The sequence below is a fragment of the Nicotiana sylvestris genome, chromosome 1 (genome assembly GCF_000393655.2).
Source record: "Nicotiana sylvestris chromosome 1, ASM39365v2, whole genome shotgun sequence".
In the NCBI taxonomy this organism is placed as follows: domain Eukaryota; kingdom Viridiplantae; phylum Streptophyta; class Magnoliopsida; order Solanales; family Solanaceae; genus Nicotiana; species Nicotiana sylvestris.
The window spans coordinates 74,329,263-74,401,351 of NC_091057.1; the positions used below are offsets into that span (position 1 = coordinate 74,329,263).

General features: G+C 38.7%; 3 protein-coding genes across 7 annotated transcripts; 2 read left to right on the forward strand and 1 right to left on the reverse strand.

Moving 5' to 3' along the window:
* Nucleotides 1–9,081: 9,081 nt before the first annotated feature.
* LOC104223644 (uncharacterized) lies at nt 9,082–30,036 on the forward strand. Of its 2 annotated transcripts, XR_710171.2 has the most exons (10): nt 9,082–9,580; nt 9,693–12,041; nt 13,553–13,682; nt 13,763–13,851; nt 17,918–18,156; nt 24,331–24,417; nt 26,143–26,242; nt 27,331–27,523; nt 27,657–29,387; nt 29,465–30,036. XR_710171.2 is itself a non-coding variant. In XM_009775117.2 (9 exons), the coding sequence occupies exons 2-9, from the start codon at nt 9,807–9,809 to the stop codon at nt 29,330–29,332; spliced, it is 4,749 nt and encodes a 1,582-aa protein (XP_009773419.1). In that variant the 5' UTR covers nt 9,082–9,580; nt 9,693–9,806; the 3' UTR covers nt 29,333–30,036. The 2 variants fall into 2 exon arrangements, 1 of the variants encoding a protein (XP_009773419.1); XM_009775117.2 differs by having other exon boundaries at nt 27,657–30,036.
* Nucleotides 30,037–34,124: 4,088 nt separating this feature from the next.
* On the forward strand, nt 34,125–39,429 carry LOC104223645 (imidazoleglycerol-phosphate dehydratase 1, chloroplastic). Of its 4 annotated transcripts, none has more exons than XM_009775120.2 (9): nt 34,125–34,406; nt 34,972–35,093; nt 36,174–36,278; nt 36,504–36,596; nt 37,388–37,462; nt 38,058–38,120; nt 38,323–38,432; nt 38,799–38,866; nt 39,036–39,429. In XM_009775120.2, the coding sequence occupies exons 1-8, from the start codon at nt 34,172–34,174 to the stop codon at nt 38,824–38,826; spliced, it is 831 nt and encodes a 276-aa protein (XP_009773422.1). In that variant the 5' UTR covers nt 34,125–34,171; the 3' UTR covers nt 38,827–38,866; nt 39,036–39,429. The 4 variants fall into 4 exon arrangements, with proteins under 4 accessions (XP_009773422.1, XP_070016242.1, XP_009773420.1 ...); XM_070160141.1 differs by having other exon boundaries at nt 34,143–34,406; nt 38,079–38,120; nt 39,006–39,429; XM_009775118.2 differs by having other exon boundaries at nt 34,146–34,406; nt 39,006–39,429.
* Nucleotides 39,430–40,197: 768 nt separating this feature from the next.
* Nucleotides 40,198–44,148, reverse strand: LOC104223647 (photosystem II D1 precursor processing protein PSB27-H2, chloroplastic). Its single transcript, XM_009775122.2, has 4 exons — nt 43,968–44,148; nt 43,487–43,601; nt 42,089–42,483; nt 40,198–40,550 (listed from the first exon to the last, which is right to left on the reverse strand). The coding sequence occupies exons 2-4, from the start codon at nt 43,563–43,565 to the stop codon at nt 40,413–40,415; spliced, it is 612 nt and encodes a 203-aa protein (XP_009773424.1). The 5' UTR covers nt 43,566–43,601; nt 43,968–44,148; the 3' UTR covers nt 40,198–40,412.
* Nucleotides 44,149–72,089: the final 27,941 nt, after the last annotated feature.

Here is a 72,089-nt window from a genome sequence, read left to right on the forward strand (position 1 = left end):
ATAAACGAATTCATGCAAAGAACTAGAGTTAAAATCCATATACATCAATCAAAATACCATATCCGCCAAATCCTAAAGTAAATTACTTCATAATCATGGAGAAAGTTATCACAAATAAAGTTGAAGAATAAAAAAACATGAATTCAATCCAAACTCGGGTGTTGAGTTGAGGAAAGAATGATGAATCCTTGTGCTTTGAATCTCCAACGCTCTTCCAATATTCCGTTGGTCAAAAGTCCTCTAAACATCGTATTTTTGATGTATTTATACCCTGTAGGAACGATCCCGGACGAAACTATCCTTTCCAAGCTGAAGTAAGAAAATATTCTAAGAAAATTACACAGGTGGGCCCATGCGTCACCCCATGCGGTGTGCCAATGGGAAAGTTCAGAGAGTAGGTTTTTCAACTCTGCAGGAATTTTGCACTAGGTGCCCTGCACCGCAGTAGTGTAATTTTTCCAGATTAATTTTTTTTCTCAATTTTTAACATCCAGACTTGGTCCTCAAGCCTCGAACACGATCACAACTTAATTCTTTGGACTTCTACTCAGACTTTAAATCTCCAATTTATCCACTTTTTCTCTAGACTTGCTTCTCAACTCGAAATCACATCCTATACAACATAACACACATAATAAGTACAAAGTACGAACAATTAGGCTCAAATACAATCAAAATGTAGTAATTAGAGTATAAAATGTAGCTAAAACACGAGTTCCTAGCCTACCATCACACGTGATTTAGCCCCTTATCTCGCCGCGCATGCATCACAATAAAGTATTTCCCCTTACTTGCACCACACACATAAGTATCCCCCCTCCCTATCTCGCCGCATGCGCATCAATATACACACCACCCTTCTATCGTTGCATGCGCATCTCAGTCATAACACAACAATCAACCGCACACCACATGCCCATATGCCACAATAATACATAACCCACGGCTCAACAACAATGAGTATAAAAACAATAACAATAGCATAAGAGTACGAAAAGTAAATCAACAATGAATGAGCTTCATATAATAACAACTTCAATTCAAGGCATATTAATAGCCTAAAAGTCTAATCTGGTCAATTACCACACATAAGCTCATGCACATACTCGTCACCTCGTACACGTCTTTTCACATATTACAAATAGTGCAAATAGACCAAATCTTATGGGGTAATTTTTCCCACACAAAGTTATGTAAGATACTTACCTCAATTAGGCCAAATCAACACTCAAAAATAGTTTTTCCTTTAAAATTTACCTTCGCATAACTCAAATCTAACAAAAAATGACTTAATAATATGAATTAGTGCAAGGGAAAACAATTTCGATTAATAAAGTTATGATATGTATACATTTCCCCAAAGTTAACAAAAGTCAATCCCGGGCCTGCCCGGTCAAACCCCAAGTCGAATGGTAGATCTTGACTACCATAGCCTCAAGAGTCCAAATATGTGTTTGGTTTTAAAATCCGAGTCCAATTCGACTCTCAAATCTCAAATTTTTGTTTTTCAAAACATAGTCAAAAATCTCCAAAATTTCACTTCAAATCTCATAAACAATCATGTTATGTAATAAAAAATAAATCAAAATCACTTAACCGATAGTTTTGTATGAAAATATCTCCTCAAAATTGCCTCCCACCGAGTCTAGGGCTCAAAATGAGATAAATGAAGCTAAATCCCGAAATCCCAACCTTTTGTCCAACTGCGAATGTCGCAAATGCGAACCCCGCAAATGCGAACCCCGCAAATGCGACAAATTCATCGCAAAAGTGACGCATGCTAAACTCAGGGGATGTCGCAAATACGACAAGGACTTCACATTTGCAAACTTTTCCCTTCCACAAATGCGATCAATTGACCGCAAATTCGACAAGGACTTCGCATTTGCAAAGTTTGCCCCTTCCATAAAATCGATCAATTGATCACAAATACGACCGTCCCTGTCCAGAAGCCCAGATCGCAAATGCGATCCAAAGTTCGCAAAAGCAACATTTATAGTCCCCCAACCCACCTTGAAAATGCGATCCCCACATCGAAAATGTGAGGTTCGCAAATACGAACAGTGTCTCGCATTTGCGAGACCTGCAACATCTGCCCAGCACCAGCAACTATGAAACATGACCAACCCAATCTGAAACACGTCTGAAACTCACCCGAGCCCTCAAGACTCCATACAAAATATCCACACAAGTCTAAAAAAATCTTACAAACTCACTCGCGCGATCAAAATGCCAAAATAATATCCGGAATCACGAATCAGACACCAAAACACAAGAAGAAAATTACAATAAACTCAAAAATCGCAAGAAACACAACCAAGCGTCTGATTCTTATCAAACCAACTCAGAATGACATCAAATTTTGCAGACAAGTTTCACATGATAAAACAGACCTATTCAAAGCTCTGAAACCAAAATCCAAGCCTGATAGCCATAAAGTCAAACTTAGGGAATTTCTAAACCTTAAAATTGCCAACTTTCGGCAAAAAAAGCTAAATCAACATAGGAAGCTCCGAATTTAATTTCGGACATCTGTATAAGTCCAAAATTATCATACAAACCTATAGAAACTATCAAAATATTATTACGGGTCAAATACACAAAAGTTAAACTTGGTCAACTTTTCCAACTTAAAGCTTCCTAGTTGAGAATTACTCTTCTATAACAATCCTGAACCACTTGAAAATCAAAACCACTGATACACGCAAGTCTTAATACACCATATGAAAAGTCTCAAACCATTGGATAAAATGCTAAATGTCAAAAGGACAGGTCAGGTCGTTACAAAGAGGCAATTTTTGAGATAGTTTTCATCTGCTTCATTGGGGTAAGTAAACCTAACTCGAATTTATGATTATAACATGAATCTATCATTGATTTTGGCTCTAAATCAAGGAATCTTAAAGAAAAAAAGGATTTGGCTTGAAAGATAAGAAAGTGTATTTTGAGGATTTTAGAAACTTTTCTAAGATGAAAAATAGAGATTTCAACCCCAATTCGGATTTTTCGAATTCGATAAAACTTGTATATTTGGACTTGTATTGGAATGAGTTCGGGATTTATGAGTTTTGTCGAGTTCAAGGGTACGAGCTCGAGTTAACTTTTTGGGTTAACTTTGAGTATTTGATTAAAGATTCGACCTTTATCGTTTGGGTTTGATTCCTATGGCATTGTTTGATGTTATTGAGTTATTTTGGCTAGATTTGAGCCGTTCGGAGGTTCATACACGTGAAAAGGAATTTTAAAATATTAATTTAACTTGTTTGAGGTAAATATCTTCCCTATCTTAGCTCGGAGAATCTTTCCTAATAAAATAATATTATTTGCTACATGCGGAGCTGATGCATATGCGAGGTGACGAGCGTATGTGCAAGTGCCAGGATTATCCATGCTCGGGGTAGATTATATGATTCTTTGTGCCTTGTTGAACCTTGTGATTTTTTTTGCCTCATGTTTTACTTGATTTCTGTATTAATATGAACACAAATATCAACGTTAGAGACTAAACTTCATCTTATTACAACTTGATTAAATATGATAGACTTTTCGAGAGACTGTTGATGTGGTAAATTCGGTCGTAACAATACTTAAATCTTGAATACATGTCTATGTCCCTCTTCTTGAGATACTTGGGTTCCATACTTATGTTGAAGATCATGTTTGAGCTTTTGTTGAGATACTTGAACAATAGGTTTCTTGAAGTTTATTAATTTGTTTATTGGTGCAAAAGTTGTAATTATCGTTTACGTGGTATATTTTGCTTAATTACTCTTCTTGATGTTATTCATGCTTGCTACCTTTCTTGTTGTTGATATGTATATGCTTGGTGAGGAAGAGTGAATTGCACGAAGGGTATTTTCGTGCTTGTGAGGAAGAGTGATTTATGCATAAAGGGTGTTTCTGTGCTTCTTGATATTATCATTATTATTGCATGAAGGGTGTTTCTGTGCTTCTTGATATTATCATTATTATTGCATGAAGGGTGTTTTCGTGCTTGTTATTATATTATTATGTGAGGATGAGAGTAAAAGAACGAATGGTAATGTCGTGCAATTGTTTTACATTATAATGTGAGGATGAAAGTAAAAGCATGAAGGATAATGCCGTGCAATTATTTTTACATTATACTATGAGGACGAGAGTTCATGGCACGAAGAGTATTTTCGTGCAGACGAGGATGAGAGACATGTATTATACTGTATTATCTTTTCCTTACATATATATATATATATATATATATATATATATATATATATATATATATTTATGCCTTTATCCTAAGTAATTATTGTTGCATCTATGCTTTCTTTGCTGCTTGATGTTGTTACGTCTTTGCTTTCTACCTTATTTGTTATTGTTCTATCCATCTGTTTATTATTGTTACATTTATGTTTTTTTTCTTGTTTGTTATACTTACATCTATATTTTCGCTTATTTATCGTTGTTTTATCTAAGCCTTATACCTTGTTAGTTATTGAAATCTAGGTTCTCCTACCTTATTTGCCATTATTACTTGTGTGCCTCCTACCTTGTGTGTTATCATTAACCATATGCTTCTGCTTTATTTGTTATTGTTATCTATGTACCTTCTACTTCGTTGTTACTATTAGTGGTATTCCTTCTACTTTGTTGGTCCTGTTATACATATGCTTGGTGAGGATGAGATAAATGCACTAAGGGTGTTGATGTGCCATTTGATTTAACATACATACATACATACATACACTTGGTGAGGATGAGATAAATGCACGAATGGTGTTGTCGTGCCATTTGAATTGATATCTTGAACACATTCCTCTTATTGTGAATTCATGGGTTAACGATGTTGTCAGTGGTTATTGCCTTAACTTCTCGACTTGAATTGTTAAGAAAAGGGTTGATTTGTGTTATTGAGGAACCCGGTCGTTATTCCTTTTAGTTAATCATTTCACTATTTCTCGTGTTTGTTTTATCTACATTGTTATTTTTAATTGTTCTCTCTACTACAATTTAACTGCACATGTTATATTAGTGAGTATCTTTTAACTTAAAAATCTCGTCACTACTTCACCGAGGTTAGTCAAGATACTAACTGAGTACATGAGGTCGGTTTTACTCATACTACACTCATGTACCGTACGTGCAGATATTAAGCGATGAGCGGCTGAGGAGTTCGTGGGTCTAACATTGAAGACGTACCTGCACTCCATATATAAGTTACCATTTGTTCATGGTAGTTTAGCATTTATATCTCTATTTATGTAGATTTCAAATAGATGATGTATCTTTCCTCAAACTGGAGTTGTACTCTTATTCTTTGTAGCTTGTGACTTGTACTATCCGTAGGATGGTTGAATTGAACTCTTTTAGCTATTTTATTCATTATCTTTTTTGGTCTCTATTTATAGAAGTGACTTACTCCGTTGGTCTTACCTAGCGGGTTGGGTTAGGTGTCATTACGACTAAGTGTGATTTTGGGTCGTGACATTATTTTGGTTGACAAACTATGTTCATCCTCCTCTACCTTCCATATTTTCTTCACCCTATCATATACAACAATATGTGTCTTATTTTCATCTTTCTCTCACTTTTAGTCTTTCTTTGCCACTTTTTCTTTAGACACTAAGTCCTCTTCTTATTTCCAAGCCATTGAGGATGACAGGTCAGTTCAAAAAATGAAGCTTGAGATAGAAGCCCTAAACCAAACCACACTTGGAAAGTAGTTGACTTGCTTCCTGGCAAAGTGCCTATAGGATGTACGTGGGTATAAAAAAATCAAATACAATGCTAATGGTCAGGTAAGAGGTTCAAAGTTAGGTTAGTTGCTAAGGGATACATTGCATTGATTTTCATGATATACCTTTTCTCTTATAGCCAAAATTAGCACTATGAGAACTATCTTAGCTATTGCAGCCCTTAAGTACTGTCCTATCTTTAAAAGGAATGTTCACAATACTTTTTTGAATGATAATCTTGATAAAGAAGTTTACATGACTCTGACTCAGGAATTTGGCAGCCCGGGGGGAGGGGGAGGGGGGCAAGAACGTGGCATATATATTATTCAAATTCATATATGGCTTAAAACATGCTTTTAGCAATGGAACTTGAAACTGACACAAGCCTAGTAAAATCTGATTTCTAGTAGAGCAGACATGACTACTCACTGTTTACTAGAATCCCTAATGAAAAATTTGTGTGTATAGCTATCTATGTAGATGATTTACTTTTCACAAGTAATGATCTGGAGGAAACTCAAGCAGCTAAGGCTGCATTATATAAGAAATTTAAGTTGAAGGATATTGGATAACTAAGATATTTCCTGGGAATTGAATTTACCATATCAAGTGGGAGAATTCTAATGTCCCAAAGGAAATATGCTCTGGAAATAATTTCAGAAGCAAGTCTCTCAAGTTCAAAACCTAAGGAGACCCCAATGGAATATAACTTAAAGCTCACTAGTACAGAGTTTGATGAACTTGTGAAAGTAGGTGTTTCTAATGAACTTTTAAAGGACAAGAGCAGTTTTTAAATGTTGATTGATAAGTTATTGTATTTAACAATGACAATACCTGACATTGCATATACAGTATAGTGCTTGAGCAAGTTCATGCATGCACCTAAGAGGTCTTACTATTAAGCTACCCTACATGCATTAAAGTATGTTAAGAATAAATCTGGACTTGGGCTTCTGATGTCAACTCTACGTGCAGAGAAAGTAGAAGCATTTTGTGATTCAGATTGGACTCCATGTCTTATGTCTAGAAAGTCAGTTATAAGATTTTGTATCAATCTAGGAACCTCACTCATTTTTTGGAAGGCAAAGAAGCAAAGCACTATATCTAAAAGCTCAGCAAAACTTGAGTAAAAGAGCATGACATATATAGTGGCTAAACTAATGTGGTTACATGAGTTGTTGAAGGAGTTAAAGGTGGATGTAAAGCTGCCAATGGAGTTTTATTGTAACAATAAGGCTACTTTATAGATAGCAGTAAATCCTATATACCATATCGCTTCATCATAGAGAAGATACAAGAAGGTTTGATCAAAACAACACATATAGCCAAGAGTAGCTAGATGATATTCTGACAAAGCCTTGGGACATCAACAATATTCAAAATGATATCTAAGTTGGGAATGTAGAAACAAGTTGCTTGAAATGATCTCATATTTAGTTATTTAACTTATATTATTCTAAAAGTAAAGTTAGTTAGCTTGTTAGATAGGTGCTTAGTTGGATGAGGCATGTGTATTGGCGGTTAGTAGAGATGGTTAGTTGTAATATTTACATAAGTGATGTACAATACATTTCTCTGCATAGTTGAACAGAATATAATCAGATTCACTTTCTCTCTAGAAGTTTCCTCTCCCTTTTCTCTAAGTCTCATCTTCCTCTAGCTCAAAACTCATCAATGACGGACCTAGTGTTTAGTTTTATAAGGATACCAAGAAATTCTTTTTGAGTCAACTGAACTAACTTCAATCTTATATTACATATAATAGGGATCACTAATCAAGAAAACTAATTTTTTGCATACTAAAACCACTCTAACAACTTTTAGGCAATATTACAGTCCACTTTCAATTGTTCCACAATATCTAGATTTACGAAATAAAAGAGTGTGGGAAAAAACGATAAATTTTTACTTTACTGAGAAGAAATATGAAGACTAATTCTATTTTATTTAGTATGATTGGAAGGAAAATAAAATTTATACATTTCTGCATTTAAGTTCATCTACTTCTATTTCACTTTCTCCTGGCCTTCTTTACCAAGTAATAAGTAGTAGTATTATTTATCCGTTACTTTATATTCTCCTACCTTTCCCTTTACTTCTCAAATTTTCAAGCAAACATAAAAATTATAATAACCTTTTAGCATATATTTCTAATTATTTGACCTTCTAAGTTCCAAGTAAAAAAAAAATATATGACGAGTGAAACCCACTCTCATCTTAAAGTTATTTTAGCACTTCAACTGTTAAGTTGGTTCTTTGACGGACATACCTCTTTTGTATCTGTCACTGTTCATTTTTACACTGTAACTGATTTCGCCAACCATTGAACCAACATTGTATTCACTTTCCCATAAAAAAAATATGCTGCGTTTTGTCAAGCTTGTTCTATTTATCACATTTCAAATAATACTGAGTTGAAAAAGTAGAAAAATATTTGAAATTGAAGCTAAAAATACTCCCCGGTCACTTTTACTTGGCACCTTTTGACTTTTCACGCCTTTAAGAAATAATAAATGAAGTGTATAATTTACCATGATACACATGTTAATTGATGCATATTTTATTAGATTTGAGAAAATAATTTGAAATGAATAATAAATACTATGGGTAAAACATGAAAAAGTTTGTTGTCTTCTCTTGATATGCGTAAAGTGCCACGTAAAATTGAACATTTATTTTTAGTATACATGCCAAGTAAAAGTGACTGGAGTGAGTAATAAGTATGTGAAAGCTGATTAAGCAAAAAAAAAAAAGGCTAATAAATAATAATAGATTCCTCCCTTAAATTCTCAACATTTGATTTATTCCTCATTTGGAATATCACCTAATTGGATTATCTCATCAAAAAGAAAAAGAAAATACTGCACTACTTAAAATGATTAACAGAATATGAATCTATTTTTAGAAAAAAATATTTTCTCAAAGTTGGGAGTAAATCTTAAAAAACTGTCAAATGTCACCAAAGGTCACAACAGTTTTGTAGACCCAAAAATATAAAATTGGGTTCACAAATTTGTGAGATAAAAAAAGAACCTCATAAATGTACGAGACACAAAATAAAATTTATCGAAAAATTACTACGTAACTGATATTCAAAACAACGGTCTCCTCAACTGACACCCAGCCCCCACATCTCGAATTCCCCTACTTACAACTCAATATCAAATCCATTCTTGAATTCTATTGTTCCTGTTTTTACCCTTTTTCTTTTCTTTCACTACTCCTATTTTTAATCCCCCATTTTTAACACCCGGGTGGGGGGAGAGGGGGGGGGGTAAGGCAATAACTGTCTCAGTATTCCAGCTAATGAACATTTACTTTTCTTTTCTGATAAATTAAATTAAAAATAGCAATATTCAGTTGAAGACATTTATTTGTGAATTAAAAGCAGAATTCTAACATGTTACATGAATTCTTAATGAAAAAAGTTACAGACTTAGAGATGTCCAAGCAAAGATCATACATCCTAATTCATTACAGTTTTGAATAAACTATGACTCTCTTTTGTAAAATTACTTCTTATATATATTCTGAAAAAATAACAACTACGAAATGAATTAGTCCATCGCTATAGTTAAAGAAAAACCTAAAGTATATTGTACAGAACTAACACCAAATTTCTGTTCATTTTTTGGGGTTTTTGGTTTTATATTGGGTTCTAAAATATTGTAAAAACTAAAAAGAAAAAAAGAAGAAGCTGGCGTCTGTTCATATTGTATATTTATACAACAAGTATGCCCAGAACCAATACAATTCCCCTCTTTGCTTCTGTCTCTCTTTCTTGGGCGATTCGCTTACTTCGCCGGAGAATTACGTCACTGATCGGATCAACACTGTTTCTTCGACGCCGATTCCGTTCCGGCAAGGTAAAATTCGCCGCCGATTCTTCTCATGCAAATCAATTCACTAACTGAACATAAAAAGTTTCCCCCAAATATTGTTTCTAATCGGAAAAAATTATGCTTTTTTCTGTTTCAGATCTGGTAATGTTGGATAACTGAACGAAGATTTGGATTAAAGAGAGCTTTTCTCGAGACCTTTTGGGGTCAATTTTGCTATTTTTTTCCTTTATGAATTAAGGATTGAGTGAGTATGGAGGGGGGTAGTGCGAGATCAGGGGATATAGTGAAGAAGAAAAGCTCATCTGGGTGTTTGATAATTAAGAAGAAAGATGAGAGAATGGGTATAGGGTGTGGAGGAGGGGGTGTGGGTGTGGGTTCTTCAAGGGCTTCACAGAAGGTGAAGAAGAGGCAAAGGTTGGTTCAGAGTGATTCCGAGTCGAGTGATGAAGAGTTATTGGAGCCAATTAGGAGAAGGGGTGGAGAGAAATTTCATAATGGTAGTGTAAAAAGTGGTGGGGAAAGTAGAGAGCCTGGTAGGAATGGGAAGATTGAGAGTGAGAAGAAGAGAAGTAGGTTAGATTTGTTTGATTTCGATGAGTACGATGAATTCGATGAGGAAATGAAATGGAATGTTGCAAGAACTGGTGGGAGTTCTAGGGAGTTTGTAAATGGTTCTAGTAGTAGGAGTATGATGGTTGAGAAGAGGAAGCATTCGAATATTGAGAGTTCGAGTAGCTTGTCGGGTAGTAGAGCTAAGGGCGATGAGTGTGGTGTTAAGAAAAGGTACGATTTAGATGAGGATGAAGCACATATGCCCATTTCATTGCTTAGGTTGAAGTACCAGGAATCGTCTCAAGAACCAATCAGATTGCAGGGGAAAAATGGAGTGTTGAAGGTAATGGTGAATAAGAAGAAGAATGTAGACCGATCACACAAGGATTATGATCTTGAAAGTAGGAAAGGTTCCAGGTCCGAAGATGTTGTCAAGAAAGATTTGCTAGGCCGAGCTTCTTTGCACTCGGATTCTAAACGCCCTGAAAAACGACCATTGTCTGTTAAAACAGAGCGGGCTGAGCTGAAATCACAAAAACCTTTCTTGGCAAAATGCATTAAGTCTGTAGACTGTGAAACAGATGAGACTGATACATCACTTAAGTTGGCACCACCTAGTTCGCAGCCTGCTAGCTCAAAGATGAGGACGGTTAAGGAAGAAAGCAGGTCAGCAGCAGCTGAAGATGTTACCCCTGCTAAAAGCAAAGAAGGAAAATTGAAACAACGTGGGAGCATGGAGAAGCAGCAGCTTCAGCCTGCTTGCTCAAAGGCCAGGGTCATTAAGGAAGAAAGCAGGTCCGTAGCAGCTGAAGATGTTACCCCTGCCAAAAGTAAAGGAGGAAACTTGAAACGAGGTGGGAGTACAGAGAAGCAGCAGCTGCGAGAGAAAATAAGAGGAATGCTTATTGAAGCTGGATGGACCATTGATTACAGACCGAGAAGGAACAGAGATTACTTAGATGCAGTGTACATTAATCCTAGTGGAACAGCATACTGGTCAATAATTAAGGCTTATGATGCACTGCAAAAACAGTCAGGGGAAGATTCATGCAAAAGTAAAATTGATGGTGGCTCTAGTTCATTTGCTCCATTGTCTGATGAGTTAATCAATAAGCTAACCAGGCAAACACGGAAGAAGATTGAGAAAGAACTGAAGAAGAAAAGGAAAGATGATGCCAAGAACCGAGTTTACAAAAAGTCTGCTATGCAAGAGTCTGCAGAGGACACAGATGGTGATCAGCATGAAGAGAGGCTAAGTAGTTATGTAAAGAAGAAAGGTAAGTTACTGAAATGCAAGTCTCATGCAACAGATCAGGAGAGTGATGGTGATACAAGTGGAAATTCATCAAAGGGAGGAAGATCTAAGCAGGATATGTCTGGAAAATCATTTACTGGAGCTGCTTCCAGTACAGTACAGGGAAGAAAAAGTAGGATAATTGGACGATGTACATTGTTGGTCCGCAGGTCTGATAAGGAGCAAGATTCTGAAGATGATGGCTATGTTCCTTATACTGGAAAAAGAACCTTATTGGCCTGGATGATTGACTCTGGCACAGCGAAGTTAAGTCAGAAGGTTCAATATATGAATCGTAGGAGGACCAGAGTAAAGCTAGAAGGTTGGATCACACGAGATGGCGTGCACTGTGGTTGCTGTAGTAAAATCCTTCCAGTTTCAAAATTTGAGCTCCATGCAGGAAGTACGTTGCGTCAACCATTTCAAAACATAATATTGGAGTCTGGCGTTTCCTTGCTGGAGTGCTTGGTTGATGCATGGAATCGGCAAGAAGAATCTGAACGCCAAGATTTCCATACTGTAAATGTTGATGGTGATGATCCTGATGATGACACTTGTGGTATATGTGGTGATGGTGGGGACCTTATCTGTTGTGACGGTTGCCCTTCCACTTTTCATCAGAGCTGTCTGGGTATACAAGTATGTAAAATATTCTCTTTTTTCTCAGTGTTCTCATGTTTTTCCTTCTAAATCAGTACTGTCCATTCCTGCACTGTTATTCTTTTTTGTGTTGTGGTAGCAAATGTGAAATTTATTCCTGTCTTTTATTTTCCTTTGATACTACTTGGTTTTTGGACGTTTTCCTGACATTTAAATGTATGAATTTAGTGTTTTACATGCGTGAGAATGTTATCAGTGCCCTTTATCAGCAGGAAATTTTTTAGATTCTTATACCCACTGAGGAGATGGAGGAGGAACAGAAAATAACGGTGGTTGGGTGTGGGGCAGGTCAAAATCATAGTCTGCTACTAACCTTTTCATTGGACATACCACCATAGTCCTAAGATAATTAGAACTGTATGAAGAACCAGGTTACAGAAGTGGAGGAAACAGTGTACTCTGCGATCATCTTGCAACTCTTTACAACTGACATAAAAGATATCTGTTGTTATCTTACCTGATAAGAAAACTGACATAAAAGATATGTGTAGTTTCCACTTCTACTGAATCTTTAATGAATGGTTTCCCCTATCATTAACATGTCCATGATGTATTCACAAAAGCTGAACATAAAGAACAGGTTAAAAAGGGAAAGAAAAAAGTTCAATCCAGTTGAGGTGAAAAAAAAAAAGAAGAAAAGAAATGGCTGTGGCTCCTAGTTCAAAAAGAAAAAGACACCTGTAAGAATTTTTAATAATGATGAAAGTCTTCTACTTATTAGCAGCAATGGTTTTGGCTGTCTTCTAGCTCTTTGTGAGCAGGTCTATGTACTTTAGTATTTTCTATGAATCTGCCCCCTTTCTTCTTCTTGTTTCTTAGGAGCAGTCATGCCCTTCTACGTTTACATTATCACCATCTTGGTCAACAAACTCTCTTTGAGCTCCATGTTCTAGTTCATTATTTGGAATAATCGAATACACTTGCTACTAAATCTCATGCATGAATGCAACCATAAGGGAGAAAAATGAAAAGGAGCCATGTGACAGAGGTCAATCAACTGCAGTTATGTAATCTAGTCCATTTTTTGTGACTGTGATCTTGTTATCCTTATAGTGAAACAATCAGTAAACCGTTCAAAAAATTAACTATGTCCTCTTCCGTTCCATCTTCAAGACTGTTTTGGTTTGTTGTTTGTATCATCAAATGGTTGGAAAGAAAGATAAGTGCATAACTATCACTAGAATTGATTGTGTAATAGGGAAATGAACATTAGTTAGGATTTCTTTCTTAGAACGTCATACCTCTATTAGGCATCTCCAAAAGCAACATGTGTAGACTGGGATTTTGATCAATTTTTGTCACTAGAATTGATTGTGTAATATGTAAATGAACAATAATTAGGATATTTCCTTCTTAGAGCATCGTACCTCTATCCAGGCATCTCCGAAAGATGCAACATGTATAGACTGGGGTTTTGAACATTTTCTGTTACTTTATATTACTATTTACTCTTTATAAGCATCACGTTTACATGCTTCTCTTTTCTACAGATGCTTCCTCCAGGGGATTGGCACTGTCCAAATTGCACATGCAAATTTTGTGGGACTGCCAATACTACTGCAGAGGAAGGTCAGGCAGCTGCAGATATGCTCCTCTACTGCAGCCTGTGTGAGAAAAAATGTAAAACTGTTTGCCTTTTGGAGGTTTGGTCGTTGACGCCTTCTATGCTTGAGCTGATATATTAAACCTTCATTTTGCAGATCACAAATCATGCAGTCTGGATATAAATGCTTTACCAGCTAGTTCTAATAATCCATCTGTATCATTTTGTGGGCAGAAATGCCAAGAGGTATTTTTGTTATTCTGTTTGTGAGTTTTCCTGTCTGATGTATAGCATATTAAGAATCACTAAAGAGTTATCAAGTTTCACTATTCACTATTTTGAAATTGTTGTCCAGTCTCAAATCCTAATGGAGTTATAGACTGTCATTTACCTTCATATCAAACAAAATGATATTTGGCATCAAACTCTTATTCATGTGTTGAAAATTGCAATCATGATCTTCCAAGCTTTAGAACCTTCAGAATTGAATTGGTCATTTTCGGCATGTCTCGCTTTAGTCTCTTTGTCAGAGAACCTGAGTTGAAAAGCCAAAACTTTTCCTTCAGCAATTTTATGCCTGCTGAATGTGTAGACCTAAGTTGCTCGGACTTGGGTGCGGGTGTTCGATACGTGTGCGGATCTAGAGGTCGGATCTTTCATTATCTAATTTTTTAGCATTCAGGGGTACGGATCCAGGTACAGGTATGAGTGCAGAGGTTCAACTAAAAATAATTCAAATATCTAAAAATAGATTTATAAAAATATGCCTAGATTATGATTCCACCATAGTTTTTTTTTTGTGAGAGAGATCATTGTATCTGTTTCGGACTCCTCTGTCGATTTTGTATAAGTACTCAAAATCGATTGACCAAATCTAGTACATATCCCACACCCACATCATGTCGACACGGGTGCGACACCGAAAGTGAAGAGTCCGAGCAACTTAGGTGTAGACATGATTTGACCTGCTGTTGCAAGAGCAAAGAAGCTGTGAATCCACAACTCTGCAACTATATGCATGGACAACAAGCAAGAGTGAAGGAAGAACTGAAAGGACTAGTAAACTGATCCAACAGAAATGCTGTTGTCTTTAAAAGGTCTGCGAGCCAATGATGATGCAAAAACACATAGCTAAAAATTGCAAAAGCTTGATCTTCAACCCTGAAAATAATATGAAGAATCTTAGAACCAGCTTGTTTCATCTTAATCATTTCTTTTATTTCTTCTCGACGTTGTTTTCGACCAACCACCGAACCTGTTATTAATTCTTGCCACTTTAAATTGAATTTATCAGATTTATCAGCTTCTTTCATGCATTAGCTTGCTGGTGGATGATACATTCATTGCAATCAGTTGGCTTTAGCACTGTAATATGCATATTTGTTTACTGAAATCTGATATTCGCGGATTGTAATCCTATTAGAGCGCTCCTAGAGGAGTCTGAATCCATGAACTTCTTTCATTTAGTGATCTAAGTCCTTTTCACTGCGGCGGCATTTAAACCTTGGGTTCCTAATTTGCACTAGATAGGACACTTAGTGGTTCTACACTAGGCTTGTTAATTTATTACTTAGACTGCTGATTACACTATACCATGCAGGGTTTGGGGGGGGGGGGAATCCTCTAGATACTACACATGATTTGGGGTTTACGCCTTTTATCCGGTTTAGTTAAAGAAACCAAAACTAGCTTCTACTTTTGGCCTTGTCATACCAACATGATATTGTTATTCAATTCTCTCCTTGATAAGATCCTAAAAATGATTGCAGATGACCCTTTCTGCTCTATACGTCAGGAAAATAGAACCTAGCCCATCTACTTCAATGCCTTGTCAAACAGACAAACTGTAGCTATGCAATCATCTCCTCTATAAGGTGCACATGATTCATGAGGTTCATTAGCGACTTGGTATCTTAGGAGCCGTCTCAAGAAAAGACTTGATTAGAAAGTTACATCCCTTGTTTTTGTTAAAAAATGCATATTTCATTTGTAGCACCTAAGAAAGTGCAGCGATGTACGAAAATCAAAGGACTGTTGCTCATTTTAGTAAAGGAAGGAGTTAATGAAAGTCCTTGAGAAGATCAACATCATATATATTCACCATTTTACACCAAGAGTTGGACATAGAGTGCATGCAGGAACTGTGCTCCAAAACCATTTCGAAGACTTCTTTAACCTTTTCTCTTGCTAGCTTTTTAATACACCTTTGTATTTCGTGTAGCCCACTGCACCGAAATAAGGTTCAAGAACAAGTTCCAGATCTGCTAATGGAAACTGCAGTAAAAAGCAAATGTGGTGTTGTCTTATACCATGTTTGGAGGCTAAAGGGGTGCATGTAGCCTACATTAAAGTGATCAAGGACATGTATGATGGAGCTAAGACCCGGGCGAGGACAGCGGGAGATCGGAACACTTCTCGATTGTGATGGAGTTGCACTAGGGATCCACCCTTAGCCCGTTTTTGTTTTTCTTGGCGATGGACGCATTGACAGGACACATTCAAGGGGAGTTGTTTTGGTGTATGTTATTTACAGATGACATAGTTCTAATTGACGAGATGCGAGATGGTGTTAACGAGAGGCTGGAGGTTGGAGACCGACTCTCGAGTCTAAAGGTTTCAAGTTGAGCACGACCAAGACAGAATATTTGGAGGTCAAGTTCAATGACGTTACCCAGAAAGCAGACATGGATGTGAGGTTTGATACACAAGTCATCCCCAAGAGAAGAAGTTTCAAGTACCTTGGGTCTATAATACAAGAAAATAGGAAATTGTTGAGGATGTCACATATCGCATCGGAGTAGGATGGATGAAATGGAGGCTCGCTTTCAGTGTCTTGTGTGATAAGAATGTGCCACTAAAACTTAAAGGTAAGTCCTACAAAGTGGTGGTTAGACTGACTATGTTGTATGGGCCATAGCGTTGACCAGTCAAGAACTCCCATGTCCAAAAGTTGAATGTTACTGAAATAAGGATGTTGAGATGGATGTACGGGGCATACCAGGTTTGGATAAAATTAGGAATGAAGTCATTCAGGATAAGGTGGGAGTTGCTTCTGTGGAGGATAAGATGCGGGAGGCGAGATTGGGGTGGTTTGGGCATGTTAAGAGGAGAAGTATAGATGCTCTAGTTAGGAGGTGTGAGAGGTTGGCCTTGGTGGGTATGAGGAGGGGTAGAGGTAGGCCAAATAAGTATTGGGGAGAGGTGATTATGCAGGACATGATGAAGCTGGAGCTTACCGAGGACACGACCCTCGATAGGAGGGTGTGAGTGTCGAGGATTAGGATAGAAGGTTAGTAGATAGTCGAGCGTGTCCTTTTTTCTTTCTTAGTCCGGTATTATTAGTGTTAGTATGGTTTCGTTTTATTCTTAGATTGATATTGTTACCCATTGTTTGATTGCTATCTTTGCAGCGACTTTCTTAATATCTTGTGTTCATTTTATTCTCAGATTGCTATTACTATTTATTGTTTGTTTGCTTTCTTTGCCTCGGTTTTCTTAATATCTTGTGTTGTTACTACTTGTCGCCGCTGCTCCTTCTCATCTTTTCTTCAGCCGAGGGTCTATAGAAACAACCTCTCTGCCCTTTTCTTCAGCTGGGGTAAGGCTGCGTACATCCCACTCTTCCCCGACCCCACTCGTGAGATTACACGATTTTTTTTTGTTTTGTTGTTGTTGTCTTATACCATGTATTACATGGGTTAGCATCTGTTGGACCAACTACCAAAAATATGATGCTAAATCCTTTCTCTGTAGCTTGTAGATCTTGAACTTGAACCTTGAGGATAAATTTCTGAATGTAATGGTAGCGATCTGTACAATCAAAGCCAAACAGTAACCTGAAATTGCTATATGGAACTTAGAGATGGAGTGAGGGAGAGAGAGTAATGCAATTGGCTTGTTGAGGCTTGAAAAGTGAAAAGGCCAAACAGTTCAATACTGTGGAGAGGTGTGGATGAGACGAAGGAATTTAGAGCCCCTTCCCCTTAGTATCTTATCCTTGATTGCTTACTGGTTCCTCAAGAGTCTTTAACTGGAGTTTTCTTCTCTCAGATAGTTACCATTATGCAAATGCATGATCTGCAAAACTACCAGTTTGGTAGCAAATTCAGTTAGGCTTTTGCTATTTTATTGAGAAGCATGCAGTTTACCTTGAACATTTTGTGTCCCGAAATTTCTAATTTTCTTTGAGACTTTGAACCTTTTTCAAGCTCAAAATTAGTGAAACTATTGTTGACCTGAGATTGTCTGTGTTGCTATCTCTCACAAGATGTGTTTGAATAGTTCAACTCATTTCTCTTCTCTGTTTTTGCAGCTGTATGATCATCTGCAGAAGATTCTTGGTGTCAAACATGAGATTGAAGCTGGATTCTCATGGTCCCTGATTCAACGAACGGATTTAGACTCTGATCGTTCTCACCATGCCTTTTCTCAACGGGTGGAGTGCAATTCTAAGCTAGCTGTTGCACTGGCTGTTATGGATGAATGTTTTTTGCCGATTGTGGATAGGAAAAGTGGCATCAATATTATTCATAATGTTCTCTACAACTGCGGGTAAGAAGCTTTTTACCTTCTATGTGTTGTCGTGAGTTTGTAAATGTTGTGCTAAATATCCAATTTAATATCTGAAGGCCCTCGTTATTTTTTTTGTAACTTCATTAAGCTGGCTGAATAATTTAATATGGCCATTTGGTATTAATGACTAATGTCGTAGAAATACGAATGTGAAGATGGATGTAGAAATGATCACATCCCATAGAGGATGCTACTAATACATAGAACATAAAATGTGAGGTGGTCGCTTGAGATACACTATTCATATCCTCTAGATGCAGAGATTCATATGTATGAAAAATAAGGTGATGGAATGTGATAAAAGGGAACAAGGTAGATTTAAAATCTCATAGAGAGAAGATTCCTAAATGATTTAAAATCTCTCAACATGAATATGGATTTAGCTTATAGAAAACACACTGGAAGCATTGGATCCATATATGCACTAAAAGCTAATTGGTAGTAAGGTTTAGTTGTTGTTACAGTTACACTTATGTTAGGTCCAATGCTTGTCAGGACTTTGATTCTAATTAATGACTTGAATGCCCATATAACAATAAATTTTTTATGTAAGAATGTATAGTCTTAGCAAATTCCTTACTTGATTTAAAAAACCAATTTTTAGTACTGAAATGAAATAGGCTTGAATTGAGAGGATTTGAAATATTTGTTGCGAGAGAGTTTAATCAAGTATTTTTAATTTCATTTAACTAAAATATAGTATTTAAAACTATGTAGAGGAGGTAGAATCTTTAGGTGATTTGCTAGGCTCACTGTGAGATTTAGCTGATACCGCTAGTTCTCTTTTTTTTTTTTGGTAAATGCAGCATTGACTTGCCCTAATATTGTTTTTGTTTTTGTCCTTGTTATATATATATATATAGAGAGTGTGTGTGTGGGGGGGGATTGGCTTATTGTTGATGTGAGAAAGCATGGGAGAAAATATTATTGATGATTAAAATTCTATGTTTCAATAAGCCCTATGTATACATAACACATAACCTACTCCTATTACACAAGGGACTAGGACTAATTACATGCATTCACATAACTATTCTGACACTCCCCCTCAAGCTGGTGCATATAAATCATATGTACCGAGCTTGTTACATATGTAGTTAATACGAGTACCAGTGAGGGACTTGGTGAAAATATCTGCAAGCTGATCATTCGACTTCACAAACTTTATAGCAATATCTCTCGAGAGTATCTTTTCTCTAACGAAGTGACAGTCAATCTCAATGTATTTAGTTCTCTCATGGAACACTGGATTTGACGCAATATGAAGAGCAGCTTGATTATCACACATAAGTCCAATCTGACTAATCTCACCAAATTTCAACTCGTTGAGCAACTGTTTGATCCAAATTAGCTCACATGTCGCCATTACCATTGCTTGATATTCTGCTTCTGCACTAGACCGAGCAACCACATTCTGTTTTTTGCTCTTCCAAGACACCAAATTTCCTCCTACTAAGACACAATATCCAGACGTAGAACGTCTATCAAAAGGTGATCCTGCCCAATCGGCATCTGAGTATCTAACAATCTGCTCATGGCCTCGATCCTCAAACAATAAGCCTTTGCCTGGAGCTGATTTTATATACCGAAGAATGCGGATAACTGCATCCCAATGACTATCACAGGGAGAATCCATAAACTGACTCACAACACTCACAGGAAAGGAAATATCAGGTCTAGTCACTGTGAGGTAATTTAATTTACCAACCATCCCCCTATATCTTGCAGGATCTCTAAGAGGGTCCCCCTGTCCTGGCAAAAGTTTAGAATTTGGATCCATCGGAGTGGCAACAGGTCTACAACCTGTCATTCCTGTCTCCTCAAGAATATCTAAGGTATACTTTCGTTATGAGATCACAATACCTGAGCTAGACTGAGCGACCTCAATACCCAGAAAATACTTTAATCTGCCCAGATCCTTAGTCTGAAAGTGCTGAAATAGATGTTGTTTCAACTTACTAATACCATCTTGATCATTGCCGGTAATAACAATATCGTCAACATAAACGACCAGATAAATACAGAGATTTGAAGCAGAATGTCGATAAAATACAGAGTGATCAGCTTAACTACGAGTCATGCCAAACTCCTGAATAACTGTGCTGAACTTACCAAACCAGGCTCGAGGAGACTGCTTTAGACCATAGAGAGACCGGCGCAACCGACATACAAGGCCACTAGACTCCCCCTGAGCAATAAAACCAGGTGGTTGCTCCATGTAAACCTCATCCTCAAGGTCACCGTGAAGAAAAACATTCTTAATGTCCAATTGATAAAGAGGCCAATGGCGAACAACCACCATGGATAGAAAAAGGCGGACTGATGCTATTTTAGCCACAGGAGAGAAAGTATCATTGTAATCTAGTCCAAATACCTGAGTATACCCTTTGGCAACAAAACGAGCCTTAAGTCAATCAACCTGGCCATCTGGACCAACTTTGACTGCATACACCCAACGACAACCGACAGTCGATTTACCCGAAGGAAGAGGAACAAGCTCCCACGTACCACTCGTATGTAAAGCAGACATCTCGTCAATCATAGTCTGTCGCCACCCGGGATGAGACAGTGCTTCACTTGTAGACTTAGGGATGGAAACAGAGGACAAAGATGGACACAAATGCACAATGGGATGATGACAGACAATGGTAACTTAAACCGACGTAATGAGGATTAAGATTAAGTGTGGACCGTATATCTTTTCGTAGTGCAATCGGTTGATCAAGAGGAGACAAGTCCGCAGTATTAGCAGGGCCAGGTGCAGGATGTGAATTAGCTGGGCCTGATGCTGGACGCGGACGACGATGATAAGTCAGGAGTGGTGGAGCTGTAGAAGGTTAAACTGGACTGGGTGGTGGCACCGGAGCTATAGTTGGTGGAATTGGACTCGGTGGTGGTACTGAAGCCATAGGTGGTGGAGCTGTGGAGTAAGATGAATGGGGAATAGTGACTGAATCTCCAAAAGACGGAACTGGTAGCACCTCAGAAATATCTAAGTGATTCACTGGACCTGTGAAGTATGGTTGGGTTTCAAAGAAGGTAACATCAGCCGACATAAGAAACCGCTGGAGGTTAGGAGAATAACATCGATATCCTTTTTGCGTTCTCGAGTAACCCAGAAATATGCACTTAAGAGCACGAGGAGCTAACTTATCTTTTCCTGGAGTAAGGACATGAACAAAACACGTACTCCCAAAGACACGAGGTGGAAGAGAGAACAAAGGTAAGTGGGGAAACAGGACAGAGAATGGAACTTGATTCTGGATAGCTGAAGATGGCATACGATTAATAAGATAGCAAGATGTAAGACTGCATCCCCAAAAACGCAGCGAACCATGAGATCGTATGAGAAGGGTACGAGCAGTTTCAATAAGATGTCTATTCTTTCTTTCAGCTACTCCATTTTGTTGGGATGTGTACGGACAAGATGTTTGATGAATAATCCCATGGGAGTTCATAAACTGCTGAAATGGGGAAGACAAATACTCTAGGGCATTATCACTACGAAATGTGCAGATAGAAACCCCAAATTGATTTTGAATTCCAGCATGGAAGGTCTGGAAAATAGAAAACAAATCAGATCGATTTTTCATCAAAAATATCCAAGTGCACCTGGAATAATCATCAATGAAACTGACAAAGTAGCGGAATTCCAAGGTAGAACTGACCCGACTAGGACCCCAAACATCTGAGTGGACTAAAGTAAAAGGTGACTCTGCTCGATTATCAAGACGCCGCTGGAAATGGGAGCAAGTATGCTTACCGAGCTGACATGACTCACACTCTAGAGTGGACAAGTGAGATAAGCTAGGTACCATTTTCTGAAGTTTTGACAAACTGGGATGTCCCAACCGTTTATGTAATAAATCTGGTGAATCAGTAATGAGACAAGTTATTAAAGGAAGACAAGATACGAGTCCATGTGATTTTGCAAGGATAAGGTAATAAAGTCCATCTGATTGACGTCCGGTACCAATGATCCGCCCTGTACTACATTCCTGTATAAAAACAAGGTCATCAAGAAATAAAACAGTAGATTTAAGTGATTTGGCTAAGCGACTAATGGCTACGAGATTAAAAGGACTACTGGGAACTTAAAGAACTGAGTCTAAAGGTAAGGAAGGAAGTGGGCTTGCTTGACCTATTGCTGTTGCCATGGTTTGAGACCCATTGGCCATTGTGACTGTTGGAAGAGATTGAGAATATGAAATACTAGTGAAAAGAGATTTGTTACCAGAAATATGATCAGATGCACCTGAATCAATGGCCCAAGACTCAGAAGGTGAAGATTGGGAGACACAAGTCATGCTACTATTTGTTGGAACAACGGAGGCTAATGCTGAAGATGTCTGTTTACGTGCTTTGTACGGAAGGAACTCAATATAATCCGGTAAAGAAACCATCTGGATTGGATTCAATGCATTCGATCTAACGGAATGTGTGTCTAAGGCTTCTAATAAGATTGACATTATAATGTTCATGCCGGAAAAAATCAGAAACCCTTTTGGAAATTACTATTAACGCCAGAAAAATTAGAAAATTTTCTGGAAATCACTGTTCACGCCGGAAATCATTGTTCACACCGAAAAAAATATAAAAGTTGTCAGAATTAGGTTTAAATTGGATGGGTAGGCTTGGAATTGCAAGACGATTACACTGTCCAAAAGAAACTTTTTCAAATTCTGGCCGGAACAGCCCTCACACGCCGGCGCGTGGGACAGACGCGCTGGCGGAGGCAGAACTCCGACAGGCGCGTGGGGGTGCGTGGGTGAGTGTTTTCAGGTGGTTTTTTGTTGGGGTTTGGTCGCTTATCTCTTGGGAACCTTTTGGTGGTGTTGGATTTCGCACAACACTGATAATTAGTGACTTTGACGCAAATAGTCACTTAGGTCACCGGAAAATCTCACGGTGACCGAGTTCTTTTTTCCCCGGTGTCGCTGGAATGACGCACAACGATCTATTCTCACCAAAGCTCTGATACCATGTGAGAAAGCACGAGAGAAAATATTATTAATGATTAAAATTCTATGTTACAATAAACCCTATTTATTGTATACATAACACATAACCTACTCCTATTACATAAGGGACTAGGACTAATTACATTCATTCACATAACTATTCCAACAGTTGAATAAATAAATGGATTTATATGACCCTACAGACTTATTTTAAGGATTCCAATTTGGGAAAAGAATTTTTAATTTTTATTTCTGTATCAGAGTTTCAACGTTCCCAACTGTTTGCGGACCCACTTAGTAAGAATATACTTGTGCTGGAAAAATAAAAAAACTTCTGCTTCTGCTTAGAAGCTACCTTTTTCAACTTCTTACTCAGCAAAAACTACTTCTGCTGCTAGCCTGCTACTCAAAACAATTTTTTGTCCCAGATAAAACTTTAAGAAAAAACACTTCTAGTGAAACTTGGCTAAACAGGCTATTACTCAGCTTGTCTGACTGATTACCAAAGATGGAGCATGACATTTAGTTTGAGGGGGGAGGGAGTACAATGTTTATGATTTTACATTTTTTTTTCTGGTAATGCTCATAGACATAGTAGAAAATTGTTGAATTTGCTTTTCCCAGCAGTCCTTGTTTATGTCCATAATTTGCCAGGACTCTTTAGCACATGATTTCACTCTTTATCTTCCTCGTAGACTCTTCCCTGAAACACAGTGATTCTCTTCTTAGAAGCCTAGTTAGAAATAGATTATTCCCATGCCTTTTTTCTGTCACCAGAGAAACCTAAAATGGCACTATGAAGTTAAAAGCCATAATCGTGGGGATGTGGCTATTCCTTCTTCATTTATTCGTGATTCCTTATTATATAGTTGCCTGTTAGAAAAAATATTAACTTTTCTTTTGTGGATTGCGTTTCTGAATCACAAAGAACGGCTATCACTGAGGGCAATAATGTATTGATTTTATTGGATCATCCCTCTTCTTTTGTCTGGAAATGGAAAACCGAATTTTCAATTAAGCCAGACGATGTTTCTTTTGTGCTGTCTGAAAACAGTTTTCCCTATTTGCTTTATTATTTTGCGGAACTATGTGCTTGCGTGTTCCTAGATTCATCTTTTACCCGGTTATCCTTTTCTATAAACTTCGTTGTATTATTCAGCAGTATCTGACACTGTTTTTCTCTCCACTGAAGCTCAAACTTTAGCCGGCTGAATTTTCGTGGCTTCTACACTGCAATCTTGGAAAGGGGCGATGAAATAATATCTGCTGCATCCATAAGGTATACTGGATGCTCAAGTTGTTCCCATGTTACAATGCAAGTTTACTTTTCAGATATTGATAAGAGTTGGGTGCATGAATGTTGATATGTTGTTTAACAGTTGAACTCTCTCAGCTGTCTCAGAAATTGCAATTGTGTTCCTTGCATTAGGGATTTATGATCTTTAGCAAAACGTAATTGTGTGTCATCGATTAGTCTTTGAATTCATTGCAGTAGTGGACTATCATTTTTGCAAGCATTTAACCGAGTGTATCTCAATGTCAGCTACTGCTCCAAGTTACTTGTACTCGCAGTAGTAATTTCGTGACATATGTTTCTCTCCTCCATCTTTTGGCAAATATTTTTTGGACGGCTAATTTTTGGAACTGACAAGTGAGGCTTGCTCAGTTGGTAAAGCACCTCCATCCACGACCATTAGGTCCTGAGTTCGAGTCACCTGGAGGGGAAGTATGGAAACACTATAGATCCTCCTAAATTGGGAGGGGAAAAAAATTTGGAACTGATTCTACTTATTCCGTAAATACTATCATCCCTTGTTTTTTAAAGGTCATAGTTGAAATATATTTTTTTTTGTAGCTATTAGGAGCCACTTTTGTTGTTCCGCTAACTAAATTCAACATAACTTGCATTTTGTTTGGTCGCTTGAATAAGGAGAATTATTCTCTTCATTAGATTCAGTATAACTTATACTTAGTTTGGTTCTAATTTTGCCTCTTCTTATACATATAGCCTGTTTGGCCAAAAGTGCTTTTTTTGTGTGGCCAAAAGCACTTTTGGCAAAAAATTGAGGTGTTTGGCCAAGCTTTTGGAAGGAAAAAAAGTGCTTTTGAGGAGAAGCAAAAACAATTTTGGAGAAGCAGAAAAAAGTAGCTTCTTTCCAAAAGCACTTTTTTGAGAAGCACTTTTGAGAAAAATATACTTAGAAGCAGTTTTTTTAAAGCTTGGCCAAACACTAATTGCTGCTCAGAAGTGCTTTTCCAACTAATCAGCCAAACACAAACTGCTTCTCACCAAAAGTACTTTTGAGAAAAACACTTTTGAAAAAAAAACACTTCTCAAAATAAGCTGATTTTTGCAGCTTGGCCAAAAGGGCTAATAATAATATACACATAAGTTATGCGGGAATCTATGTATTATTTTATGCAGGGTAAAATATGGAATAAGAATACGGGTTAACAATAGATTGATTAAAACTACTGAAATGATAAAGATACCCTCATCTCGTTAGACTCAACAACAACAACATACCCAGTGTAGTCCCACACGTGGGGTTTGGGGAGGGTAGAGTGTATGCGGACCTTACCCTTGCCTTTAAGAAGGCAGAGATGCTGTTTCTGGTAGAACATCTAGAACATCAGCACCCTCATCTCTTCAGACTCATATTTCTTTAGCACAACAAACCAACATCCAACAAGAAATAACCATTGCAGTGTAATCCCTGCATTACTAATCTCTGCGTTATCAATACCTGCATTACTAATCCTTGCATCATTGTTACATTACATTATTTTTCCATGTTGTACCTTTTAATCATGTAACGCACAGGAACTTTCTGAAGCATTTGATCTTATTATTAAAGGAGCTTCTCTACCCATCATTCTCTCGAATTAATCAGCCTGATAGATAATTTCTTGCTTTCCTTTTTCCTTGTTAGTCGTCTTTTTCTCATGTTTGTTCCTTCATGCCTTACCAATCAATAAAATTGTTTTGGCGGTAAACTGTTAGGATCCATGGAACTCAACTTGCAGAAATGCCATACATTGGGACCAGGAATATATATAGGCGCCAAGGGATGTGCCGCCGGCTGCTGTCTGCTATTGAGACGGTATGAGAATAATTATTACTGGTTGTCTTTGTTGGCTCCACACTTTATTTCATCTAATTGTTTTGAAGATGGGTTTATGTACATAAGAAATCATTGAGATATCTCACATACGTCATGTGCATATATTGCTATTGCAATTTATAATGAGTTATTGAGAGTCATCATTCTGTTAATGCAAAAGAATTCATTGGAACGGAGGGCATCCCAATGCTTTTCCATTGCTGTTCTGGTCTTCAGAAGTAGCAGATAAATAATTTAATATAGCACTTTGTTAAAGTGGCAGAAACCGCATCAAAGAGCTACAATAGCAGTCACTTAATGTATATGTAAGAAACATGACAAAGCAAATGGTTGTGGGAAAATGTAGGATGCTTTAGGAAATATTGTGACACCAGATGCTCTGGAAACAGTGTAATACAATTTATTTATAGAATTGACATTTGGATACATAAGAATGTCTTTTAAACTTTCAAGAGTTAGTCGCATCCAAGGGTGTGGCCTAGTGGTAAATGAAGTGGGTGAGAACCATGAGGTCTCAGGTTTATCGCAGCTGAGGCTAAAAATACTAGGTGATTTCTTCCCATCTGTCCAAGCTTTGGTGGATAGAGTTACCTGGTACCTGTTGCTACCTATTGCTGGAGGGAGGTGGCAGGTATCCCGTGGAATTAGTCGAGGTGCGTGCAAGTTAGCCTGGACACACGGTTATATAAAAAGTACAAAGTTAGTCTCAAAAGAGGCATCATAAGTAGTATTGCATAGTTGTATTGTTAACGAAAGAAAGCAGAGACAAGACCTGGCATCATCCAAATTGAAATTCTGTTCATTCCTGTTGCTGCTCTCATTTCCCAGTAATGGGCATATTTGTACCTAGCATGTGGACATCTTATGACTTGAAATTTTTTAGGCTTGCTACCAGTATAAGTGATTTTTCCAGATGGTAATATGCATGTCATACCTTTTCCAGCTATCTCATGCATCTGCTTCCAGTTAGTCAGGGATTATGTCATTGTATGTCCATTATGTTCTTTGTATTTTATTCTTCAATACTGGAGTGCAGATCCAACGATTTAATTGTCTCCTCTTTCCAGGTCCTCTCCACTCTAAAAGTCGAGAAGTTGATTATTCCTGCTATATCTGAGCATATGCATACTTGGACGGTAGTTTTTGGATTTAATCCACTTGAGGAATCAGAGAAGCTAGAAATGAAGTCCATTAATATGTTGGTGTTCCCTGGGACAGATATGCTTCAAAAGAGGCTACTAAACAGAGAAACCCTAGAGGGTACTATAACTATTAAATTCCTGCTTTTACTTTGTTTTTTTTTTCCATTTTGCCTGCCTTATTAGGAAAATAAGCTGATACCTTAATCTTTACTGCCCGTTCTTGTGATTTGGATGTCTGGATTTTTCTGTAGGTGGTAAAAATGCTGGTGACTCGAAACATAGTGTTCCTCAGTTGCCTGCTTTGGTTGAAAAGGCTGATCAGGAATCCCTTACTAGGTGCGATGGAAACTTGCGCGATGAAGCCTGTATAGAAAAGGTTGATGACATTGATGCAATAGATTCTGATTCTCCAGCTACTGCTGTCGATTTAAGTGATAGTGCCATGGTTAGAGAAGAAAGTAATGCAATAGATTCTGATTCTCCAGCTACTGCTGTCGATTTAAGTGATAGTGCCATGGTTAGAGAAGAAAGTACTCATAGTGGATCTCATATTCAAATCTCCAGTCAGGAGGATAAATCTGTCAAATCTAATATGGAGAAGAAGCTCGCTGAACCAACCACAAAATCGATTCCCTCGTCTCCTTCCGGTGCAAGTATTGGAAACACTGATCTGGGAGATGCTGCATTGGGTCCTTCCTCTGAAGTTGATGCCCAGCCATCTGAGACAATCCATCAAAAAATTTGCAAGGAAAATGACCAAACCACTTGTTTGATATTTGGTATTGATTCATCAGATGAAGCTTCTGCCAGAAACATGAATGCAGAGAAACAGAATGAGGTGGTTTCAGATACTACCCCCATTGATGCCAATGGGAAAAGTTTATCGGCAGATACCACAGATAGTTGTTTTCTAGAACCTGCTGCACAAAGTGAAGTAGAAGAAATAGACAAGACAAAAGTTTCAGTGTGTGTATCTGCAACTTGTGCAAGTGCAAAGCCTGCCATAAATTTCTTCTCAGACACTACAAGTGGACCTGATTTGCAGAATGGGCTACATGTTGTGGCTTTAAAGCAAACTTCTGATGCTAAACATCTTGGTGACTTGAATGTTTCTGTGGGGGAGGGAAATTTGGATGCCTCTCCAATTGGTGATGGAGTTAATGATAATCATGGTGCTGAAGTTTCTTCTTCTAGACCTGCAATTGACTCCTCAGGTGAAACTTCTTTAAAGCAAACTTTTGATGTTAAACATCTTGGTAACTCAAATTTTTCTGTGGAGGAAGAAAATTTGGATGCCTCTCCAATGTGTGATGGAGTTGATGTTAATAATGGTACTGAAGTTTCTTCTTCTACACCTGCAATTGACTCCTCGGTTGAAGCTTTTTTAAAGCAAACTTCTGATGTTGAATGGCTTGGTGGCTCAAATGTTTCTTTGGAGGGGGGAAATTTGGATGCCTCTCCAATTGGTGGAGTTAATAATGGTGCTGAGGTTTCTTCTTCTAGACCTGCAATTGACTCCTCGGTTGAAACTTCTTTGAATGCTGCTCTTGTAAATAACACCAACTGTCAACTTGATCTCTCTCCTGGATCTCAAGCATGTGGCTTCAGGTTGAACTCTTCCGATGCCAGTGCTGAAGCAAAAGCTTCTTGTAATGAGAAGATTGTTCACTCTGAGCCCAGTCAGGCAGAAAGTCACGAAGTAACTGTGGTGAGCAGTTGCAGTGGAACTGTTCATTCTTCTGCTAATGTTTCTTCTGCACAATGTGCTGCTGAAGAAACTGGGCATGCTGCTGAAGAAACTGCGGTGGGCAGTCAGGCTGAAAGTCATGAAGTAACTGTGTTGGGCAGTTGCAGTGGAACTATTCATTCTTCTGATGATGTTTCTGCACAGAATGCTGGTGAAGAAAAGATTCAGACTCAGGTCTAGGTCTATTGATTCTAATCATACTAACAATGCTACTTAAACATTACCTTAGTCAACGGTAAGCTTGATGTAGGATTTCATACAATGTCCCATGAAGTTGTTTCTCTAGCTGAACTACCTTTTTGTGTAATCAAGGTCATTTGATGTCCCTAAAGCTGTTTGGGTTTTGTCAATCAAACCAATTTTGATTATCCAGAGTGTCATGTGGTAAAGGAAAAATCAAAGGGAAAGGTTACTCAGCCAGGCTACAGAAAAGAGTGGTCCATATATTGTGCAATTTCTATGCAGTCATCCAGGTTGAAGGTGTTTGAAGGTTATAACAGCTTTCAATTGGATGCTCAGAAACTAATGTCCTAAACCAGTTGAGAAAGTTGGACAGTAGAGACTCCTAGGCAGCTGGTGTAATGGAAATTGTTTGGCTATACAATTGCCAGCCTACTAGTAATAACATTGTCAAATGAGTGTGTGAATTGTATCTCATGGGTGGGGCGACAGATTTTGTGACTGTGTACTCCATTGATCTTATATTCATGACTGTGTATCTCATGACTGTGTACTCCATTGGGTGGGGCGACAGATTTTGATTGTACATATGTAGTTCTGTGTAGATCTTATATTCTGTTCCCAAGGTCCTCAGAGATCCTTGTAATTCATCACTTGAAATGATAATAGCACCAAAGTATCCAAGTTTCTGGTTAACTTCTTCACTATGTGATCCCTCGTATTTTGCTTGTTAGGACTGTGCGCCCCTCTTGTTAGCAACACAGATTCTTTCGATGTACGTATGATTTCACATATTAGATGGTTTTCTAAGTTCCTCTTGCTGCCCGAAAGTTTCGCTTATATTGCAGCAGACATGACAAGTTTTTCGTTTATCTTTATGTTTGTTCATATTTGATGGAATGGGTAGGGGTAGGGTTTGCGTATTCACTACCCTCCCTGACCCCACTTGTGGGAATATCCTGGGTTTGCTGCTGTTGTATATTTGATGGAATGGGTTAGATACATTTGTGGTCGAAAATTTCTTTGTTTATCAATATCTATAATTGATGTACTAGACTTGAGGTAGATATCAAGAATCTTTTGAGGGTGGAATACTGGGATTATCTTATCCAGTTGGTGTGAGTTCAGGAAAAAAAAATGGGGGGAATTTATGTTTATAATGTTGTCACAACAACTGACAAAATAATTGTAAGATGGAATCTGATCCAAATTCTTGTTTTGTAAGATGGATGAACTTTGACATATTTTATGCACGCGCACACATATTCCTTGCTATATTCTTTATTGGAAACTCAGACTTTGGCAACACAGGACGTGCAGGCTTGTCTATTTTGTTCTCTTAGTACTTTCCTATAAATGACCATTTCTTGTTAGTTCTCTATAAGAATCAATCTGCAAATTCAATATCTATCATGGCATTCAAGCGATTTGGTCAAAGGAAGTCTTTTTCGATGCGGGGAGTTGGGATGGATTCATACACAGGTTTAATACCTTATCTTCACGGTGTAGTTAAGAGAAGGAAGTTTCTCCAAGGATTTCAAAGGCTCGAGAGACGGAAAAGCATCCGTCTTTCCGATGAAGAAGGGAGACATAAGTTGATTCTTCCGAAGAACAGGAAACCAAGTGGTTGTGGGTTATGGAGATGGTAGTAATTCTCTTGAAAACAAGCAAGACTACCTATGAAATTATGCATCCTTGTGTTATAATGCTACTTTGGAATTTCTCAAATAACGGTCAATTCTATGTGCAAATTGGGTAATGGTCAAATGGTAGAAAAATTCCAGTTTATATACTGACCAAGATGATTAGAATGGCATGGTTCTATCATCTATGTCAAAATAAATTAATTGGATATTTTTAGTATTCAGTATAGACCACGAATCGATGTTCTACTTGTCCTCTGAATTCTTTATGGATGTACGATATTAGCATTTTCTTCTACTCTAGGGTCACTTTTGCAAAGTTCCATTGGCACAATAATATGACCTGCTCTGACTATAGCTCATGAAGAAGTAAAGTTGGCAAATATCACAAAATCATAAATAATGAAATTGATCCAACCAACAATTTGAAGGACTCCAAACTAGTACCTAGACTCGGCTGGATTATCAAAGAAGGGTGACAGTAATTTGCTAGAAAGGAAGCAGCAATATCAGAAGCAAAATTAGAAGAATTCTTTATCTAAAAAAATATAGGAAATAGCAGTATCCAGCAATGGGGCGGTGCGGGTTCGGGGCGAAGCGTGGCGGGTTTCACCATTCACGGGGCGGGGCAGGTTACAGTGTATGCGGGGGCGGGGAGGGTTCTATTTTTTTTTTTTAAATAATGCGGGCGGGGCGGGCGCAGGGCAGGATGTCGCCCTGTGATTTTACAATCAATAGATTGTGTGCGGAGCCTGAATGCAAATGTTTGGATGCCAGTTTAAAACGTTTCGATTTTCAAATTAGGCAATTCCATAGTTTACCTATTAAACTTGCACTGAAATTTCTGTTACACACCTTTTTTTCATGGGTAATCTTTTACACACTCAACCTTTTAAAAGCATATCGAAAACACACCTTTTTTATTACGTGTCACTCGCGTGTTTTTCACACATGAAAGGCGAGTGGACAATTAAAATTCCGTGTCTAAAGGCTCATTTTGACAGCACTTGTCCAGCCTTTTCATATTTTCATTTTTAAAATCCTTTTCTTCATTTTTAGAATAAAAAATTCACTATTATTTTCCATCTTTTTCCATTACTGCACTATCGCTTACACCACCATACCACCAAATATTTTTGCCAAGATTTAGGGGAGGATAAGAAAATTAAAGATTCATATTCAACATAGGAATCGCTGAATGACGCCGTTGAGCTGCCACGGTGGCCAAATGCTGAAGGGAAAATTCGTGAAGTTCTTCATATGTGTTTTGTGAGATTTTGTGGGTTCTAATTGGGTCTGTGGAGTTTCTTCCATTTTAGTCATTGATGGGTTGAGAATTTTGGGTTCTTGGGTTCTTTTTTGTTCTTACTGTTGCTTGGTGTAAGCAATTTTGGTACTCAAACTATATAATCAGTTGGTCAATTTGAAAGAGGGAAGATACAAATACAAAAGAATTTTAGGGAAACTATTTAATCAGTAGTGTGTTGACATAGATTCAATGTTATCCTAATAATTTGAAAATTAAAATTAAACTTTGGGTGGTGGAGGGAGGGGGCCAGCCATGGTGGTACAACCTGGGGAAGATGAAGATGGAAATAATTATAAATTCAAGTTTTTTGAAGTCAACAACACGTGTCACGTTATTATTGGTGCGTGACTATACTTGATGAGAAAAAAGTGGTCCAGTACTGAAGAAGTGTGTTTTAGACACACTTTTAAAAGTTTGAGCGTATAAGAAGTTTTCCGTGAAAAAAAGGTGTGTAACAGGGATTTCCGTGCAAGTTTAATGGGTAAACCATGTATTTTGCCGGGAGAAATTCAAAAATAGCCAGATTTACAACTGATCGTTCAAAAATAGGCCAGTTTCAAAAGTAATCAAAATTTAGCCACTTTTCATGTAAAGATAAATCTGAGCGAAAACATTGTTCAAAACCCGAAAAATACGTCAGTATATTATACTGGAGTTCCAGCATAAGTATGCTTGAACTCCAGCATAAGTACACTAGAACTCCAGCATAATATATTGGAGTTCCAACAAGTATATTATCCAGTATAATATACTGGAGTTTGGAGCACCGGTGCTCCAGTCTTCAATATATTATACTGGAGTCAGCAAAGTATACCGGTCCAACATAATATGCTGGAGTTCATACACAGGTGCACCGAACTCCAATATATTATGCTAGACCGGTCTCTGTTGCAGCAAAATAATGACTATTTTTCATTAACTTCGTAAACGCTGGCTATTTTTGAATAACCAGTCCGAAAACTGGTTATACCGTGCTATTTTTATAAGGCCTTCAAATTATCATAGTAAGTGGTAACATTCTAACAGGACTGTATAGACTTTTGTAGTTACCCATTCAAATTTGGTTTGAACTCTTTGACTTATATAGTTATATTTGCAACTGGAAGTAGTCATACCTCTTTTCTTATTTTTAACTGGAAGCAGACATTTAACGTTAAGTCTTGATTTTTAAATGTAGACATCGTAGTTGGCTGAAACTTTGCTAGGTAACTCGACCACCATTAGTGCTACAATAAAATTTATGAATGCAGTAGTAATATTATTTGCTGCCAAAGGAAAATGCCATGAAGCTGTGATCAATTGAACATTGATTAATCAACATTTATAATGAAAGTGACATACACTTCAAGTAGCACAGAGTCCACATTCTTGCATTAATATTAAAAAGATAGGAGGAAAAGACAACTAAATGTAGTAAGTTGAGTTAAAAGAAGAATATAATGCATCAGAATGTGGTGTCGTTTGATAATTTTTCCAAATTATTTTTTTTTTAAAACAAATATGCGGGGCAAGTTTGCACGGAGCGGGAGCGGGGCAGTTAAAAACAGTAAATTTTGCCTTGCGGGAGAGGGGGTTGAAATCTTTGCGGGTTTGCGCGGGTTTGCCCCGCAACTGCACCGCCCCACACCATTTGCCATCCCTATACACATAAAGAATTTTTAGATGCATTATAACCTACTATAACTTAGTTAGTTATCATATTAGTTTTCCAAGATCCAATTAATACTCATTAGCAATTACTTAATTATTACTATTAATTTTAAGTTACTTGATCATGTAATTGATATTTGTAAAAGTCAAAAACAAAAAAGAAGGCGAACGGCGTCGTTACCTTTGTTCCTTGGTCAAACAAATAGTAGCTCACAATCGTCTCTCTCACACTCACATATGGAGCTATCAATTTCTCATCGTCTCTTCAACTCTTCTTCTTCATCACTACCTTCCCTTCTCAATTTAAGAACTAGGGTTTCGCAAACCCTTCTTTTCTCCACAAATAATTATCACCAAAAATCACATCTTTTCACTGGACTACACCACAAACTAGCGACTACTTCAATGGCAGCTCAAACAACGATTCCTCACGCTTTTGATAATGGTTCTTCGATAACTTCCTCTAAAACAGGTAACTCCATTTTCCCTACCCAATAATGGGTTTCATTTCTTTTCTCACATAGGTTCTTCTTCTTCTTTTTTTTTTTTTTTTCAATGAAATGGACTTGAATAGAGCATAATGGATACAGTGAATTCATATAGATGACTTTTACTAGTTTGGGATTGAGGCTTAGTGGGTTGATTGTTTAGTGGTTTTTTTTTTTTTAATTTCGGAAGTTGGGTTTACACTTTCTTCACTAAGAGTTTAAGTTCCATTCACGGACGATGCAAACAATATTTACACAATCCGGTCAATTATGAGGTAAATACAAGTAAATTGTTTAATAAGCATTAACTGATAATCTAGTAACAATGGTGAGTAACATACTATCATAGGTTAAACTACATTGGTGGTGTAAAAAAATCACTGTCAAAGCATAGCGTATAGCTTAAATTCTGGCTATCAGTATAGCGTAAATTCTAGATTTTGATAGCCTTGTAAAGAAATGTGCTGAATAGAGTTCATATAGCTTACTCTTAACTAGTATGGGATTGCAGCGAAGTCGATTTGATGTATTTATTGGGGTTTTTGATAGGTCGTATTGGGGAAGTGAAGAGGGCTACGAAAGAGACAAATGTGTATGTGAAGATAAACTTGGATGGAACAGGTGTTGCGGAGAATAATACTGGGATCCCATTTCTTGATCACATGTTGGATGTAAGTACTACTGTATCTTCTGCTGAAAAAGATTTCTTTTCACCTGTGAGTTTTTTTTATGAGTATTGTAAAAATAAAAATAAAGAATTGATGAGTTTTCACCTGTTAGTTAGTAGTACTTACTCTTCTTCTCATTTTACGGGACGGTGTTTGATTGCCTAGGGAGTTTAAGAAAGTAAGCCTTTTGAAACTTGTGATCCAAAATAAGTCAGACAAATGCGTAGCTAAAAATCATCTCAGAAAAGTGTCATTCTTTTTTTGGATAGACTAAAACTAATAGCATGCCACATAAAATGGGATGGAGTGAGTAATAAATAAATAACAGAAGTGTTCCATGGTGGGGCACACATTTAACAAGGTATCAAAATCAAGTCTCTCACCATCCTTCAATAGAAAATATTATACATAGGGAAAAAAATAATGTCGGCACATGAGTGCGTATTGCAGGCTTAAAATATAATTTCTCATGCCTAACCGTTTAAGCTTTTAGAGGTAGAACATGCTTAATTTCTTGAATATCTTGTATCCTGATGTGTTATACTTGAACATATCCCCGGATAAAGGTAAAACAGCCTGAACAATAAGGATTGTTGGACTACTCCTGTATTTCCTTTTCTTTTTGGTAAAAATATGAAACTTGTTGAATGTGTTCCCCTATTTTGTATCAAGGGTTCGGCCTAGTGGTCAATGAGGCGGGGGGAGAATCATGAGGTCTTAGGTTCAAATCCCAACGGAGACAAAAAAAACCTAGGTGATTTCTTCCTAGCCTAAGCCTTGGTGGGCCGAGTTACCCGGTTCTCGTGCTGGTAGGAGGTGGTAGGTGTCTGATGGAATAGTTGAGGTGTGCACAATTAGCTTAAACACCACCGTCGTTAAAAAAAAGTATTGCCCTCTCCTTCAATTGCATGTTAAATTTTCTACTTTTTATGATATTTTTTTTTTCTGAAGTTTCGACCTAATTTATATTGCTGGATGTTGATGAGCAGCTTTTTGGTTTCTACTTCTAAGTTCAGTTGCTGATTTACATCTGCGCTGCTTCTGGTATTGTGCTGGTACTTAACCTTGTTTATATTTCCTTAGCAACTCGCTTCACATGGGTTGTTCGATGTGCATGTAAAAGCTACTGGGGATATTCACATTGATGACCACCACACAAATGAAGATGTTGCACTTGCCATTGGAACTGTGAGTTTTCAGGGAGCTTATAATTAAGTAATTCAGAATCTCGTGTGTTCTTTCCATATGTCGGTCTCTTTACTCAATTTATATCTGAGAGTGGTTGTGACATCTCGTTTTGACAGAGACTCTTTTACTTGCTTGAGTCACTCCTCATTGTGTTGGCATTTTAGTTTTTTCTCTTTAGAGCCTTGACTTCTACTTTTGGGTGACTTCTAGTTTTTGATTATCTAGGCATTGTTGCAAGCACTTGGCGATAGAAAGGGAATCAATCGATTTGGTGACTTTTCAGCTCCATTAGATGAAGCACTGATTCATGTTTCACTGGTAAGTGATAACCTTATGGGAACACTAATTTTGTGAGATATTCTCTGTCTGAAGTGTGTAGATTATCAGCCTTTTGCACCATCACAATGATAACTAATAGACAGCCCTGCTTATTTCTCTAGTCAGAATTTGTACATACTTCCACAAAACAAGGTCTATACTTCTTTCACCTAGAATGTGGTTTCTTGAAACCACAAAAGTACCTCATAAAATCTTCTATTTTTCCTTATTGTAATACGACTATTCACTGATTAGACAAGAAGAATATTTGCTTTTGTGTAGGAACACGTATTGTCTTTGGTTTTAGATATTGATCTTTTTAAGCAGACAGGATGCTACAAAAAAGAAGTTGAAAACAGCCCCATTGTGTTTTGGCTCTTATGGAGGGAAAGAAACTATAGGACTTTGACAACAACAACCCTGTAAAATCCCACAGGTGAGGGGTAGGGTATAGGGAGGGTAGTGTGTACGCAAACCTTACCCCTACCCCGATGGAGTAGAGGCTGTTTCCGATACACCCTCGGCAAACTATAGGACTTTGAATTTGTACAAAATTGAAAAAACTCTTGTTTTGGTTGTACTTATGATATAAATAGGAAATTCCTGTTTGTATAAATAGTTGGTTAAATTTTTGGGGTAGAATGCATATCTATATAGTATCATTTTGAAACAGCCACACCAACCTGGTGACATATTAATAGCATGTCATGATTTATCAAATAAAATCATATTGATCTTTTTATGATCATGATCTGCATGTATATTAACTGTTTGATATTTAATTTATACAGGATTTATCAGGAAGGCCATATTTGGGCTATGATTTACAAATACCTACTCAGAGAGTTGGAACTTATGACACTCAGGTCTGTCTATTCTTCTTGTTCTACTATGAACAGGGTCAGTGTCTCCAAGTTCCTGCATCGTTTGACTTCAATTGTGAATGAACATTTGTTTCTAGTATAGTAGATGGAAGATTTTCTTTATCTCCAGTATCAAATAGGTTTTCTCCAATTGCTACCACCTGTTTGAATTTGGTTAATCAGATATATTTTTGATCAAATCTGATGCTAGAACCTTTTCTTTCCTCAATTAATGTATATAACAAAATTTAGTTTGTGTACTAGGTTTTTCATAGGAGAACCATCATATTGTGGTTTTTGATTCAGATTGTTTAATGTATGAATGTTGAATTTTGGATGGTATAAATATTAGGTACTAATTTTACTGTTAATGAAGTATGTCAGTTCAAAATGTCCAAGATAGAGCATGTGTCAATATCATGTGTACATGCCAAGTACTTTTACAACTAATTGTTAGTTTGTTACCATGGTTAAGAAAAGAAAGAAATTTTATGCTCTCCTAGCCATAAGACATTAATTGTTTAAGCTGTGTAAGTTTTCGCTCATTTCTATATCTATTCTTTGGATCTGCGGATTTGAATGACATTGTTATGTTTAGCTGGTGGAACACTTCTTTCAGTCTTTGGTCAACACTTCTGGAATGACGCTCCATATTCGACAGGTAAATCCTTTTATGACCTCTTCAGATGGTTGTTTATTTTTTTTTTTTTTGGGGGGGTGGGGTGGGGGGGTGGGGTGGGAGGGGGAGCCTGGTGAGGGGGCTTTTCGTTTATTTTTTTGTGACTTATTTTTCTGCCCTTATTTGATCTTTACTCTGGTTTTATACTCTTGCATACTAAGATGTTGAATTTGTCTGGTCACAGCTTGCTGGAAAAAATTCTCATCACATCATTGAGGCAACGTTCAAGGCGTTTGCTAGAGCTCTTCGGCAAGCAACTGAATATGACTTGCGTCGTGGTGGAAGTGTGCCCAGGTTTGGTTATTTTCCTTTCATTTAAGATTTTAAAACAGCTTATAATGTGTCAGTATCATTGAGGTTATTGTTTAGGGGTGCTCAATTTTTAATTTCTCTGTAAGTTTGTAGTACTACTTGTAATCCAACAAAATCATGGACTTTAATTGGGTAAATATCTTCTTCCTTTCTTCAAGTTACCATTTCTTCACCGCTTAGATTCACTAGAACTCCTTTCATTACATCAACCAAAAGTCCTTTTATATTCAAACATGAACCTGGTAGACATACATGTCGAACAGACACACAAGATGATGATGAAAGAATGGCAAATTTACTTTGATTTCTTTTTTCCGAACCTCAATTACCTCCTCTTTATTGGTGCAGCTCAAAAGGGGTTTTGTCCCGATCGTGAAATATCTATTTCCGCAAAGATTCACATTCTTTGAGTGAAGGTTGGTATTTTAGCATTTCAGTATATACAAATGAGTTGGCAATTGTTTGTATGGATAATCCTTCTGCAGGGAAATGATGTTCTGCTTATTACTTACTATTTATCCCTTGCTGTTGTTTGCTGCACTGCTATTCTGCAAGGTATATCATGATTACTATACCCTGTGGCAGAAGAAGGTGGATCAAGATACATCAGATGTTTCTCTAGCTCTTTCCAGATATTATTTTGATATCTACAAATGCTACAAGACGAATGCAGGCAGCTACTTTCAGTATTTCAGTTTTTATGTATGAAATGTTGGAGGTTTGACTGGTGATGGAGGCATTATGCTTTTGTTTGGTTGTAATCTTTTTTATTACCAGAGGTCATTTGTACTTTCGTGAAGAGAGATCGCTTCTGTTCTTTTAAGTTGCCTATTACAAGGGTGATATTCTAAGAGGATATATGAATGAGCACAATAAAAGGTCTCTCTCTCTCTCTCTCTCTGGAATGTAGGAGCAATCTATTCCAGCAAAACATGAGATGTAACTTGACCCTATGCTAAGTCCAAGCAAATTTTCTGTATTTTGTTGTTAAATGCAACTTTGAGCTTTTCATATGTTCTGCATTTTCATAATTTTTATTTTTGCTTTGATCAAAATGTGAGTGCTTCATACAGTATGTGAGAAACTACAGTCAGCATGGCGATGTATACTCTCTTATTTGTTCCTTGATAGTAACAAAATGAAAAACGGATACAAAGGGATGTGGATTGTGTTGTCTCGGATGCTTGAATGTAGTGGTTTTGGTATAATAGAACATGGACTCATGTGGGGTGGGGTAGGGGGAATACCGCTGTAATGGTAATAGTTGCCGCTGAGGTGCAAGCCGTGGTGACAACCCTTTGTAAAGTTGCATACAATAGACCAGGTTGAAGCCTTCGATTCTTGCAAAGCAGGAGCTTAAAGCATTGGTGACTTTATTGTTCGAGCAAATATTATTTAAGGCTGTTGACGTGCCATGACTTGGTTTACTTGCTTCAGTGAAGGGCTTCAATAAATTGAGTGGTGACTGGATTACTCACCTTTAACATTGCATATTACAGATATATTTATATCAGAGTTGTTTGAAAGTAGTTGCATAACATGCATTCATGGTTACACCAAAATGAAACCTTTGAATTGAGGAACCTTTAATTGTATTCGGATAAATATTCCTTTCTTTGTCTAGTGTCTATTTGTCACAAAATTTAGGTCACATTTGGAACAGATGATTTGGTCACCAGCATCGAACAAAATATCATTGCAACAGGGCTGATGGAGAGAAGCGGAAAAAAAAGAAAAAAAAAACAAATGCAACCAAAAATACTTCAATAAAATGTAGTTGAGCATGTTCTCACATCTCACTGAAAAAGAAAGGAGTGTTCACTCGTGAAAATCGTGCAGCAGAAGATACTATATCACATTAACCTCTTTTAATATGTAAATCAAGAACCATTTTAGAATGTATTTTTTTAAACAGTGGTGTTTGTCCGAGTCAGCTTGCGTGTACCTTGAATATACCCCTTGTTACAATGCTTCTTCTGCTTTATTCAGATCATCTAAGATCTCTAGCTTTATCTCTTCTGGAAGTGGAGCAGATGGGCCTGCCTTTGAATAAAAGCTGGCCAAAGATCTAATAGCTTTCTCTAGCATAACATATGATTCCTGCAAGTACAGTACTAAGTCAAAACAATGACCAGATGCAACAAAACTGGGAAGACATGGATGTGTTTTAACTCTCAAATATTTATGTTTCCACTACAGGAGGAAAACTCCCCTAAACTATAACTTCTAGTATTTTGCATGCTAGAGTAGATTGATGCATAAAATCATCAGAGCATGTCAAGAACTATATATCATGTGGAGTCTTCAGCTGGGTGTAGACAAGTGCGGTCATGACAAGACTCGAGGAAGAAGCCCCAGCCTAAGTTGCTCGGACTCGAGTGCGGTGTCCGATACAGGTGCGGATTTAGAGGTCGGATCTTTCATGATCTAAATTTTAAGATTCGGGGGAGGGGGGGGGGGTATGGATCCACATACGGGTATGAGTGTGGTGATTCGGCTAAAATAATTCAAATATCTAAAAATAGAGTTATAAAAATATGTCTAAATTATGAGACATTATAAGGAAAACTTTCAAGGTATTCCGAGAAGGAGAAAATATTGATCAAGAGGAGAATCCGAGAAGGAGATAAAAGGAATTAGACTCACATATAAATTTTATATACAAGGTATTCCATTTTCATCGATTTCACACTAGCATTTTTTTTTTATTAAAAAATCATTCTATATGCCCCGAATTCTCCGTCAATTTTAGTCAAAATACCCAAAATCGGTTGACCAAATCTAGTACGGATCCCACACCTATGTCGTGTCGACACAGGGGCAGCACCGAAAGTGAAGAGTCCGAGCAACTTAGGCCCCAACTAACTCCATGCCAGCAGCCGCAATAGAAGGGGAGCAACTATTCTTTGGAATGACTGGCGTAGGTCCACGAAAGTAAAGGATTTTTACTAATTGATAAGGTTATATCACAAGATGTTAAAGACTTCTTTCAGACAGTTGATTTGCACAAACTCTAAAGCTATTGCAACTGATGAGTTAGTGATGAAAGAAGGCAGTAATTGTAGCAAAGGTGCATCAACAACCAGATTTCTTCTGTCTTCTTTTCTGTAATCTATGCTCTAGCACTGCCAAACTCAAATGCATAATTGAATTGGAAGAGCATGCTCCCACACTACAATAGTTTTTGGCGCCACAAACGTGACTCTAAAATGAGGAAACAGCCACTAGAAATCTTTCTAGCTCTGCTAGCTAAAGAAGTCCGAGAACCATTTACTGAACAGCAGAATTTTCAAAAACCGTACAGGTAGATGTTTGAGAAGAAATAATTTCATTTCAAGACATTATGCAAGGTAAATTTTGGAGTTACTCTGACTTTAATTTGTTCAGCATGGAGATCTAAAAGGTGCTGTCGAAACAAGAAATGAACTTTGCACTATTGACGAATTATAACAACTACGGAAATGAAATTTGAAGTTATTATGTCATGCAAGCCTCTTCCTTAGCCAACAGGAATAGTTTCCAAAATTTCTGTGTATATTTGGAAACAATGAATCCATAATATTGCACAAAGTACTAAAACTTTTCAATGAGCTACAATGCAATAACATTCTACTTTTTGTTTGTTGAAAAGGGATTACCTCATTGACTACTGATTTTTGTCCTCTCCATCCACCAAGGTATTCCCTGATGGATTCCTTTGCTGCATCAGCTGTTCGTCTAAACTTAGACATGTCGTTCGGGTCTTCCTTTACTGATTCACGCAATGTCTTCACCACCTCTCTTGCAGATTTTAAGTAATCCTTTGGTAAAACTTTTCCTGACTTTGTTTTCTCATTTGGATCAAACAAGGACTTAAAAGCCCCAGCCACACCTTCATCCTTGTCTTGAAACTCTTCATCCTCTGCGAGAGCTGGTAGCACTGTTAAGCCGCAGTTGAATGCTATAAGTGTAACCAAAGGACTAACAAGAAGCTGGCGCCGAGTTGCTTCTTCTTTAGTTGATAATATACCAGAACTCTTTGATTGTAGTTTATCTGTTTTGTTGAAAAGAATTGCAACCAGGAAAAGAAAATTGTTAAGAATCAGGAACGATTCAATCACGATATTACGTAGATAAAATACTCATGTGAGGTCTATAGATGTCAAGGACACAGCACAATATAAGACGACGAAGAAGAAAAATCTGACTAGACATCGAAACAACCTCAAACGAAAGAGACAAGTAAACCTAAAATTAAAGCTAAGACACACTTAGCTGTTCTCCTTTGGATATATAAGAAACAAGGAAGGAGGATAGATCCCCTGGTGAGCTCTGCCTTTTTACTTTCAAGCTGTAGGCAATATCTAATTAATGTTTTTGAAAGCAATTTATCATGGCACAACATTTATATCAAGGTGCTCTATACAAAGCTTCTCAGCATGTTCACAGAACAAAAGTCCTAGTACTATTATCATATATTTGTTAACAAAATTTTCTTCCTTAGATTTTCTTATACTATGTCTCTCCAAACCCAACTTACTTTGCCAGTTCTTCACACCACAACAAGTCTAATACCTCATACCTCTAGGTAAGCTACCTATTCTTCAGCCAACTATAGGCTAATAACCGTTGAATTGTTGTGGTCAACGAAAATGGTCACAGACTATATCAGATCAAAGACTGAGAATATGTGAAAATGGAATACTAGTTATGCAATTACAAGTAAGACATGCATTGCATAATAAGAAATGACCAAAGACAATTGGATTACACTGCCTTACTTTCGACCAGATGGACCAGCTCCTGGGTTGGGGGTTCCTGTTGTACAGAGAAAACTGGAACTTAAAGAACTTATATACTAGGTTCTCATATTCATCGCCCATTCCTATAATTTAAAGGATTCAAACATTGTCATGACAGTGCATATATAACGTGCTACCTAGAGTTACCTATTGTTATAGGTCAATTTAACCTGACGGTGTTAAAAATCTATACAGTGTTGGTGCACATAACTTAAACTCGCTGTTAAAAAACATCAAACATGCAAAAAAGCTTACATTCGTCGCTGCCTTGAATCTTCTTAGCAGAGCTGGAAATGGAAAATGGACAAACATTCATCGTAATAAAGAAAGCCATACTAACTCAAGCTACCCCATAAACATCAGAAGAAACCTTCACAAAGTAAGAACCAAGTCAAAGTCATTAGCTAATTACATTATCAGAAAGAAAGAACAAAAGCATTAGCTAATTAATCCAAACTAATACATATAAACTGATTTTGAAACCATTTCAACATGCAAAAATCATGTTTCCATACTCAATCCATAAAAATGTTAACAGGAATACCAATACGCTCCTATATAAATTGAACCGCCAGAAATCGAGAATGTATAAATAACAGTGCCAAAATAAAATTATATTCCTCTTCACCATAAAAAAGAGGGAATTGGGATAGACCCAAAAGTATTAAATTAGCATTCTTTGGGTAATTTAGTAGCTAAAATTACTACAAAAAAATCAAGAAAATAGAACACCCACCAAAGAATAGACACATAGAATACTCAGTTTGGGTGGAGGAAAATCTGGAGAACAAAGATAGGTGGAAATTGATAGAGAAGAAGAGTGGCAGTAGCAGCAGCTCTTAGCGATAGATACTACTGGCAGAGTCGTGAAGTGAAATGTATGAGATAGCTTTCAGTTTGGTTCACAGGTTGAACCGTTGAAGGGACAAAACTATGGGCAAGTTACTTTAAACACTCAACAACTTCAATATTCAAAGTAGGGCGGGTCAAAATCGAACGGTAAATCGTAAAAATAGCTTATTGTTTTATTGGTATTGGGTTATCAGGGTAATGGTCGGTGAACGAATTAAAATTTTATACTTAACGGCTTAACGGTTTGATGACAAATTACTCAATTTTCTTATTGGATAAATCGTTAAACCGTTAAGATTTTTTATACTTATACTTTTACCCTTATGTATATAAAGTAATATTTATTGGTCGGGCCAAGATATATGAAACCCGTCATGATCAAGTAACAGATGTAGACCTTGATGTAGAATTGGATTTAAGCTAGTCGGGGCAGAGTAGTACTCCTAGTATGGTACTTCCATATATTCAACTAGTAGGGATGGTAAATGGGTGGTTCGGGTTGGATATGGGACAGGTCAAAAGCGGGTAGTAAAAAATGGATAAATTATCCGACCCGACCCGATCCGATCCATATTTAATGGGATAAAAAATGGATTAACCTGCAAATAATATGGGTCCATGACTTCTTAAATATGATCACTTTTGGGAGAATTTCTAGTCTCCCAAACTTGAGGAACACCCAATTTGAGGCTTTAAAAATATAAAAATTAAACCCATTAATTATCCATTGGTTATCCATTTTATAAATGGATAATATGGTTCTTATCCATATTTGACCCGTTTTTAAAAAGTTTATTATCCAACCCATTTTTAACGGATAATATGAGTGGTTAACTGTTTTCTTTTACCTATTTTGCCATCAATACAAGTATATGATTTAAGCTAAAAGTGGTATATAATCTCGTTGCCCAAATACTACACCCACTCTGTCACGACCCAAAATTCAGCTAGTCCTGATGGCACCTAGCCCAACCCGCTAGGTAAGCCAATTAACAACAATATAATTCAATGAGATTTACGGAGAAAATAAATGATGAAATAACTAAACTTTAATCCACTTTCCGAAGACTGGTAGTACAAGTCATGAGTTTTAAGATTTAGAGTTTAAAAAGCTGGTATGAAGTAAATACATCATATGTTTGAAATGTACATGAACAAATTAATAATTCTAAAGCTACCAAGAACAAGAGAAAGTTATGACCGGAATACAGGTACATCTTCAAGGCCAGCTCCTGCCATATACATCAACATCAGCATCCAAAATCTGCACGCAAGGTGCAGAAGTGAGTGCCACCGACCCTATGTAATCAATAAGTAACAAACTTAACATTAGGTTGAAAGCAGTGACGAGCTTGGACAAAGGTCAGAATCCAACACCAACATCCAGGAACACTTGTAACAATATAAATAAAGCAATACAAGTAATAACTCAAAGATATGATGCTGAGCTCGTTCAAATTGGTGGAAAATAGGCATGCTCTTCAAGTATAACACTAAAACCCAAATGTCTCACCAAAATCACCAAAATATGAGTAAATCTGAAAACTGTGATTTTTCTCAAAAACTTTCAACAACAGATAAGAAGTTTCATTATCAGATGGCATGAGCAAAGTATATCTCTATGCCTACATATCAATGTGCATGTGAAGTAGTGAATGCCACAATATCGTACAACATGAGGAAATGCATCTCAATGCCTACATGCCAGGTATGCATGCCAACTGTAATGCAATGATAAAACTATATGCATACTTTTGGAGTATCAATTCGCTCAGTCCTTCCAGTCACTCAGTCATCACAATCACTTGGAACTCGCACTCGGCACACACAGTCGCACTCGGTAGGTACCTGCACTCACTGATGGTAAGTCAGACTTCGGAGGGGCGGATCCTGCCCAAGCGCTAATATAAGCCAATCATGACATGAATAAACAAAGCCTGATGCGGCGTGCAACCCGATCCCATAAATATCACTCACAATCAGGCCCTCGGCCTTACTCAGTCATCGTCCTCTCCAGTCTCTCGGCCTCACAAATCTCATGCCAATAAACCCAAACAATGATAATATGATGTGAGACAAATTATAACACTGAGTTATGATATGCAATGAATGAGTATTACTGAGTATGTAATTGTAATTTAAGCAAATAACTCAACAGCAGAATGACCTTAGTGGGTCCCAACAGGATAAACATATAGCCTAAACATGGTTTCTAACATAGATCACAGTTCAATTACTCTAGCACGTAGAAATTTCATGGATAGAAACAAGATTAGGTCACTACACAATACCACAGAATTAGTCGAGTCATAATTCACATGGTGCATGCCCATACACCCGTCACCTAGCATGTGCATCATCTCAACACCAAACACATAACACGTATATTCAGGGGTTCATACCCTCAACACCAAGTTTAGAAGTGTTACTTACCTCGAACATGTAGAATCCAATACCGAGCAAGCTAAACGATACTCCAAAAATGTTATCCCACACGTATGAACTCCAAACGACTTAAAACTAGCCAAAAAAAAAACTCAAGAATATCAAAGAATGCCAAAGGAATCAAACCCAATTGATAAAGGTGGAATAATTAATCAAAAGCCCAAAGTCAACCAAAAAGTCAAACCCGGGCCCATACCTCGGAACCCGATAAAACTCACAAAATCTGACAACCCATTCAATTATGAGTCCAACCATACTAGTTTCATCCAAATCCGACTCTGAATTGATGTTCAAAACTCGAAATTCACTTCATAACATTTTAGACAAAACTCCCACAATTTCTCTTTTGAAATCATCAATCAAATACCAAAAACGAGGATAGATTCATGAAATATAATCAAAATCGAGTAGAGAATACTTACCCCAATTCATATGGTGAAAATCGCCTAAAGAATTGTCTCAATCCTAGCTCCATAGCTCAAAATATGCTAAAATGGCGAAACCTCTGAAATAAAGTTCTTATAGTTCACTGAACAAATCCACTACCTCTAAAAATTCTCTACGTGTTCGCGGCATAGGCCTCACGAACGCGATGCACAGAAGCTCCAACCTTACGCGAACACATTTGCTACTTCCCAGTCCCCAACTTCTCATCTCAACTCAATGCGAACGCGAGCATAAGGATGGGAACGCGATGCCCAGGCCTCACAAATGTACACGAATGAGATGAAGGAAAATGATGGCTCCCACAATACACTATGCGATTGCGACACAATCTTCACAATCGAGAAGAAGGTCTGAAACACCAGAAATCAGCAGTGCCAACAAACATGGAAATGATCCGAAACGCATCCGAAACTCACCGAGCCCCTCGAGACCCTATCCAAATATACCAAAAAGTCCCATAATATAACACGGACCTACTCGAGGTCTAAAATCACACATAACAATATCAAAAAGACAAAGAGCACCTCAAATCAAGCTTAATGAACTTTTGAACTTTCAACTTCCGAAACTCGTGCCGAACCAAATCAAATCAACCCGGAATGAACTCAAATTTTGCACACAATTCCCAAATGACATAATGAAGCTATTCAGTACACAAAATCCGAATCCGATATCATCAAAGTTAACTCCTAGTCAAACTTATGAACATTCCAAACATTCAAATTTTCAACTTTTGCCAACTAGTGCCGAAACCTTCTAGAAATATTCAAACACAAATCCGGGGCATACGCCAAAGTCCAAATCAACATCCGAACATAATGGAACCATCAAAACTCTGATCCGAAGTCAAATACTTAAAGGTCAAACTTGGTCAATTCTTCCAACTTAAAGCTTCCTAGTTGAGAATCATTCTTCAAAATAAATTCTGAATCACCTAAAAATCAAAACCGACGATACACACAAGTCATAATAAATCATACAGAGCTACTCATGCCCTCGAACCACCGAGTGAAGTGCAAATGCTTAAAGCGACCGGTCGGGTCATTACATTCTCCTTTACTTAAACATATGTTCGTCCTCCAACGTGCTTAGAGTCGTTCCAAAGCCATCAATTCGCCATGTAACCTTACCATGCAGATACTCGGGGTGATCCCAAGTTACCCCAAACTATGAAAGCCTGATAACATAATATAACTGGAGATCATTACTTCAGCCTTAGTCCGTAAACCTTAGAACCCAAATTTCCAACATCCGCATCCTTACAAAACCCGAATCTCGTATATACACAATGTAAAGTCTGATCAGACTGTATCAAGCCATAACCATACCCAAGATGAAATCACATGATATACCACATAACTCGTATACTTGTAGCACTACATTTCTGACCACAATAACTGCTCAACACAAACCCGACACCGGTAATAAACCTCATATCAAACAAAACACCGTTCAAAACCTTCATACACTACCAATAATTAAATAAACACACAGAAACTCATAAACACTCATCAGATCAACAAGTCATGGAGCTCTCCCTCCTTCTACAAGAACTATAGCCAATTTCGAAGTCGATAAGTGACATTATCCTTCCAAATATACTGCCATCAAATTCGATAGCACCCATTCAAGGTCCAACGACCCCATCTCATCAAATACAACCACTCTACTAAACTTCCACACCCATACAACCTTCAGCCACAAACCGTCCAATCTGTGCACTAATACATAACAATTCAAATGCACCCAAAAATGGAAAATGACTCAAATGAAAGAACCGTCTCTCAAGCTCAACAACCACCACCACAACCGCAATGCTACGAACCCATCATACATAGTAAAACCAAGACACACAAATCTTACACAAAGGATCATATCCTAATATAGCCCCGCTGCAATGCATAACCTATCCAAACACCAGTCCAGATGAAATACCTCAAGCCACTATGCTCAAAATCAATAACTAAATGCAATTCGACATCACATACACGAAGTGTATGACCATAACTATAGAGAAGAAAATAGCACAATATACCACAGCTTGGAGAGAACATAACCAATATGCAATCAACCATTCAACACCTAAATAACCATCTCGCTCACATCCCTCTACAAGACCCGAACAGAACCACATCATGTGTGCATATAACCGACAAATCACAGCCCCTCGTAGCATAGAAGAGTAACACATAGAACATACCAGAACACGAACAAGCTCAACTCTAACCCAATGACACACCTTTCAGCAATAACGGTGCTGAGTCAATAAATCTGACCTTGGTGTAGAATACACATCCTCTTCGGGCCTACCAATGTGTTCCCAAATCGACTCCGATCATCCCCAAATGGATAAATGGCCCTCTAAAAGTCCATAGTGACCTAACCATAGCACGTACCATCATCTAGCTAACTTTGGCCACATCTTCACAGTTTCTGCAACCACGAAATAATCTGCTTCTGAGAAATCCAGTCTTCAAATCCATAGAACACAGGAATCACCATAGCTGATATTAACTCCAACGCTCGAATGACTAACATATATCTCATACATAATTATCCCTATGAGAAATACTTCTATGATTCTTCCATGCCACATAGCAAAATCTGAACCAAGTGAGTACCGCCATACCAATGAAGTATCTGTAAGTTAAAACACAACGCACCTTCTGAAATGCGCACCCTTCTTAGGCAATACCAAGTAGTAATAATATTCACTAAAAATATAAAACCATCCATATTGTTCAAAATTCATGACATCCCCTCCAAAACTAAACCATACCTTTTACATGCAAATCACAACCCCACAGGACGCACCTCTGTCATGCCATCATATAAAATGCACGAGAATCTCATAATCAACTCTGAGTTACCAGCAGAACATATACCCGAGCAGTCAAAAACCTTCAATCTGGTCCCATCCAAGAGAAAATCATAATACGCAACATGCTCCTCACGCTGGTAGGAAATATCAATCTCATACTGGGGTATAAACCATCGAGAACTCTTCGAAACTCATTTGCACATAACCAAGCCATCAGAACTGAATCTCTCTAACTCAAACAAGCCACGCATGCCGCCAAGCCCAAGAGTATTGCCACAAAACACATGTAGAGACTCACCACATTATAACTACCCAAATAACCGATCATATCCATTAGCATACTGATCCAACCTACTACCAAGTTGTCCTATTTCTCTAAGTCCTTCCAAATTACTCTCAAGTTGACACTTGTCCTTGCCAGAACACCACGATCCTTACCCAAAGCTCACCACAAGAGATCCTAGCATAAAACCACACCGAACTAAGGCCATAAGCCGTTGTATTCCCTCTTAAGCACCCAAAACAACCACAATCGAGACACCCACTCTGAAGAGACATTCTATGAATCTAAAGCCGTTTCCTTCACCCTCTTGATACTGAAATGTAGAATCCATAATGATATAAAAATACCACGAGTCTCGACACCATCAAATGCAAATCTCAGATTCTAGCCATATACCAATCCAAAATTCTCAATTGCTACATATAAATCTTGAATCCATTAGAACTTTCTCAAGAGTCATCCACTCTGCTCAAAACTCGATTGCACTGCCCAAACGGGCCGAAAAACCTATGCCCTATTAGCATGACAACACCCAAAGAAGTAATCCACACCTCTAAGCAACTGAGTGAATCCCTACTCCATGCACACTGCATTCGTCACGAATAACAAATTTAAATCATTCTGTGATTTCTATATACCCATAAAGTATAATATATCCTATATCCAGAAATCTCCTCACTTGAGTCATCCTCGAAATCAGCCTCTGCAAGTCATAACCGATACACAAGTATGCCTCAGATCGAAATTAATACAAAACGTAAATATGCAATCAAATTGCTCATGGTAGACTCCCCCACTTGGCTCAAAGCCATAAGTCAAAACACTTAGTAACTCACAATGCCCATAATTTATTATTGCCATAACACCCAGCGAGATTCAACTAAATCCTTTATAAGCTCATGTAACACAAACCATAAAGTGCCTCAAATCATCTGCTAAGGTTGCATTCATCCTCGTGACAGTCATGTCAACTTTTGCCATCGATCCAAACTCAAATCACAACAAATATAACCCACTAATTGAAGGAAACTCTCCGCATAATATCATAATTCATAAGGATCACACATATGTAGATTACCCCGCAGGTGATATCCCAACTGTTTAGCCTCAAACTAACATTTCCTTATACCCTTTCATATCCACAATTACTAATATCAAGCAGTAAAATCAGTGAGTAACAATTATAAATAATGGCTGAAAGTATGAAAACACGTAAAGGCACAAAGCAATTCTATATCAAGCAGTAAAATCACTTAAAGTAGTAAATCAGTGAAGAAATCAAATGATAACCCTTTTTAAAACAAGTAAAACAGGTAATTTAACAGGTAAATAACAAGTAGAAATCCGTCGCTCGGGCACAATATCAATCGCTCAGAACAGTATCAGCCCCTCGGGCTCACTCTTAGTATAGTATAAGCCTTTCGGGCTCAGTATCAATCACTCAGAATAGTATTATCCCCTCAGGCTCACTTTCAGTACAGTATTAGCCCCTCGAACTCAGTATCAATCACTCAGAACAGTATCAGCCCCTCGGGCTCACTCTCAGATCATAATGGGTACCCGCGCTCACTGTGGGTGTGCAGACTCCGGAGGGTCCCCTTACGGCCTAAGCACTATATCAAGCCACCTCGTGGCGTCATCACTCGGCACTCGACCTCACATCACTCGGCACTCGGCCTCACATCACTCAAGCCACCTCGTGGCATATAAAGTATCTCAGGCCCTCGTCCTCATGTCACTCAGCATATCCTCACATATGGCCCTCGGCCTCACTCAGTCCAAAAATCATCACAAGCCCCTTGGGCATTAGTAAAACAGTAGTTCTCAGCCCAAAACATGATGTAGAAATATCATTTAAGTTTCAAATTTGAGTAAAAGTGGTTGAGTTTGTAAAACAATAGATATCAACCGGATGAGTTCAAATAATAAGTCAAGTAGTGAGGAAAAAGTGATAAAAATCCCCGAAGGATTCAAATAATTGGCACGAAGCCCAAATATGGCAATCAACCCAAATCATGATGATAACAAATGAATTTCAATCAAATACGCGGTAAAATCATCAATCGGGACGGACCAAGTCACAATCCCCAGTAGTAATAGACCCACACTCATCATCCAGTGCGTATCTTGCCTCAATATAGCACTACGATGTACAATCCGGGGTTGCAAACTCTCAGGACATCATTTACAATCATTACTCACCTCGAACCGGCTAATTCTCTAGTTCGCGACGCCTTTGCCCCTCGAATTAGCCTCCATGCGCGTCGAATCTATCCAAAATTAGAACGAATACGTCATAATATGCTAAGGGAACAAAGCCCAAGTGAAAACATTCGAAAATATCAAAAATCCCGAAATTAGCAAAACCCGAGCCCTGGGCCCACGTCTCGGAATCGGTAAAATTTACATTTCCAAAATCCTCATACCCTCACGAGTCTAACTATACCAAAATTATCCAATTCCGATACCATTTGGTCCTACAAATTATCATTTTATATTTTTGAAAAGTTTCACAATTTTCTTCCCAAATTCCATCCCAAATCATGAATTCAATGATAGATCATGTACTCTAGCCAAATCTGAGTTAGAATCACTTACCCCGATGAATTTCTTGAAAAACCTTCGAAAAATCACCAAAATCTGAGCTCTGTAGGTCAAAATATTAAATAAAACCCAAAACCTCGTATATATAGAGTACCTCTCAGATCTCAGCCTCCGCGGTCCGCACAGAACCACCGCAGTCCACGCAAAAGCACCACGGTCCGCACAAAACCACCGCAGCCCGCACAAAACCACCACGGCCGCACTTCATTTTGTGCGGTCCGCGCCACACATACCGCGGCCACACTTCCTTTTGTGCGGTCCGCGCGGGTGGGTTCCGAGGCCTGCAACTCTTCTGGACCTGCTACAACTATGATTTTGGCCTAAAACATCCCGGAACCTATCCGGAACTCCCAGAACTTCAAACCAATTGTACCAACACATCCCATGACATTGTTCAAACTTGTTCAAAACTTCGGAACACTCACAACAACATCAATCACCAATTTAACATAGTATTCAAGCATAAGAACTCCAAGAACTCTTAAATTATGCTTTCGATCAAAAAGTCTATCAAATCTCGTCCGAATGACCTAAAATTTTTCACACACATCCCAAATGACACAACGAAGCTACTGCCAGTCTCGGAATTCCATTCCGACCCCTATATCAAAATCTCTCCTATCAATCGGAACCACCAAAATATTAAATTCACCAATTTAAGCCTAAATCTTCTCTACAACTCCAAAACCCATTCCGATCGCTCTCCTAAGTCACAAATCACCTCCCGAAGCTAACCAAACCATAGGAACTCACTTCCGAGCCTTCTAACATATAAGTCAACATCCGGTTGACTTTTCCAACTTAAGCCTTCTTAAAAGAGACTAAGTGTCTCATTTCTTACCAAATCCTCTCCGAACTCGAACTAATCAACCCGATTACATAAAACACGGATAACGAATCGTAAAGAAGCTAAAATAGGGGAAAACGGAGCAGTAACTCATGAGACGACTGGCCGGGTCGTCACATCCTCCCCAACTTAAACAAACGTTCGTCCTCGAACGAGTCAAGAAACATACCTGAAGCCTCAAACAGGTGAGGATATCTGCTCCGCATCTCCCACTCGGCCTCCCAGGTAGCCTCTTCCACGGGCCGACCTCTCCACTGCAGTTTCACTGAAGCTATATTCTTTGACCTCAACTTCCGAACCTGACGGCCCAAAATAGCTATTGACTCCACATCATAGGTCAAATCATCATCCAACTGAACTGTGATGAAGTCCAAAACATGAGACGGATCCCTAATATACTTCCGGAGCATAGAAACATGAAATACCGGATGCACACTCGACAAGCTGGGTGGAAAAGCAAGCTCCTAAGCCACCTCCCCAATCCTCCGAAGCACCTCAAAAGGCCCAATGAACCGCGAACTCAACTTCCCTTTCTTCCCAAACCTTATAACACCCTTCATGGGTAAAACCTTCAGGAAGACCTTCTCACCGACCATGTAGGACACATCTCGAACCTTCCGGTCTGCATAACTCTTCTGACGCGACTGCGCTGTACGAAACCTCTCCTGAATTACCTTCACCTTCTATAAGGCATCCTGAACCAAATCTGTCCTCAGTAGTCTAGCCTCGCCGGGCTCGAACCAACCAACTGGAGATCTATACCGCCTCCCATACAAAGCCTCATACGGAGCCATCTGAATACTTGACTGGTAGCTGTTGTTGTAAGAAAACTCTGCAAGCGGTAAAAACTCATCCCATGAACCTCCAAAGTCAATAACACAAGCACGCAACATGTCCTCCAATATCTGAATCGTACGCTCGGACTGTCCGTCCATCTGAGGATGAAAAGCTGTGCTCAACTCTACCTGAGTACCCAACTCTCACTGAACAGATTTCCAAAACAGGGAAGTAAACTAAGTACCTCTATCTGAGATGATGGAAACCGGAACACCATGCAACCGAACAATCTCCCGGATATAAATCCCTGCCAACCGCTCTGAAGAATAGGTAGTACACACAGGGATGAAGTACGCGGACTTGGTCAGCCGATCCACAATCACCCAAATAGCGTCAAACTTCTTCAAAGTCCGAGGAAGTCCAACCACAAAGTTCATAGTGATTCTCTCCCACTTGCACTCGGGAATAACCATCTGCTGAAGCAAGCCACCCGGTCTTTGATGCTCATATTTTACCTGCTAACAGTTGAGATACCGAGATACAAATCCCACAATATCTTTCTTCATTCTTCTCCACCAATAGTGCTGCCTCAAATCCTAGTACATCTTCGCGGCACCCAGATGGATAGAATACCGCGAGCTATGGGCCTCCTCCAGAATCAACTCTTTAAGCCCATCTACATTGGGCACACAAATCCGGCCCTGCATCCTCAACACACCATCGTCACCGATGGTCACATCTCTGGAATCATCATGCTGAACTCTGTCCTTAAGGACAAGCAAATGCGGATCATCATACTGGCGCTCTCTGATGCGATCATATAAGGAAGATCGAGAAACCACACATGCCAACACCCGACTGGGCTCCGAAATATCCAATCTCACGAACCGATTAGCCAAGGCCTGAACATCAACTGCAATAGGTCTCTCCCCAACTGGGATGTATGCCAAACTCCCCATACTCACTGCCTTTCGGCTCAAAGCATCGGCCACCACATTGGCCTTTCCCGGATGGTACAATGTAGTGATATCATAATCCTTAAGCAACTCTAACCATCTCAGCTGCCTCAAATTAAGATCTTTCTGCTTGAACAAATGCTGAAGACTGCGATGATCAGTGAATACCTCACAAGATATGCCATACAAGTAAATCTTCAATGCATGAGCTATGGCGGCCAAATCCAAATCATGAACAGGGTAGTTCTTCTCATGGGGCCTAAACTGACGAGAAGCATAAGCAATAACTATACCCTCCTGCATCAATACGCAACCAATCCCAACTCTCGAATCATCACAGTATACGGTATATGAACCTGAAGCTGATGGGAAAACCAATACTAGAGCTGTGGTCAAAGCTGTCTTGAGCCTCCGAAAGCTCTCCTCACACTCGTACGACCATACAAATGGAGCACCCTTCTGAGTCAACTTGGTCAAGGGCGATGCAATGAATGAGAATCCCTGAACAAACCGGCGGTAATAGCCTGCCAACCCAAGAAAGCTACGAATCTCTATGGCTGAGGACGGTCTAGGCCAACTCTGAACCACCTCTATCTTCTTTGGATCAACCTGAATACCATCGCTGGACACCACGTGTCCCAAGAAAGCCATTGAACTGAGCCAAAACTCACACTTGGAGAATTTTGCATAAAGCTTTTCCTCCCTCAATCTATGCAACACCACTCTCAAATGCTCCACGTGCTCCTCTTGACTATGCGAGTACACCAGAATATCATCAATGAATACAATAACGAACGAATCCAGATAAGGCCAAAACACGCTGTTCATCAAATGCATGAATGCTATTGGGGCATTGGTTAGCCCGAAAGACATCACAAGGAACTCATAATGACCATATCTGGTCCTGAAGGCAGTCTTAAGAATATCTGCATCCTTGATCTTCAACTGGTGATAACCGGAACAGAGATCAATCTTGGAGAACACTCTCGCTCCCTGAAGCTGATCAAATAAATCATTAATGCGAGACAAAGGATACTTGTTCTTAATTGTTACTTTGTTCAATTGCCTATAATCAATGCACATTCTCATCGTGCCATCTTTCTTCTTCACAAACAAAACCGGTGCACCCCAAGATGACACACTAGGCCGAATGAACCCCTTATCTAGGAGTTCTTGAAGGTATTCTTTCAATTCCTTCAACTCTGCTGGTGCCATACGATATGGCAGAATAGAAATAGGCTGAGTGCCCGCCACTAGTTCAATACCAAAATCAATATCCCTGTCTGGTGGCATGCCCGACAGGTCTGCAGGAAACACATCGGGAAAATCCCTCACAATAGGGACAGAATCGATACTAGGAATCTCAGATCCAACATCCCTCACAAACACTAGATATGAAAGACAACCCTTCCCAACCATACATTGGGCCTTCAAGAAAGATATCACTTTACTAGGAACATAATCAGTCACACCACGCCACTCGATCCGCGGTACACCCGACATAGCCAAAGTGATTGTCTTAGCATGACAGTCTAGAATAGCACGACACGGAGATAGACAATCCATGCGCAAAATGACATCAAAATCCACCATGCTCAATAGCAATAGATCTACTCGGGTCTCCAGACCCCCAATAGTCACCACACATAACCGGTACACATGGTCTACAACAACAGTATCGCCCACCGGGGTATATACATGAACAGGTAAAGCAAGAAACTCATGGGGCGTACCCAAATAACGAGCAAAGTATGATGACACATAAGAAAAGGTGGAACCGGGATCAAATAATACAAAGGCATCTCTGTGGCAGACTGAAACAATACATGTAATGACAATATCTGAAGCAATAACATCTGTCCTGCCTGGAAGTTCATAGAAACGGGCCTGACCACCCCCTGATCGACCTCCCCCTCTGGGGTGACCCCTGCCTGCCTGACCTTCACCTTAGCTGGCTGGGCAGGTGGTGAGGTAACTGGAGCAGAAGTGGAGGGCTGACCCCTCTGCTGAGATGAACTAGCAATATGACGAGGACACTGCCTCCACACATGTCCAAACTCTCCACACTCAAAACAACTCCCAGGTGATGGAGAAGGGGAATAAAGGGAACCCCTCGCACTGAAGTGACCAGATGATGCACTCGGCATAGAAGAACCCTGAGCTGACGGGGCACGAGATGAACTCTGGGCTGGAAGGGCACTAAGTGATGACTGGCCCTGCTAAGTACCATGATAACCATGACCCGAAGATGCCCCACAATAACCTGGGCGGGCTGATTGAGCAGGCCTAAAAGAACGGCCTCTACCATGCTGAAACTGGCCCCTCGAAGGAGCACCACTATAACTTCCCGATCCTCGAGGCCTCTTGGCCTTCCTCTCCTCTCGATCCTGACGGCGAACTGTCTCAATCTTGCGAGCGATATTGACCACCTCCTCGAACGTAGCACCCAACACTCTCTCTCGGGTCATAAGAATACGGAGATGATAGTTAAGGCCATCAACAAATCTCCTAATCCTCTCACAATCTGTCGGGACCATCCAAACGGCATGACGAGCCAACTCAGAAAACCTCGACTCATACTATGACATAGTCATATCCCCCTGTCGCAACCACTCAAACTACCTATGCAGCTACTCTCTGCGAGACTGCGGTACCTACTTCTCCAAGAAGAGAGTGGAGAACTCATGCTAAGTAAGGGGCGCTGCTCCAATGGCCTATGCCTCTCATACGCCTCTCACCAAGGGAAGGCAGCCCCAGTAAACTGAAAGGTGGTAAATGCCACACTACTAGTCTCAAGAATCCCTACTTTACGGAGCATCCGCTGACACTTATCAAGAAAACCCTGGGCATCCTCGCCCTCAGCACCACTAAATAATGGAGGCTGGAGTCTACCAAACCTCTCAAGATGACGCTACTCATCATCCAGCATAACTGGCACAACAAACTCCTAAGCTGGTGCAACCAGCTAAGCTGGGGGTGCCCCCGGTGTCTGTAGTCCCTGTACTACCTGCTCAGGTGTGCGAGCAGCGGGGGTTGATTGCCTCTCCCGGCCTGTGAAGTAGCTGCTGCTGTAGTGGCTGAAACTGCCTGAGCCAAGCCAGTGCAAACTGATAAGATCTGTGCCAAGACCTCCTGAAGATCCGGAATCACGATGGGCACAGCTGGTGCCTAAACTGGTGCTGCTGGAGCAGCCATAGCTGGAGCCTGATCTAGAGCTAGGGCAGCTGGTGGATCTATAGGTGCTGTCGTCGCTGCTTTGCCTCTGCCACGACCACGACCGCGTCCACGGCCTCTGGTGGCCTCAGTGGGTGGCACTGGTGGTCGTCCACCTGGTCCGGTAGCTCGCGTCCTCACCATCTGTGAGAGAATGGAATAACAGAAGTTTAGTACTCGGACCAACAAGTTCGCACGACAAGAGTTTCAAGAATATGAAGTTTTTCCTAAAAAGGTTCTGCAGCCTCTCGAGGATAAATACAGACGTCTCCGTACCGATCCTCGAGACTCTACTAAACCCGCTCATGACTCGTGAGACCTATGTAACCTAGGCTCTGATACCAACTTGTCACGACCCAATTCCCGAACCCGGTTGTGATGACGCCTCTCGTGAAGACAAGGCCATCCAGACCAAAACGGAACACCTATTTAAGCAGTTAATTATCATAAATAGTAATAAACATAATATAATATCCATAGATTGCAAAAATTTAACGATAACAACAGTGGAAACCATCCCAACACAGCCCAAACCAGGGTGTCACAAGTCATGAGCAACTATGAAATCCAGATACAAGTCTACTGAATACTAATTCCGATACAATAGTTCTGAAAACATGAAGATGATAAGATAAGGGAGGCACGGGGCTGCGAACGCAAATAGCTACCTTGTAGTCTCCGAATCACTACTTGGACTGGGAGAATCAACACTCAGGAGCGGACTCTGCGATGCCTGAATATGCACACATGGTGCAGGGAGTAACGTGAGTACTCCGACTCAGTGAGTAACAATTATATATGATGTCTGAAAGTATGAAAACACGTAAGGCACAAAGCAATTCCATATCAAGCAGTAAAATCACTTAAAGCAGTAAATCAGTGAAGAAATTAAATGATGTCCCTTTTTAAAACAAGTAAAACAGGTAATTTAACAGGTAAATAACAAGTAGAAATTCGCCCCTCGGGAACAATATCAATCGCTCATAACAGTATCAGCCCTTCGGGCTCACTCTCAATACAGTATCAGCCCTTCAGGCTCACTCTAAGTACAGTATCAGCCCTTCGGGCTTAGTATCAATAACTCAGAACAGTATTAGCCCCTCGGGCTCACTCTCAGTATAGTATCAGCACCTCGAGCTTAGTATCAATCACTCAGAACAGTATCAGCCCCTCGGGCTCACTCTCAGATCATAATGGGTACCCGCGCTCACTATGGGTGTGCAGACTCCGGAGGGGCCCCTTACGGCCCAAGCGCTATATCAAGCCACCTCGTGGCATCATCACTCAACACTCGACCTCACATCACTTGGCACTAGGCCTCACATCACTCAAGCCACCTCGTGGCATATAAAGTATCTCAGGCCCTCGGCCTCATGTCACTCAGCATATCCTCACATATGGCTCTCGGCCTCACTCATTCCAAAAATCATCACAAGCCCCTTGGGAATTAGTAAAGCAGTAGTTCTCAGCCCAAAACATGATGTAGAATATCATTTAAGTTTCAAATCTGAGTAAAAGTGGCTGAGTTTGTAAAACAGTAGATATCAACCGGACTGAGTTCAAATAATAAGTCAAGTAGTAAGGAAACAGTGATAAAAATTTCCGAAGGGTTCAAATAGTTGGCATGAAGATCAAATATGGCAATCAGCCCAAATCATGATGATAACAAATAAATTTCAGTCAAATACGCGGTAAAATTATCAATCGGGACGGACCAAGTCACAATCCTCAGTAGTAAAATACCCCACGCTCATCATCCAGTGCGTATCTTGCCTCAATATAGCACTACGATGTGCAATCCGGGGTTTCAAACCCTCAGGACATCATTTACAATCATTACTCACCTCGAACCGGCTAATTCTCTAGTTTGCAACGCCTTTGTCCCTTGAATTAGCCTCCACGCGCGTCGAATCTATCCAAAATCAGAACGAATACGTCATAATATGCTAAGGAAACAAAGCCCAAGCGAAAACATTCAAAAAATATCAAAAATTCCGAAATTAGCAAAACCCGAGCCCCGGGCCCATATCTCGGAATCAGTAAAATTTACATTTCCAGAATTCTCATACCTTCACGAGTCTAACCATACCAAAATTATCCAATTCCGATACCATTTGGTCCTTCAAATCATCATTTTATAATTTTGAAAGGTTTCACAATTTTCTTCCCAAATTCCATCCTAAATCATGAATTAAATGATGAATTCAATGATAGATTCATGTACTCTAGCCAAATCTGAGTTAGAATCACTTACCCCGATGAATTTCTTTAAAAACCTTCAAAAAATCGCCAAAATCCGAGCTCTCTAGGTCGAAATATTAAATAAAATCCAAAACCTCGTATCAGCCTCCGCGGTCCGCACAGAACCACCGCGGTTCGCGCAAAAGCACCACGGTCCGCACAAAACCACCGTGGCCCACACAAAACCACCGCAGCCGCACTTTATTTTGTGCGGTCCGCACCGCACATACCGCGGCCGCACTTCCTTTTGTGCGGTCCGCGCGGGTGGGTTCCGAGGCCTGCAACCCTTTTGGACCTGCTACAACGTTGATTTTGGCTTAAAACATCCCGGAACCTACTTGGAACTCTTGGAACTTCAAACAATTGTACCAACACATCCCATGACATTGTTCAAACTTGTTCAAAACTTCGGAACACTCACAACAACATCAATCTCCAATTTAACATAGGATTCAAGCCATTCAAGCCTATGAACTCCAAGAACTCTAAAATTATGCTTTCGATCAAAAAGTCTATCAAATCTCGTCCGAATGACCTAATATTTTGCACACACATCCCAAATGACACAACAAAGCTACTGTCGGTCTCGGAATTCCATTCCGACCCCTATATCAAAATCTCGCCTATCAACCGGAACCGCCAAAATATCAACTTCGCCAATTTAAGCCTAAATCTTCTCTACAACTCCAAAACCCATTCCGATCGCGCTCCTAAGTCACAAATCACCTCCTGAAGCTAACCGAACCATCGGAACTCACTTCCGAGCCTTCTAACACATAAGTCAATATCTGGTTGACTTTTCCAACTTAAGCTTCTTAAAAGAGACTAAGTGTCTCATTTCTTACCAAATCCTCTCCGAACTCGAACTAATCAACCCGATCACATAAAACACAGATAACGAAGCATAAAGAAGCTAAAATAGGGGAAAACGGAGCGGTAACTCATGAGACGACTGGCTGGGTCGTCACATGTACAACACATCCATAGAAATTGAGCATTCAATAGTCCATTCTACATCCCACACAAACTCTTCTCGCCACATCCAAACCATCTGAACGCATACCTCAATCACGTCATACTCATCACATATCCATCCAAACACTCACCAAGCTATAAATTCCACTCATAGGGACACTATCGGACATAGCAGTCCAAACGCACACGCTCACACAACTGAAACTATCAATCCTAAGCTGCGGTCCAAATGGGGCCTCAAGTCCTCCAAACTAGCCCATCCCCAAAACACAGAAAACACATCTCGTACCTCATCTATGGAATCCACAAGCCGACAATGTATAGCTGATACTAAGCGCTCACATGTGCATATGGTTAATTGGAAGGAATTCAAAGATATGCGCTTCAAGCTGAATAAATGTCGCGCGATAAGGAAAGAAAGATGGGTGGTTTATCCTAAATGCTATGTATCCTCTAGAAGATAGGTATGGACGTCATCGTACCAATCCGCAAGACTCTACTAGACACTTGCTCATGACTCGTAAAATCTATGAACATAGAGCTCTAATACCAACTTATCACAACCCAAAGTCGCGACGGCACCCAATCCAACCCGCTAGGTAAGCTAATTAACAACAACCCAATTTAATGAGATTTACTGAGAAAATAAACGATGAAATAACTGAACTTTTATACACGTCCCAAGGACTGGTAGTACAAGTAATGAGCTTCTAGGATTTAAAGTTTACATAGCTGGTATGAAATAAATACATCATCTATTTGAAATATACATAAATAGATTAATAATTCTAAAGCTACCACGAATAGGAGGCAACTATGACCGGAACACAGGTGCATCTTCAAGGCTAGCTCCCGCCATACACAACAACATCATCATCCAAAATCTATACGCAAGGTGAAGAAGTAGTATGAGTACAACCGACCCCATGTACTCAATAAGAAACAAACCTAACCTTAGGTTGAAAGCACTGACAAGCTTGGACAACGGTCAGAGTCCAACACCAACAGCCAGGAACAAATCATAACAATATAAATAAAACAATACAAGTAATAACTCAAACATATGATGCTCAACTCGTTCATAATTTTGAAAAATAGGCATGCTCTTCAAATATAACAGTAAAACCCAAATCTTTCACCGAAATCATCAAAATATGAGTAAATTTGAAAACAACGATTTTTTCCAAAAACTTTCAACAAAAGATAAGAAGTTTCATTATCAGATGGCATGAGGAAAGTACATCTCAATGCCTACATGTCAATGTGCATGTTAAGTCATGAATGTCACAATGCCGTACAACATGAGGAAATGAATCTCAATGTCTACATACATGCCAACTGTAATGCAACACAGTGATAAAACTATATGCATGCTCTCAGAGTATCAATTCGCTCAGTCCTCTCAGTCACTCAGTCCTCACAGTCACTCAGTCCTCATAATCACTGAGTCCTCACAATCACTCTGCACTTGCGCTCGGCACTCACACTTAGTAGGTACCTGTGTTCACTGCTGGTAAGTCAGACTCCAGAGGGGCGGATCTTGCCCAAGCGCTAATATTAGCCAACCATGGCATGAATCAATAAAGCCTGATGCGGCATGCAACCCAATCTCATAAATATCACACACAATCAGGCCCTCGGCCTCACTCAGTTATCATCCTCTCCAGTCTCTCGGCCTAAAATATCTCATGCAATCAGCCAAAGTAATGATAATATGGTGTGGGACAAGTTATAACACTAAGATATGATATGCAATGAATGAGTATGACTGAGTACATAATTGGAATTTATGAAAATTACTCAATAGAAAAAATAACCTCAGTGAGTCCCAATAGGATAAGCACATAGCCTAAACATGGTTTCTAACATAGATCACAACTCAATTACTATAGCACGTAGAAATGTCATGGATAGAAACAAGATTAGGTCACTACATAGTATCACAAAATTAATCGAGTCATAATTCACATGGTGCACACTCACCCGCTCGTCACCTAGCATGTGCATCACCTCAATACCAAACACATAATACATATATTTAGGGGTTCATACCCTCAGCACCAAATTTAAAAGTGTTACTTACCTCGAACAAGTGGAATCTAATACCGAGCAAGCCAAACGATACTCCAAAAATACCACCCCATGCTTACCAATCTCCAAATGGCTCGAATCTCTCTAAAAGCAACTCAAGAACATCAAAGAATGCCAAAGGAATCAAACCCAATTGATAAAGGTGGAATAATTAATCAAAAGCCCAAAGTCAAACAAAAAGTCAAACCCGGGCCTAGACCTCGGAACTCGACAAAACTATAAAATCAGACAACCCATTCAATTACGAGTCCAACCATACTAGTTTCACTCAAATCTGGCTCCAAATCAATGCTCAAAACTTGAAAATTCACTTTATGAAATTTTAGACAAAAACTCCCAATTTCTCTTTTGAAATCATCAACCAAATGCCAAAAATGAGGATAGATTCATAAAATATAATAAGAATCGAGTAGAGAAGACCTACCCCAATCCATATGGTGAAAATCGCTTCAAATATCGTCTCAATCCGAGCTCTATAGCTCCAAATATGCTAAAATGGCCGAAACCTCCGAAATGAAGTTCTTATAATTCACTGAACAAACATACCCTTTGCGATCGCGAAACACAAACTCCACTGCCTCCAAAAATGCTCTACCCACTGGTGGCATGGGCCTCGCGAATGCGATCCACACAAGCTCCAACCATACGCGAACACATCTACTACTTCACGAACGCGAAGACATTTTCCTTAGTCCACAACTTCTTATCTCAACTCAATGCGAACACGAGCATAAGGATGCGAACGCGATGCCCAGTTCTAACAAAGGTACGTGAATGCGATAACATAGTCGCGAACACGATGATGGAAAAGGTCAGCTCCCCCAATACACTATGCGATCGTGACCCAATCTTCGCGATCGCGAAGAAGCTCTGAAATAGCAAAAATCAGCAGTGCCTAAAAATATGGAAATGATCCGAAACTTACCCGAGCCCCTCGGGACCCCGTCCAAATATACTAACAAGTCCCATAACATAACACAGACCTAATCACAGCCTCAAATCACACATAACAACATCAAAATGAGAAATCACACCTCAAATCATGCTTAATGAACTTTTAAACTTTCAACTTTCGAAACTCGTGCCGAACCTTATCAAATCAACCCGGAATGAACTCGAATTTTTCTCACAAGTCCCAAATGGCATAACGAAGTTATTCCAATTCCCGAAACCACAATCCGAACCCGATATCATCAAAGTCAACTCCCGGTCAAACTTATGAATATTCCAAACCTATAAATTTCCATCTTTCCCCAATTAGTGCTGAAACCTTCTAGAAATATCCAAATGCAATTCCGGGCATACGCCCAAGTCCAAAATTATAATACGGACCTAATGGAACTATCAAATCTCTTATCCAAGGTCAATTACTCAAAATTCATACTTGGTCAGCTCTTCCAACTTAAATCTTCCTAGTTGAGAATCATTCTTCCAAATAAATTTTGAATCACCTGAAAACTGAAATCGACGATACACACAAGTCATAATATATTATACGAATCTACTCATGCCCTCGAACCATCGAATGAAGTGCAAATGCTCAAAGAGACCGGTTTGGCCGTTACACACTCCGGTTTTTGATGAATTTGATTCACAAAGACAAAGAAAAATAATGAAATTTTGGCCTTACTCGTTTAGTTCAGCTTTGGAGAGCGCCTTTATTGGGGTTCAATTTCTATTATCTAGTCTTACTCAGTTTGTTCAGTTTTCAATACAAAGGGCTTCATTAACTTCATCCCGAATCAATTCAAAGACAAAGCAGATGTGATGCTTCACTTTAATTTTTTTCTTAATCGTTAATCCGATAAAACTGCCCGATAATCGCTAATCCGATATCAATCCACCAATGAATTATTGGTTGGCTAGCGAATTACTACATTTATAAACCGATAACCGATAAGCCAAACTGTTAGCGTAAATATTCTCCCAATCTTCCCGATAAGCACCCTTACTTCAAAGTTCTGTGTCTACGCGAAGGGAATTAAACAAATAACACATATACATAAAAAAATATCTAACTACACAATATAATTTTTTACTGAAGAGGTATCAATTGACACCCTTTAATAAAGAGGCTCTGCCACTGTCAACTCGATAAAAGAAAATGGTTATCTTACACATTCCTCTCGCTCTTTTAATGTAGATTTTCTTTGACATATTGACGGTGTGAGAAATATTATATGATTACATATAATAAAAAATAAATGTATTCTTAACTTATAATTAATATAGTATGTAATTTATTATACGAAATTAAATTACAATGATAAAATTACGAAAAATTAAAGTAATTTTCTAGTACCAGTTGACCAACTCGAATACCATAACCTCAACAGTCAACACTTTTACTTTAGTTTTATTAGTTTTAGATCTCAATTATAAGTGTTATTTTCTCTGTCCCAATTTATGTGATGGTGTTTGACTGAGCGTATAATTTAAGGGGGAGAAAACGTTTAAAACTTGTGGTCTAAACAAGTCATAGATATTTTTATGGTTATAAATCATATAATTAAAGGTGACATGAATATGATAAAATTTAATTGATACTAAATATAGAAAGATATTATATTTTGGACTAGCTAAAGAGGAAAGAGTATCACATAAATGTAGCACTCCAAAAAGTTTCCAAGTATTTAAGATCCATTAAAAGGTTATCAGGCGCTAATCGCATTATTTTCATGCTAATGAGAGATAATAAAAATAATAATATTATTTGGACATGAAAATATATGTGGGACATATGAAACGTACTAAGTATGTTTAGAAGTGGGAAAAATAGCTTGGAACAAGTTAGAAATGTTAAGTGGAAAAGATTTCAATTTCACACCTAACCTGACTTTGACGAGTATAACTCTAAAGTTGTAAAGAGCTTTTATGTGGTTTTTTATTCTAAATTATATCCCTTAGAGTCTAGTTTCCGATGTTGCAAACTGTTTCCAATCGGAGCTCCGTACGAAAAGTTATGAGCATCTTACTAAAAGGTAAATGATAAAGTATAAAATGTATAACGCTGAGTACAACTCCTTGCAACAGTTGGGCTGGGTATAAACAATGACTGGCAACCTCATATTTTTGGAAAAATCTAAGTTAAGGTTTGGAATAAAATTAGAGATTGAGCTTGGGATTTTATTTGCTAATAAACATTATTTTTTTGTAGTTTTGAGTTAATTATTACTCCTAAAAATTATCATTAACATTGTTTAGTCTTTGAAATCTTTGAAATCTTTCAAGTTGTTTAAGAATATCAAATTTACCATTGGATCTGGATTTTGACCGGGCGGGCCCCGGGTTGACTTTTGATGACTTTTTGGAAAAAATATAAAGATCTTAGCTTTATCTATTATAATTGAATTTCCTAGCATTTTTTGGTGATATTAAGTCGATTTTGGTTAGATTTGAGCCGTGTGGAGGCAGATTTTAAGAGAAAAGCTATTTTTGAGTGTTGATTTGGCCTAGCTGAGGTAAGTATCTTGCCTAACTTTGTGTAGGAAACTACCCCTTAAGATTGGTATTGTTTGTTCAATTGTGCTAAGTGAAATTCGTGTACGGAAGGTGACGAGTGGGTATACGGGTTATATGTAGTATTTGACCGGTTTAGGCTACTTAGACTATTTTCATACTTTAATTAAAATGTCATATCATGTTCTAAATTCTCCTAGTCAATCTATTCTTACTTGTGTTAGTCTATCCTTACATGTCTTAAATGATTTCGTTAACACTTGCTCTACCTCCTAATTGATAAATTGCCCTCATACTTTAGTTGAACTTATTGCCTCTTTTATTATTACATGCTATCTTTTCATTGCTGATTATCATTATTTAAAGTCATTATACATGTTATCTTTTTCAATTTTGATTATCATTAATTGAAGTTATTGTTCATGTTACCTCTTTATTGTTGATTACCATTATTTGAAGTTATTATTCATGTTATCTCTTTCATTATTGATTTACATTATTTGATGTCATTGCTACAGGTTATCTCTTCCATCGTGAGTTATTCTTATTTAACATCCTGGTTATACATTCTCACTTATTGTTGAGTTATTGGTGTTGAAGTTGTGAAAGTCGTTATCACGTTGAGGCGAAATTTTTTCTTGTTGAAACATCTTCCTTTTTAGAATTTTACATTTATTATTATTTTTGATATTTGTACCCGTTGTGGTGGAGTCGTGGGCTATTGTTGTGGAAATACTGATATTGTAAATTGTTGGCAAATTGTGATATATGGGCACTTATGGTGCGAGTTGTTCTTGTAATGTGATATGGATGCGCATGCGGTGGTATAAGGCTTGGAGTTGATGTGCATACTGCATGATATCTCCCAAACTCATACCACTAATTGGGATTGTGAGGCGGTCAGTGCAATTATAAATATCCAACGCGAGTCAGGGTCGATTCCATAGAGAGCTTTATGTGGGATTAGGTATATACCTAGTCTAGTGTATGACGTGCCCAAGATTGCACTTTCACATATTTAGTTGTTTCTTTTCTACTTCTAATTTGTATGCTAATGCTTGTAATTGAAAAGCTAAGAGACAATGCTTTTGGTATTGTTGTTTTTCAAGTTTATAAAAGATCTAGGGTCGTGACTTCCACCTAGGTGGTTACCTAACAGATTGTAGGCTCTAGGGAAAGTTTATTTGGTTGGGGTCGTAATATAGCAATCACAAGCAATTACCCATTAAATACCTCTCGGTAGTTAGAGTGATTTGCCCAATTTGGCTATCGCAAGTCCAAATGGGTATTGCACAAAACAAGTGATAAATGCTCAAGTCGGGTCTTACTATCTCTAGATTCAACCCTTTAATTTGGGCTATCAATTTCTTGAGTTCACCCTAATTCCTTGTTAGCCAAGTTTTCATAGACTTAGTCTCTCTTTCTCAAGTAGAGACTAAGTCAATTAGGCATGAATCAATGTTAGCAACCATCAATTCTCAAATTCAAGCAAGAACTAGGCTAAATATTACTAATCCAATCACAAACAAAACCTAAATCAATCATCCATTAAGTTCCCACACTAGGGTTGACTCACAAACCTAGCTAGAAATTTAGCTACTCATGGAAAATGAAGAAATTAAAGAAGAAACTAAGATAAAATTTATAATAGATGATTAAGGGAAGAAAATCTAATGTTAAAATTTTAAATTATTATAAAGTTGACCAATACAGTAAAGAAAATCAGCTATCTATTCCTAAGTGCACAAAACTTAAACTAAAAATGACAAAAAGATCTATTTATACCTAGCTAAAATTGTCGGACAAAATTGCCCCTACGAAGGTTATGCGGTCGCACAATTCTGTGTGCGGCCCGCACTTTGAAACTTGGCTTGACAGGTTGGATTTCTATGGCCGCACAATTCTGGGTTGCGACCGCACTTCTTCAACTTCTGCGGACCGCAATGGGGGACTTCTGTTGACCGCACATTTCTGAGTGAGGCCATGCTCTTGATTCTGCGGCCGCACAATAATGGTGCGGTCTGCACTTCTTCATGGCCTAGAAATCCATCTCTCTGAATCTCATCTTTCACGTCCGTACAAGAATTGTGTGGTCCATATTTTGCATGGGAAAACTGACAGAGTCTGCCTCATGTTCTGCGGTCACACTCGATATTGCGCGGTCCGCATTTTTGCCCTTTTAGCCTTGTTTTTGTCGTTGTCCAAAATTACTCCTTCTTGAGTTGATTTTCATCTCTTTAGCTCATATTTCAACATTCCAGCAAGAAAGCACATTTTATTAGTTTTTGGGAATACCTTTAAGCAATTCTGAGCTAAAATGAAAGTGAAAGAGTGCAAATAAGTAGTAAAAATTCCTATTTATCAATTCCCCCAAACTCAAGCTTTTGCTTGTCCTCAAGCAAATAAGGTAATTTCCATCTCCACAAGACAAGAACTATTTCAGTTGGCCTAAGGTGAATCAATCACACATCAATTGGGACCAACAATTACTCATAACATGTATGAATTATCAACAATGCAATGATTTGATTTTTTGAGTACAATAGTTCTAATGTGAGCATCAAGAGTTGACTTTATTCATCAAGGAAGCTCGCTCTATCATGTAGATCATTGTGGATCCCAAACTCCTCCTCCTCTACGCTCCGTTAGCATATCTCACTTTAGAATGTGACACTCAATTCAAGGATTGTGAAAAGTCCGCTCATCTATCTCAAAAGAATGTCACAAGTACAGCTCTAAGTACCATATGCCTGTCCCTCATGTAAATCACCACTAATGTAAGCTCACTTAACTTAAAATCATGTAGGGATTTTTCGGGATGTAATGAAGGCTTTTGGACCAAGGTAGGAGTTTTTGGAATAGAATGGGTTCATCTTTCCTTAAGCACTCCATTTTCTTTTTTGGCTCATGCTTTATCGACTCTTTGAGTAATTTTCTTTTTCCTTGGGGGAACTAGAGAGATGTAACGTCACTCTTTCTTGGTCATGATATTCATTTTTCTCCTTCTCTATTTACTCCATGCCTTTCATCCTTGTTTTTCTTTGAATCCCTTCAACTTCTTACTTTATTCACTTTCTTTTTGGCATTTTTCTTTTTGTTATTTCTTTCATTTCTTTACCTTCCCTTCATTTCTTTCCTCTTCTTTGTACCTTTATATCACTTTCCAAACTCCTTGTCTCTCCCCCAAACTTATGCTTTAGCCAATTATTTCTCAAGAATGCTAAGGAAGATCGGGTGCCATGAGAGGGTCATTACAAAACGGATAAAGGCTTGTAACGTGGTTATTAATTGAAAAGGGGCTTAGGCTCCAATGGTTTGACTAGGGATATCACATTGGTAGGCTATGGAAGATTTCAAAGTGGATTAAGGAGAACGTACAATCATTTCTCAAGCCAAGCTACACTTAGAATTTCGCCTAGAAAAACATTCAGGGCAAGTTCTAGACTATTAGCATGGGTACTTGGACTTGCAACTAAATATCTCACCTCTCACGTTGCTGGATTGCTAAAGAGAATGGAGTTGAGGGTCCACAACGACCCTATTTAAGATTGAGAATCACAAATGGCTCGACTGAACCACTCGATGGCTGCTTAAGTCAACACAAGAGTCAAAAGGTCATAACTAGAGCTATTTTCTGCCAACAACTTGTTTTTAACCATAAGGCTATAGGTAAATGTGTTGGTACCAAGTGAAGCATGCTTGAGACCCTTTTATTCATTACTACTATTTTTACCTAAACATAAGCTTAAAACAGACGCAATCCCTTACGAAGGTTGTCACGCCATCCATCGTTGGGAAGAGCCACCCGGTTCACACAAAACCCACCTTTGGAAAGAACAGTGGCATTAAGAAAACAAAAGAATTATTGCTCACTTAATCATAACAAGAAGCTACTAAATCAAAAAGATCTACTAAAGTAATAGGACGTTATACTACTAAGAAAAACAAACTAAAGAAGCTATGAAGTAAACTACGAAAAGTAAGACACATAAATATACAAACCAAGGGAAAATGAATATATACATCAAGTGAAAGGGAGGAATATATACATAACCAAAGAGAAAATAAAGATAAAAGAAAAAGAGTATTAGAGTTATTACATGCCAAATATCAATGTAATAATGAATCATCCAAAATAGACTACCCCCTGAATAAAAATAACCATGTCCTCACTGCTTAGCAAAAATAAGAACAAGGAAGGGCAGAGAGTTAAGAGAACTCCCTATGTGGCCTCAGTGTGCATGGCATCCTCAACATCCTCGGTCTTATCCAACTGTATCTCATCATCATCTGGCTGATGGACAACAGGGTTGCTGAGCATCTGGAGCATCTCCTCAGCGATGTGGGCAGTAAGGTCTAGCTCTTCAGACTGGCTAGCTGCTGCCTATGATGCCTCAGGTACTGCTGTTGCCACTGGTGCTGTCTCCACCAGAAGTTCAAGTGGAATATCCCCAGCTGAAGCATGCTTGGCCACCTCTTTTCTCAATTTATCCACTAACTTCTTTGAAGCCTGAGATCTCCGTATCTTTTTCACCTATTTGCCCTACTCCTCAATGACTTCCCAATGTGCCACCATAGTCTCCATAATAGTCTTCTGATTTTCTAGGATCTTTGAAAATGTTTCCTCCACTGACGGAGGTACCCGTGGTGCTGCTGGGGTAGAAGACTGTGCTGCAACAACACTGGATATGTCAGACAACTTTGAAGTAGCTACCTACATCGAGTTGTTGAGACTCACCAATATCTGGGAGACTCGTAGTGCAGTCTATGGATAAATGGATGAGGCTGGCACTAACAATGAAGCTGATTGTCTAGAAGGTGGAGGTGGTGGCATATGAATTGTCTCG

What these genes read in the sequence shown, in the direction of transcription:
- LOC104223645 (XM_009775120.2), top strand. Translation starts at nt 34,172, where the DNA reads ATGGAGCTATCAATTTCTCATCGTCTCTTCAACTCTTCTTCTTCATCA. An exon ending in TTGCACTTGCCATTGGAACT is followed by an intron (nt 36,279 to 36,503) that starts GTGAGTTTTCAG and finishes TTGATTATCTAG; the next exon opens with GCATTGTTGCAAGCACTTGG. An exon ending in CACTGATTCATGTTTCACTG is followed by an intron (nt 36,597 to 37,387) that starts GTAAGTGATAAC and finishes TAATTTATACAG; the next exon opens with GATTTATCAGGAAGGCCATA.
- LOC104223647 (XM_009775122.2), bottom strand. Translation starts at nt 43,565, where the DNA reads ATGGCTTTCTTTATTACGATGAATGTTTGTCCATTTTCCATTTCCAGC. An exon ending in GATTCAAGGCAGCGACGAAT is followed by an intron (nt 42,484 to 43,486) that starts GTAAGCTTTTTT and finishes TCAACAAAACAG; the next exon opens with ATAAACTACAATCAAAGAGT. An exon ending in AAAAATCAGTAGTCAATGAG is followed by an intron (nt 40,551 to 42,088) that starts GTAATCCCTTTT and finishes CTGTACTTGCAG; the next exon opens with GAATCATATGTTATGCTAGA.
- LOC104223644 (XM_009775117.2), top strand. Translation starts at nt 9,807, where the DNA reads ATGGAGGGGGGTAGTGCGAGATCAGGGGATATAGTGAAGAAGAAAAGC. An exon ending in CAGCCTGTGTGAGAAAAAAT is followed by an intron (nt 13,683 to 13,762) that starts GTAAAACTGTTT and finishes TTCATTTTGCAG; the next exon opens with ATCACAAATCATGCAGTCTG. An exon ending in AATGTTCTCTACAACTGCGG is followed by an intron (nt 18,157 to 24,330) that starts GTAAGAAGCTTT and finishes TCTCCACTGAAG; the next exon opens with CTCAAACTTTAGCCGGCTGA.